General features: G+C 36.2%; 3 protein-coding genes and 6 pseudogenes across 3 annotated transcripts; 4 read left to right on the top strand and 5 right to left on the bottom strand.

Moving 5' to 3' along the window:
• The first annotated feature begins 8915 nt into the window (after positions 1-8915).
• LOC120141478 lies at positions 8916-10142 on the top strand (annotated as a pseudogene).
• Positions 10143-10317: 175 nt separating this feature from the next.
• Positions 10318-12513, bottom strand: LOC120141476 (annotated as a pseudogene).
• A 4666-nt stretch (positions 12514-17179) lies between these two features.
• Positions 17180-20885, bottom strand: LOC120141437 (annotated as a pseudogene).
• A 269-nt stretch (positions 20886-21154) lies between these two features.
• Positions 21155-31780, bottom strand: LOC120141474 (annotated as a pseudogene).
• A 1559-nt stretch (positions 31781-33339) lies between these two features.
• Positions 33340-35227, bottom strand: LOC120141462 (annotated as a pseudogene).
• A 1123-nt stretch (positions 35228-36350) lies between these two features.
• On the bottom strand, positions 36351-36750 carry LOC120141479 (probable serine/threonine-protein kinase WNK11). Its single transcript, XM_039156331.1, has 2 exons — positions 36606-36750; positions 36351-36517 (listed from the first exon to the last, which is right to left on the bottom strand). Exons 1-2 carry the CDS (start codon positions 36732-36734, stop codon positions 36374-36376), a joined length of 273 nt encoding a protein of 90 aa, XP_039012262.1. The 5' UTR covers positions 36735-36750; the 3' UTR covers positions 36351-36373.
• A 7108-nt stretch (positions 36751-43858) lies between these two features.
• On the top strand, positions 43859-45209 carry LOC120141435 (annotated as a pseudogene).
• Positions 45210-47620: 2411 nt separating this feature from the next.
• Positions 47621-50454, top strand: LOC120141468 (probable WRKY transcription factor 20). Its single transcript, XM_039156325.1, has 5 exons — positions 47621-48072; positions 48323-48863; positions 48953-49085; positions 49167-49322; positions 49676-50454. The coding sequence occupies exons 2-5, from the start codon at positions 48425-48427 to the stop codon at positions 50016-50018; spliced, it is 1071 nt and encodes a 356-aa protein (XP_039012256.1). The 5' UTR covers positions 47621-48072; positions 48323-48424; the 3' UTR covers positions 50019-50454.
• A 2561-nt stretch (positions 50455-53015) lies between these two features.
• Positions 53016-53982, top strand: LOC120141465. The gene is made up of 2 exons (XM_039156322.1): positions 53016-53256; positions 53340-53982. Exons 1-2 carry the CDS (start codon positions 53064-53066, stop codon positions 53660-53662), a joined length of 516 nt encoding a protein of 171 aa, XP_039012253.1. The 5' UTR covers positions 53016-53063; the 3' UTR covers positions 53663-53982.
• Positions 53983-58510: the final 4528 nt, after the last annotated feature.

Raw genomic sequence — 58510 nt, 5'->3', positions numbered from 1 at the left:
TTTTGCCTCAGTGGCTCAAACACTAGAAGATGTCGGGTTTGAAAGATGGTCAAGAGTACATCAACTTGGAGCAAGATATGGTTTCATGACGTCTAATAGCAGAATCAATCAACGCTCTAGTCGTCATTCCCGAAATTACCCATTACTATGTTAATGGAGTTTTTTTCGAGCCTCTATTCAACGTGTACTACAGAAAAGAAACCATGCAGGTATTATTTCTTTGAATTCGTAACTTATCATATTTATATATTTTACTAAGTATTGTTTATTTAAATTTACAGGAACATTGGAACATCGTGTTACACCATGGACTGAAAAAAAGATAACGAAACGTGTTGTGAAGTCAACGTCATGGAGAGTTGAAACCATGTTCAAACACTTTGTTTCAAGTACTGGATAATAACTTAAATGGGCTAGTCGATCTAAATGCAAAGACATGTATTGTATGAATGGCAAACATCTGGTTATCCGTGGGCCATGTTATAAAAGTTGCTCTTCATTTAAACAAGAATGATTCAAGCGCATACGCTATGGATTGCTACACTACAGAAGTTTATCGCAGACTTATGCCGAGATTGTCTACCCTATTCCACATCATTCTGATGGGACATACCAATGACTTACAACATTTTTGCCACCCGCCATGGACAGAAGGCTACCTGGCCGACCAAAAAGTCACGATCGTATACCGTCTAGGTGAAGAGAAGAAGAGATCGACATGTAGTCGTGCAAGGAAAGTGGTCATACAGGTTGACATGTGGATCACCAGTGCCATCAAAATCATCTTTTCCTCTACCAAATATGGATCCTCATCAAAATCCAAAGCTCATATGGTGTCAAGCAAAAGGCAATCATCTTTAAAAATCCCAATCACAATTGGCTTCACCTTTTGGGACTGTTAACTTAGTGATTTTTAAATGCAAACGTTGTATTATGTGGATTTTATGTGAACTTTTAACATTTTCAGTTGAATTAATGACTCAGGCCAACCATTTTGACTTAACCAACTCTTGTTATTCAGTTGTTATCACTTATTAGGCATGCATTTGACTATCGCACACGAAATTACAATCGCAACGAGAGAATTGCAATGCGAAATGAAAATCCCAACAAGAATCGCAATGCGGAAATGAAAATCGCAATGCGAAATGAAATCGCAACGAGAATGAAAATCGCAACGAGAGAATCGCAATGCGGAAATGAAATCGCAATGCGAAATGAAAATCGCAACGAGAGATCGCAATGCGAAATGAAAATCGCAATGCGAAATGAAATCGCAACGAGAGAATCGCAATGCGAAATGAAAATCGCAATGCGAAATGAAAATCGCATTGCGATTCTCTCGTTGCGATTTTCATTTCCGCATTGCTATTTTCATTTCGCATTGCGATTCTCTCGTTGCGATTCATTTCGCATTGCGATTTTCATTTCAATATATGCAGATTGAAATCAACAAATCAACCATTACATTCAATCAATTAAACAAGCACAAATAAATTATGTTCGCATCAATTACACAAATCAACTTTTACAAATCATCTTTTACAAATCAATTAAACAATCAAAAAATAAGCAATAATTCTTATTTCCAATCATCTACTATTGAATCAACTTTTACAAATCAATTAAACAATCAAAAAACTTCATTAAACTATTGAATCAACTTTTGCAGCCATACATCATTTTCACGCAGTTCACTTCTGAGATTAACCTGCAGAAACCAACATTTGCTCAAACAACACTTTCTACACATCTAAAACCTACAAACAGCAAATTATTCTATTCTAGGTACTTAACCAAACATTTCAAACCAAAAGTCTATAAACTTACCAATTGTTTATGGACATTTTTATAACGCGGATGCAGGTAGGCAGCGTCTCGTATATATCGATTTAGCCATATATGCCGAAACCACAAGCCTACTGCAGCTCTATCTCTATCGTGGAGGTAGATCTTGGTGCTTCCCGTCGTCAACGCTCCAACGCCAAGCATACTAGAGGACCACAATCTCCTCTGGCTCCTCCCGTTTGTTGTGCGCGTCTCGTCTAATACTGTAATATTGAGCTTCTTTGGCTCTTGTTTCCAGAACGAGTCCAATAATTGATCGCATCCAAGAATTTAGCCAAATGAGAGCTCCATCCCTTAATAATATCTCTTAAATCAGCCAATGATATGTAATTTATCATGCTGTCATACACTATTGTCTTAAGGGATGGGAGCTGAAGCTCGACGAGAATCCAATGTTTCGTTCCAAAACAGGGATAAACACCTGCAATCATAATAATTTCATTCATTGCGCACTTATTTCATAAAACCTTTAACTCAATCTAAAATAAATACTAACCTTATCGACCTCCCACCATGCAGGATAAAGTTTAGCTTGTCCATTGCCCAAATCAAATGATTCATCTCGTGCATTCTCAAGTGAACGGCGTAAAAGCGTCGCATAATTGTATATCGTATATTTTATTTTTCTTAAGTTTCTTATTATTAGAAGACGTGTCACCCACGCATCGATATGCTGTTTTACAAAAAAAGACATATATTAGGACTTACATAAATTTTAAAAAAAAATTAATCAAATTGAAATATAAAAAAATATAAGACTTACCCCCCCATCGAAATAGCCATTGTCTTCGACCCCTAATAATACGCCCCACCAAGACCGATCAAGCAACAAATAGATATCATCGTGAGCTTGCATATGTCAGTGAAACACCCCTGGCTCCGCTCATGTAGATAAAAATCAACTGCGGTCTTAGCCCAAAGGGTGTTATCCAGAATTGTGTCCGGTAGTTGTTTCCTCTCCTCTTCAGATACCGGTATGGTACTGGCCGTAACTCATACGAGAGCCAACTTGAATCCATCATGTCCGGCACGTCAGAGGGTTTCTCAGAAGCCTACATATGACGCCATGTGAATCGGGCTCTTGAATGGTGGGAGGGACCTCTTCAATGATGACAGTGGCCTCTTGAACGGTGGGAGGGGACTCTCGAGGAATGATAGGGGGCCTCTTCAACGAGGGAGTGGACTCTTGAGGGATGACAGGCGAGTCGGGCTTCTTCTTGCGGTGTCTTCGTACTATTGGGGTGTACGGAGACTTAATAGCACGTGCACGCTGTCTGATGCGTGAACTCCGTCGTGCAAGCATAACCCGACGTAAAGCATCCACTCTATCGGGCCGCTAAATAATTAAATACAAAAATCATAAACAACATGATATTTAAACGTGAAAACAAAGACAAATATGTTTCAAACTTGCATTGTATTCACCCAAGTCATTATTCTATCATAGTTCACAAATGCATCAGATAACAAAGAAAAATATGTTTCAAACTAATACCCTGAAGTTAGTATTTGTCTTTGTTTTGTCTATTGGTTGAAGTAATGCAATCCATTCAAGTTTCAATTTGCAGAAGAAGAAATAGTTTACTTTTGCAACACGAAACTTAAAATCGCAACGCGAAATGAGAATCGCAACGAGAAACCAAAATCGCAACGCAAACCAAAATCGCAACGCGAAATGAAAATCGCAACGACAGAATCGCAATGCGAATGAAAATCGCAACGAGAGAATCGCAACGCGAAATGAAATCGCAATGCGATTTTGGTTTCGCGTTGCGATTTGTCGTTGCGATTTTGGTTTCGCGTTGCGATTCTGTCGCGATTTCATTTTGCGTTGCGATTCTCTCGTTGCGATTTTAAGTTTCGTGTTGCGAAAGTAAACTATTTCTTCTTCTGCAAATTGAAACTTGAATGGATTGCATTACTTCAACCAATAGACAAACAAAGACAAATACTGACTTCAGGGTATTAGTTTAGCAGAATTGGCAGCAACCGAAACAAATTTACTTTCAACCAAAAGACAAAACAAAGACAATACTATTTCACAGTGTTAAAGAATACACAGTTTAGCAGAATTGGCACAACCAGACAAATTTACTTTCAACCAAAAGACAAAACAAAGACAAATACTATTTCACAGTGTTAAAGAATACACAGTTTAGCAGAATTGGCAGCAACCGAACAAATTTACTTTCAACCAAAGACAAAACAAAGACAATACTATTTCACAGTGTTAAAGAATACACAGTTTAGCAGAATTGGCAGCAACCGAATAATTTACTAAGCAATCTAAGTGAAATGGCTAATCTAAGTGAATTACGAGTAAATTTATCATTAAGTTAAATATGGAAAATCTTAAACTTACCTCGTTGCGTAGAGTATGAACCTCATTCTGCAACGATACTATCATCTCACGTAGAGCGGCAACTCACCACTTAAAGTTGACACCTCCACACGCCATGCACCATCGTTATCGCGTAGAGTACCGATCTCCTCACGCAAGGCATTGACCTCATCACGTAACTCATCCCGTGGAGGTGGAGAACAAGGAGATAAATGTCGTGGTCTCTTTACCGGTCGCCTATCATGAGGTGATGGTGGAGAAGAGCTCGATGATGTGACGGGATAGGTGATGGCTCTCGTTCTAGAGGTGTATAGTCGGGTCGATCGGGTGATGGCTCTGGGTGAGGTGATGGCTCTCGAATTGGAGGAAGTGGATGCTGCTCATCATCCGTGCCATCAAAAAAACTCTGACTAGCTTGCCACCAATCAGTGGCAAGCTCTTCCTCCGTGGGTGTCAGTCTTTGTAATGGAATGTTGGCCTCCTAACAATATAAAAACTCAAACAAAGTTAACGTCTACTATTAATAACTTGTTTATATATTATATGAAAGTATTTGTGTTAACTTACATTATTTATTGTCGCATATGGTATTAAGTCTTCCCAATCCAACAGATTTTTCCTCTTCCAGGAAATAGCCCTTGGAATATCATTTGACGTTTTTATTGCATATGTACGCATGCTGGGGAAAGCCTCGAATATCCAAATCTACAAACAATATAATAACAAAATTAGTAATTGTTAAATAATTAATTATAATTTTAGAAACATTATATAGAAATTCTTACCTTAAAGGCCCAAAAAGCCTGACAAAGTGTATTTCGACCCATCGCCACGCAAACTTTGCGGTCATCAAAGGCAGTAGACAACTTAGTCCCGGTAGCTTTCCATATATACGAACCCCACGGAAACAGATTCCATGCATTCAGGTCCTCTACCAATATTATTAGCTCCCGAGGAATAGGTTGTCTGGCCTCTCTGCCTAAAAAGCCGGCATACACAAGTAGTAGAAGGCATACTCGGACAACAACGACGTCATCCATCCGAGTGAAACCAGCTTTCTTATTAAACAATTTCTTCAGGTCGTCGATGTGTAGTTCGGCTTCTCCATTGACTCATCCGAAAAAACCCGGGATAACCATGATGGGCGGGCGATATGACGAGTGTACCGGCCTACATCATCGTGTCCGAATCGTAGACCAGTGATTAAGCAGAACTCCTTCCGCCCAAAACAAGTATACACTGGTGGAAAATGAAACCATATCTCTTCCTCACCACGTTGTATACTGTCGGGTAGATTTGATGTCATGGTCTGAAGCCACAATGGGTCAAATTAGCATCTCCACCCGGATGCTGTACTCTCAGCCATGGCCCGAAGCAGGTTTCCTCAAACAATTGTCTTTGTGCAGGTGAAAGCTTCGAAGCAATTGTAGTGGCTAGCTAAATTTATTCCTTAATGTCAATGAAGCCGAAAAAAATTTCTACAAAAACAATAAACATACCAAGTTAGATATACCAAAACTACACTGTGAAGATATACCAAAAACATAACATAAAAAGTAGTAGTTTATTCTTGAAACTAAAATTTGCAACACTGTTTTGTCTTTTGGTTGAAATGAAAATCGCAACGAGAGAATGACTGTCGCAACTAGAGAAATGAAAATCGCAACGAGAGAATCGCAACGCGAAATGAAAATCGCAACGAGAGAATCGCAACGCGAAATGAAAATCGCAATGCGATTTTGGTTTCGCGTTGCGATTCTCTCGTTTGCAATTCTCTCGTTGCGATTTTCATTTTCTCGTTGCAGATAGTCATTTTCACGTTGCGATTTTCATTTATCTCGTTGCGACTCTTCTGCAAATTGAAACTTGAATGGATTGCATTACTTCAACCAAAAGACAGAACAAAGACAAAGACAAATACTAACTTGAAAATCGCAACGAGAGAATAGCAACGCGAAATGAAAATCGCAACGAGAGAATCGTAACGCGAAATGAAATCTAAGTGAAATGGTTAATCTATTATTGAAATGACCAGTAAACTTTCATCAGTTTCAATATGAAAAACCTACAATAATGCAAAAATTTCAAAATAAAAATAATTAAAAAACTAACCCTCGAGGTTGATTTTCCATTTCTGAATATTGTGAGGATTTTCTGACCGTGAATGGTTGTGAGGTATTTCGCCGGAGATGGGGACGGAAATCTTCGGAGATGGGGACGGATTTCGCCGTAGAGAGTGAGAGATGGAGATGGGACTGAGTTGTGATTTTAGGTTTTAGGTTATGATTTGCGATTACGGGATTTTGTCTTAATATTCGTTTTTGTAATTTGAAAATAAAATACGCGTAGCGATTATATGGCGCTTTAAAAATCGCGTTGCGATTTACGGATACGCGTTGCGATTTTACGTATTGTCGTTGCGATTTACGGATACGCGTTGCGATATACGGATACGCATTGCGATTTACGGATACGCGTTGCGATTTACGGATACACGTTGCGATTTACGGATACGCGTTGCGATTTATGTGTTCGCGTTGCGATTTTCATATTTCGCGTTGCGATTCTGGAAAATCGCAATGCGAATTTGTACTATCGCATTGCGATTGTCAAGAATCGCGTTGCGATTTTGGAAACTGATTTGCGATTCTGGGGATCGCGTTGCGATTTTTATTTCGCGTTGCGATTTTGTGGTCATTTTGGCAAATCCAAAAAAAGTTGGTTAAAATCGTATATTATAAGGCATTTTTGGTCACTGAGGCGATTTTCTCTTATTATTATTATAAGAAATTATTATTATTATATTATTATTATATATATTATTATTACAAATAATACAACATGAATGCTCATTTTACAAAATCAACCCGATTCAGGCCCAGACCCGGTTCAAGCCCAAGAAGCCCAAAACCCGATTAGGGTTTTCACATCTTATATTAGCCCCAGATCCAACGGTCTAGATCCAATCTAGCAAGAATCTAGGATTCACCAACCCTAGGGACTATTCCGGCGCTGCCTCCAGGTTCCCCAATCGGTGACTGCCACAACGCCGCCGCCTCCAACAGAAGGATCTAGAAGAAGCAATGAGAACCGCACACCTCCCCCTATGGTGAGTCATCATCGTAGATCCGGTGACTCACCAAAATGAACGGTTGTCCAAGATCTTTTGAGGGCTATAAAAGCCTTGATTTCCCTACAAAAAAGGAGAACACAACAACGACAAGAACGGGAAGAAAGCAACAACACCAACGAGCAACAAACAAACCAAAAGGAGAAGAAAAGAAATGAGATTTTACCTTCGTCGAAGCCTAAACGTCGTTGGAATAGTTGTTTTACCGAAGGTAAAATCTTAGATCAAGGCCGTTTTGAAATTTTATAGGAAAAAATAAGGGTGGTTTCAGGTTTAGGGTAAGTTGATCTACGATTGAGCTATTTCAATTTTTTTCGACCGTGAATAGTGATTGGAATAGTGACCGGCGGTAACCGAATAATGATCGGTCGGTGAACGGCTGGTGTCGGAGTTCCCTCTGATGAGGGAATTTAGAGAGAAGGGAGCTTATCTCTCTAAGGAGAGAAAACCAAAATGAACAAATGAGAAGAATTAAGATTTTAGGCCTATATTGGCCTATTTAACCCAAATCGAAACTACGTCTTTTAGGGAATGAGTGTTTGTGTAATCTCCCACTTGGAATATGATGTTCGCAGTTCCTCTAAATTTGTAATAGTTTCAATTGGGTCACTAATCATGTTTTTGTGTTCTCTGCTAGTATTTATATATTTAGGATAAATATTAGATTTAATCCCTTAAATTTAATAATTTATAATTTAATTCAAATATTATTTAGGGATAAATCGCACTGTTAATACCTATATTTTATTATATTTCGAATTAGAGCTATTAATTTATATATTTTGTAAATTAATCTTATATTTTAATTTCTTTAATTTTGGTTATTGTTTAATTATAATTTTATTTTAATTTTTATTATTGTCCTTTATTTTTTAATATTGTTATTTTAGTACTTTAACTATTATTTTTTTTTTTATCTTTATTTTATTTCAGTCATATTAATATATATATATATATATATATATATGAAAGATTTGTAAATTATTTGATTAATTTCACAAATTAATAAAATAAAATATTTATTTATTTATAAATATTAAAAAAGGTTGTCTTAAAGTAACTAGATGTACTTTTATGATATTTTTAAACAAATAAATACCCTATTTATAAAACACTATATATAGTTACTTTAATTTTATAAAAATATTTTAATATAATTTTTCTTAGAATTATTCAATTGAATCTGAAATAACAAGGTCGTAATTAAATTCATATTCGAATTCTTAAACTTCCACTACTAGAGACAATTTATAATTGAAAGGTATCAATTTTGGGCGTTATGGGGGTGCTAATATTTTCCCAAACATAACCGACCACGAATCCCTTTTTATTACTAAAAAGAATGAATTTTTTGTTATACGCATACTGATTTATCTTTTAAATAATTTTATTCAAAACTCTTTTAAAATGATTTTAGGTATTCGACTTACCTAACCCAAAAGGTCGATGACGACTCTAAAATATTTTCTTAAAAACCATTTATTTCATTCATTATACTTTTCTGCCAAATAAATTCGTGTCCAGACGAAAATCGGTTACGACAATGTCAATAAGTGTATATTCCATCGAGTTTTCGATCATTTAATGTCAAAATAGTTGTCTTATATCTCTATATTTGCAGGCAGTAGAGGCTATCGAAAAGTTGCAAAAGACTGTTGATACTCTCATAGTGATTCCCAATGACCGTCTGCTTGATATTGCTGATGAGCAGACACCTCTGCAAGATGCTTTTCTTCTCGCTGATGATGTTCTGCGCCAAGGGGTTCAAGGAATTTCAGATATAATAACGGTCTCTGATTCTTTCACATGCCACACTACAGTTTCAGACATTATGACCTTTGGCATGAAAAACTATTGAAAATACACAGTGATGCATGAATCGTTGTCATCTAGGTCATAAATTATTAAATGCTCAAACCTCAAACCATTTGAACTTGGTTTTATAATTGTTTTTCCTGTTTTTAGCGTATCACTTAATGGAATTTGTTCCTTTCTTTTTGTAGATACCTGGATTGGTGAATGTGGATTTTGCAGATGTTAAGGCCGTCATGAAAGATTCTGGGACTGCAATGCTTGGGGTAGGAGTTTCCTCCAGCAAAACCGCGCAGAAGAAGAGGCAGAGCAAGCAACTTTGGCTCCGTTAATTGGATCATCAATTCAATCAGCTACTGCTGCGGTATATATTACCGGAGGAAAAGATATAACCTTGCAGGAAGTAAATAGAGTATCACAGGTACATACGGTGCTCGAAGCCATTGATTTCTTCTTTGTGATTCAATCGTACCATCTTTATGGAAAATGAAATTCATTTTAGTTGCATGCTTCAGACATTCTCTTTGTAATATGTTTTACTTTTTGTTGGTTTTCAGGTTGTGACAAGTTTGGCTGATCCTTCGGCTATCATATTTGGTGCTGTTGTCGATGACCGTTATAATGGGGATCCATGTGACTATTATTGCTACAGGCTTCTCACAATCGTTTCAGAAGACATTATTAACCGACCCCAAGGCTTCAAAACAGCCTGAAAAGCTTGGAGGGCAAAAAAGAAGGGGATATCGTTACCCAACAACCATCGTCACCTTCAACTGTTCCATCTCAAACAACTCCACGAAGGCTATTCTTCTAATTTCTTTGATCTCTTCTCTCTTTTACCTTCTTTTTGCCGTTAGTTGTGTAAAGATCTTGAAGCTTATGAGTATTATTAGATGCCATTTGTTTTATATGATTGTGTAGTCCACAATAGATGTGCTCATGCTTAAATCTCAATCTAGTACGAGGACATGCACTGATGCGCCTGAAATGCTTCTAGGTTTGATGCTGGTTACAATGCTTTAGATTCAACATCGAAAGATATATATATCATAAATAGTTGAAATGTCTACAAGACTTAAATTACTTGAAATTTACATAGTTCGAGCAGGCTCAGCATCTTCACACAAAGCACAAAAAGATAAAAGGAAAAGTGGGGGCACAATACCAAATAATAAGTTTCCAAAAGGGAGGTAATAACTGAAAACTGATTCCATTCACGATACCCACATAAACATAAATTAATGGCAAGCTTGTTGCGTTTGCAATGGTTGGTAATTACAAATACTTGATCAAAAGGTATATGACGACAACCATCACAATTCCTATAACAGCTAATAGCATGCACATACAGGAGCATCCACCTTTGGTTCGTTGTTCAAAATAGCTACGTTTTTTGCACTCTCTGTTAGCAAAGAAAACACAATTCTCAGAATCCACCATTCTGTATAGTTTCAATAACTAAAAGCCATCTAATTCTTAGTTTACTTGAGATCTTTGTCAATTCTAAACACAAATCGAATGACCATGAATTCTATCCTTCCTCCGTGGCAAGATTCATCACCAAAGATTTCCCACCACATGATGTATCATTTATGGGAATGCATATTGCTAGAAGAGGATCATGATAAATAAAGTAAACAGAAGTCATTGGTTTTCGTTCAATTCAAAAAATGAAAGGAAGATATTGTGCTATGCATTTAAAATGTTGATAAATTGCAAGTGTTTTACCCGTAGGCGAGAATCAGTAACATCCACATGTTGGTCCAGGTCATCCTGCTTTGAGGGAACACGACAAAGTTTACCGATGATGAATCAATCCTCACCAAGCATTTATTTAAAAAATATTATAAGCAAAAGATTATAAAGAAACAAAGAGAAACATACAATAAGTCTGGTATGCAGATCAAGTTCTTCATTGACCGCCAATGCAATATGCTTCGTACTTAATACGGTCTCCTCCAACTTCTCAAGACCCTCATCTTGCTCTGCTCAAAAAAGAAACCTTCGTTAGTTGGGGGCACTAAAGCCATTTTACAATCAACCAGGGATAACAATTTGATACTAAAATAACCTTTCATAATTTGTCTTTGAAGACCAACAAGGCCAGAGTTATCCAAACCAACTGTTATACTCATGGCATCAGTCTTTGTTTCTGGCCCCAACAAGCTATCTCGGTTCGCAAAATTCGACATATTGAAGGCAGAAGCCATCTGACTCGCTTTTGATCTCAAATTTGCAACCATATCCTTTCGACGGTTCATCTCCTTCTCTGTTCTGTGACCAAAATATGAAGCAATGGACAAAAGGACAGATTATTCTACATATTCTAACATATTCCAATTTGCAAAAGAACAACAGAGTGCCATATGTTATGAAAACCCCAGAAGATATACGATCAAAATTACTAAACACAACATCGATTCATTCCTATTTGCACCTCAATTAAGATAACTTACAAGGGCTTCCCAGTATGTCTTGACATAAGGGACTGCAATCCATCAAGTCTAGTCCCTAAAATTGTAATCTTCCTTCTTGTAGCCGATGCATGACGCTGAGTTTCTGGTCCGGATGCCGGTAAGGAAATCCTCTCAGATATCATTCCATTGATATCATCTGCAATTTTTACCGCTTCATTGTATTCTTTTATCCATGGGTCTGATGAAGCTGCCATTGACCTTGAATGGTAATCAAGTTAAAAGGTTATTTGAAGGACCGAAAAAACATAAGATACACACGAAGCCAGAATAAAAGAAGAACAATAGGAGCAAATGGAAGCTAAATTGAGCTTTCAAAATTAACCCAGAATGGTTCTAAGAAAACTCTTTCCTTTTTAATTTTCTCCCTTCGATGGCTTCTGTTGAAGAATCGGAGAATTACACACAAGAAAAAAGAATATTTTCTTTTAAAACTGGATGAGGAATTTCAATTCAAAGCAGGATACATATCGAGAAAATCCAAAAAAGAATCAAGCAATCAACTTATACTCAATCGTCCGCCTTGTAAAATTAACTTTATTTAGGGCAATAAACCCCCCCCCTTTCCCTTTGTATGATGCTAATTTACGCTGAATTCAAAGAAACCCTATATTAATGGGTTCTTATAGAGGGGGGAAAACCTTTTGAACAGGATTTGATCTCATTATTGGAAATTGGATGAGTATTTACAAAGAAGAGATAATTTGGACAATCAAATTAACCTTAATATAATAAATAAAGACAAAGAAGGAAATTTGATTCAAACGCAACAACAAATTCCCAAATTCTAGATAAAGTCAGCGAATACCCAAGTCAATTAATAAAAAATAAACGAAATTCATAAACAACTTACAAAGAGGAAAACTGAAATCGAATGAGCAGTTAGTCAGACCCCAATGGAAAATGGGTGAGAGAGAGATCGGATTGAATAAAAAGTATGAAAACAAGAATTGCCGATTCAAACGACGGCGTAGCGCCCAAGCAACGTTTCCGTCGTTCAGCACATTATTAGGGGCAATTTGTATTTGTGAAATAAAAAAATTCAAAATAAAAAAGGAGGAACTATTAATTGAATTGATAAAAAATAATAATATTTTAATCACAAAAAAATAATTAAATTATTAATTTAATCTTAATTCGATTTCCAGTCAAATAATTTAAGATCCCTCAAGTGAATATAAGTATAATTATAATAATAATTACCCATCCTAAAATTACAAATATAAACACAATCTGAATTAACATTAGTTGGATAAAAACTGAACTTATACGTAATAAAAAACAATTACTATATCCCAATTGAATTGAAAATCAAATCCTATCTGAATTAAAATAAAATAAGTAGGATTCGTGCATGAAAATGCATACCAAACAGGATTCAATCTTTAAACATTTTTACCGAAAAAGATCTGTATATGTAAATACAACTAAAAAGGTTTAATTTTAACAATCCACGTAAATCAAAGGACGGAATTGATATAATCAAATGAATTCAAAGATAAAATTAATAAAATTAAAAATAAATACAACAACAACAACAAACCCAATTCTCATATGCAATGGGGTAAGGGGGAGGTAAGGTAGTAGGTTGAGAGTAGCTTCCGTGGAAGACCTCCGCAGTCAGAAAATTAAAAATATAGATAAATGCAATGCATGTATAAATAAATATAAAATACATAGTTGAACAGTATTCATATGCAGTTATTAATATCATTAGTATCATATGTGCGTATGTAATGGGCAGTAATCCCTGCAAAAAAATCCCTGCGAAAAATCTCTGTATATAGACAGAAACGTAAGACCCGACTAAAATTAAAAGTGGAGAGAATGATACACAAAGTCAAACGATAGCAAGCCCAGTTCTAAGCCTTCATAAATACCATAACAAAAACGAATAAAAAGTAGAAGTCATGGAAATTACTACAAAGGCATTAAAAGAAGACAGAGATGATACAGCCTAGAGATATGACCCACACTACTCGACTATCCTAGTCTTAAGTCTCCATACTTTCCTATCAGAGGTCATGTCCTCGGTAAGGGCTAAATCCATCAAATCAGATCTCAAGCAGTCTTCCCACTTCCGCCTTGGTCGTCCTCTCCTTCTGGCACCGTCGACTGTAATCGACTCTACCCTCATGACCGCATCTGACGGTAGTCGCCTAAGGACATGCCCAAACCACCGTAGTCTTCCTTCCCTCAATTTTTCGGAAACAGGCACCACCCCCAAGGACATCCTAATAGCAGAGTTTGTTGTCATATCCCACAGAGTCCTACCGCATGTCCATCGAAGCATTCTCATTTCTGCGGCCTCTATCCTCCTAACATGATCCTTCTTGGTTGCCCAACATTCTGATCCATACAACAGCGCTGGTCTTATTGCCATTCTATAAAATTTTCCCTTAAGTTTTAGAGGCACCTTCTTGTCACACAAAACTCCAGTAGCGGCCCTCCACTTTAGCCATCCCGCCTTTATACGGTGTGTAACGTCATCATCTACACCCCCATCTTTATGTATCATAGACCCTAGGTACTTGAAACAATTCTTTGAGGGGAGAACGTGTCCTTCTATGCATACTTCTACATCTTATTCGTTTTGGTCCCTACTGAAGTTTGAACATAAATACTCTGTCTTATCAATATTGATCCTTAAACCTTTTTCTTCCAAAGCAGTCTTCCAAGTAGCCAGTCTACTATTCAACTCAGATTTTGTTTCAGCAACTAGGACAATGTCGTCAGCGAAAAGCATATACCACGGTACACCGTCTGGTGTCGCACAATAGATGTCGTCCATAATCAAGGCGAAGATGTAAGGGCTAAGAGCCGACCCCTGGTGGAGTCCGATTTCCACCGGGAATGCCTCGGTGTCGCCAATTGTAGTCCTGACGTATGTAGTAGATCTACAATACATATCACGAATCGCCCGGATATAAATAGTTGGGATCCGTCTCGTTTCCAAAGTCTTCCAGATCGCATCGCGGGGAACGCTATCATAAGCCTTCTCAAGGTCAATGAACGCCATGTGAAGATCTCTAGACTTTTCCCTATATTTCTCCATAAGTCGTCGAAGTAGATGAATCGCCTCCGTGGTAGACCTGCCTGGCATAAAGCCAAATTGGTTTTCCGAAACCCTAGTAACTTGTCTCAACCTAGCCTCTATCACCCTTTCCCATAGCTTCATGGTATGGCTGAGTAGTTTAATACCTCTGTAGTTACCATAACGTTGGGGATCTCCTTTATTCTTATAGATTGGTATCACCGTGGACTCTCTCCACTCCTCTGGCATATTGGCAGTCTCTAAAATAATATTAAAGATATTGGTCAACCACTTAACTCCCTCTTCTCCTAGGGCCACCTACATAGTGATAGGAATTTGATAAGGACCGACAGCTTTGTCCCTTCCCATCTTTCTAAGAGCTATTTTGACTTCCTCAAACCCAATCCTACTTGTAGGGCAGTCATTGGCCGAAGTATGATGGTCGGATGACCCATCAACGGTACTATCTCTACAAGGAGAGACACTGTCATTAAATAAGCCAAAGAAGTAACTACCCCAAACCCTCTTAATATCATGATCTTTCGCTATAAGAACACCATTGTTGTCCTTAATAAATATAATTCTACCTAGATCATTTTTCCTATTCTCCCTAGATTTTGCAAGCCTAAAGATGTCGTTTTGTCCTTCCTTGGTGTCTAATCTCTTGTATATTTCCTCGTATGCCTTATCCTTTGCTTTAACCACCATTTTCTTGGCTTCCCGCTTTGCCTCCTTGTATCTTTGTTTAGCTCTCGACCTTTCTTCGTCGTCATTGCATTGTAAAAACTCCTTGAAGCAAGTTTGCTTTGTCTTCACCTTAGTTTGGACTTCGTCGTTCCACCACCACGATTCTTTATGTTCATTGGCCTTCCCTGTCGACAACCCCAGGGTGTTTTTGCCCACCTCTATGATGGAATTTGTCATATTTTTCCATAACAAATCTGCATTATTTGAGTTTGTAGTTCCAAAACTTGTATTAGACAAAACCTTACTCCTAAAGTCATCAGCTGTCGCTCCATGTAACTTCTTCCAAAGGATCCTAGGTTTACCTAGTTTAGCCCTCCTATGAGTGTTTCGCCCGTACGGTACGCGGAACACCAAAACCAACAATTTGTGTTACGATGCACATGCCTCTTCAGGGGACACCTTACAGTCAATGCAAGCCCATCGATCCCGATTTTGAACCAAGATGTAGTCGATTTGGGTACAATGTCCCCAGCTATGAAACGTAATCAAGTTCGCATCTCTCTTATTAAATAAGGAGTTAGTGACCACCAAATCGTGAGCAGTAGCAAATTCAAGCAACGTACGCCCCTCATCGTTCCTACTACCATAACCGAAACCCCCATGAACACCGTCATACCCGTCGGTTGTACTACCTATATGGCCATTGAAGTCTCCCCCTATGAAAACTCTTTGGTCCTTCGGAATGCTCTTAAGTACATCATCTAACTGATCCCAGAAGCAACGTTTCTCCCCCTCCCCTAGGCCAACATGTAGGGCATACACTGAAAGGACATTCACCACTTCCTCTTCTATAATAACCTTAAGCATCATGATCCTATCCCGATATCTACAAACTTCAACTACATTTTCCTTGAGCCTAGAGGATACCAAGATACCCACCCCATTTCTAGTATTATCTACGCCTGAATACCACAACTTGTACCCATTACACTCTCTGGCGCGAGCCCCTTTCCACCTAGTCTCCTGAATACATGCAAAATCTATTTTCCTATTATTAAGTGCGTCGGTCAGCTCCAGCAGCCTAGCATTTAATGTGCCTACATTCAACGAGCAAACTCTAAGTCTAGTCTCCTTGTCACCACTCTGTCGAGCCCTCCCCCTATACGCCCCATGGGCTCTAAAAGAAGGACATGACCTCAAGAAATCATCTATAGTCGAAGCTATAAGAAACTATGAAAAATGAATCCAAAGAAGACAGAAGATGCACCAATAAAATGCTAGAGAATTGAGGGGTACTAAAAAGCCTAGTTGGTTACTAAGTATGATTTTAATTTATTGCAAGTAAGTTTATTAGCAATTATAAGATAAAATGCGTAAAACACTATAATATCCCTAAAAAGATTTTTAATGCCTTGGAAGTAACGAACGAAAGAAAGGAGCGAAATCCAACTAGATCTATGACAAACAAAGAAAATTAAAGTTACCAGAAACAGAACTGAAAGAGATCGGAGAAAAGCTTCAACAATTTGAATGGAATTTGAACTGAAGCAGTGCGAGCGTGTTTTCTCTTCTTCGTCTTTTGTCAACAGAAGAATACACCTATGTAGTTGATAATGGCATTTAAAATTTGGAAACTTAAGAAGATTATAACAATAATGATTAATAAGAAGAAACAGAAAGCAATTTAAAAGAAGATGCAGTTGAATTTTTAAAGTAAATAAAGCAATAAATCTTGAATTTTCAGATCTGGAAAATGGTGTGATGGAGATGGTTTCAAAGAATTCCTCAGCGTATGGAATTGAAGACGCAAACTAGTATCTCTCTATGTCTCGTCAAAATTCTTTAGCGCCAGATCAAAGACCGGCGGCGGCGAAGACTAACAGTTCAACGACGGCTTTAGCACCTGGATTTCGATTCCACCCAACCGATGAAGAATTGGCTAGTTATATTAAAAATAAAATAATCTATTTAAATTCACTCTGAGCAAAATTATCTTTAAGGCTTTTTAAAATTATTTTATATAATTTTAAAATATATTGTAATAGAATTTATATGACATTTTGTAATAATACGACACATTGATATTTAAAATTTTGGATCAAATCAAAAATAACTTACAACTTAAAGAAGCAATTTCATATTTATGCTACCAAAAGTTTCAAATCTCAAACAAAACTTTGACTGTAGGAGACATTCCTTTATCTGGTTTTCACCAAGGACTTACAGAATGAAGAGAATGCTACTCTCAGTTCATCTGGAAGAGGGATTGAAAGCGGTAGTGCTAAAGTCCGAGGTCCCTTGTAGCGCGCGTTCTCGTTTCTTGCAAAAAATGGATGTGTCAGTGCTGGCTGTTGCTTGTTAAGCCCTTCGATGATAAACGAGAAAGCCCCGAAGGGTGAGTGATGTGATTCCGGCTATGCGCCTTACATCATTTTCTGCAATCTCCTTAAGATCGCTTGATCGAGGCAACTTATTTGCTTTCGAGAAGCTTCTAGAAGTTTATTCGAGCTTAATATGGGAATTTCAAACCAAGTTTAGATTTTCGAAAGCCTTTTTCAATCCAAAAGAAGAACCTCCGCCATCATACTCAAGGCTGGATTGTGAAGAAGGAACAACCAAGTTTAAGGGAGGATTTTATCTTTTACTTTTTCATGAATTTCCATGAGTGTTAATAAATTTGCATGACATTAAGTTGCATAAATAAATAAGCATGCTACTTCATTTAAGCATGAGTTCATCAAAGCATGTAGGTTTTTATGAAGTTACTTCATTTAAGTATCCTCATTCATTCAATAAAGATAGTTCACTAATTAAACTAGTTCATTCATTTAAACTGGTTCATTAATTAAACTAGTTCTTTAAATGTTTTCATAATATGTTCTTATTTTATTTTATTCAAGCATAAACATTTCTTACTTTTGTGTCTAGGTGCAAGAGGGAAGTTGAACAGTCTCAACAGATCTAAGAATATCAATCAAAATGTATTCTAATTCTGGATGTGATGCAGACATTTTTGGATCCAGAAACCAATTGAAAATTATTCCTCTATCTCTTAGCTTTCCAACACCTTTTGAATCACCTCAATCTGATATCGGAAGCTTGAGATATGATTGAATTGCTAAAGAAAGTGCAGGCTGGAATTTTCATTACGGGAATTTCATGCATGGATTATTTGGATGAGTTTGAGCCAAAGAAGAGTCCTTTCATCTTCTATCAAGAGACAAGCAATTGAAGGCTATCTTAATGCTTCTATTCAAAGCAATTCAAGGATTTATTCTTTTCATCTTTTCAAGGCTATTCATATTCTTGGAGAGACAATGCATTCAATTCTTCATAATTCACCTATTCAAGTCTTACTTATCATTCTTTGAAGGCTATTCACATGCTACCAAGGAACAAACAATGAAAGCTGATTTTATTTCATTTAATCATCAAATTAAGTGATAAAATCAGCAAGGAATTTGAAAAGACAAGCTGATTTGGACATGTAGGATATCCACATTCATCCTATGACTTCATTTAACCTCTTTTCTTCCATTTGCAAGCAAAACAAGGTAGCCCAAGAGTCACCCCTCCTTCTTGGACAAAATTAAGGCCATATTCAGCTTTAAATTATCTAGATTCATCCCCTAAATGATCTAGAATATTCATCCAATTTTGAACATAAGAAGACAAAACATTCAAGTGCATTTTATTGCTAAATTGATGAGAATGTTATCATCTTTTGAGTCTTTTCATATGCTTCTTAGAAATACTATAAATAGGCACCTTTGGGATCATTTGTAGACACAATTTGATTTATGAAAATACTTTGAAAAATTGCTTTCATTTTAGTTCTTGGATTAGAACTCTATCGGTTTCTTGTCGGTCTTGAAGCCTTCATCCATTTCATCTTGTTATAACGTTGGTTCCTAGCTCTACTATAGTTAGTGGGTCACGTTCCACCCTCTATCACTTCGATTCCATCTTTATTATATTGTTGGTTCCTAACTCATTTATAGTTAGAGGGTCACAATCCATATTTTGAATTACTATCATTCTCCACGCCAACCACAAACATCCTTCACCATTTTCGTTACATCCATTCAACCACTATCACCACCACACTTCTTTCATTTACAATCCACTTCAACTTCATTATATCATTTCCATTACTTTCATATACATATTCATATATACATATTTTCCTTCTTATAACGTTGTTTATGCATTTTCAGTCTTCAATCAAAGCACTGTGAAGTTCTTACTAGAATCACGATTGGACAACATCGTATATGACTCGGAACACATAACCGGGGTCATATCAGTGAGACAGCACTGTAGAAGTGCCTGGGGTGCACCTGCATAGCCATTTCAAGAAAGAAAAAAAAATGAGGTTTGAACTGAAACTTTATGTTTTTACAACAAAAGAATCAACCTATGTGATTCTAGTACCTGGGAAACTTAGAGCAACATCCGGCTACACAGGCATTAATAACTGCAGAGCAAGATAACATTACATCGAAAACGAAGCACAAAAGCAAGAGGCAATGGTACACTGATTTTTACAAGGCATACCATCATCTTTTCCACGTAGCCTCTTCAGAAAGCAAACAACCAAACTGTGTACGCCGGACAAAACTGCGAACGTCTATAAAGAGAATCATAATATATAACTACAAAGTTTGCAATTAGTTAAGGATGATCCTTAAAGGATCATACAGATTCGCATACCTTGGCATAAGATCCTGCCACCACAAAGGATCATTTAAAGCCCTTCTTTTTAATCAATCCCGAACCTAAGATGAACACAGAGAGATAGAAATTATAGGAAGTATAAACCAGATTTCAAGAAGACTATGAACCACAAAAAATGTTAATTACAAGTTCATGATGAGATGGTCTAGTAGAACATCCCACCCAAAAGATAACTCAGTTACTATAGGTAAAGTCCTAGCCTTGAAATACAACCAAAGAAACAAAGTTTCGTGACATCGAATATGCATTTTTGAACAGCCTAGAACGTAAGGAAAAGAAAGCACACAATCCTATTTCTGACACAAAATCAAATACGTACATGCTCAATCTTTTAAAGGCCTAAAGTTCTCAAGCGGGTAACGTTCAAGCTTAAAGGTAGGACAGTTTCAAATGCCGAAAAACAGAATAATCCGTTGTTCATATATAATGACTATCTTCTCCTCTGAACCACTACCCATATTAACTTTGAATTCATAGAACCAAATCTTAAAAGCAAAAAAAAAAAAAGTATTGATCTGATTCAAAAGTGACGAAAATCCAGACTAAGCTTACCGAGAAATTCAATAAAAAATTCCAAAAAATAGTTATTTACCGAACTTTCCAACAGCGCCAAGAAAACCCAGAAAGAGAGAACAGATACTTCAATTGTTTTCAAACGATGGAGCCCATGAAGGCACCGGCGGCGGAGTCTCCCGCGAATTGGAAGAGGCATACGGCAGGAGAATTGGACGGAGTTGGGATTATAACTTTTGAAGGATAAGGATTAGGGTTTGTTTCAATATCAGATTCAGCGGGAGCGTTTGGAGAATCCGAAGTAACCATTTTTGTCCCAAAAATTATATCGGTTATTTTTCTCCCCATCTCAATGCCAGATATTTTGATTTGCTTATCTACAAACGGCGCCGTTTTATGAAGTAGTTCTCTTAAAATAATTTCTTAAATAGAAAAATCTGAAAGAGGTTGGTTTCAAGGGCAAATTTAAATAGCAAATCTGTTATTGATAAAACCCAAAGAATGTGTTGTAGAAGTAGAATACAAGAGCCATATAGGGCAATACAAAGAGCATAGAAAGACATTCGTGTAAGATACACACTCGTATCTGATACTCACAAAACATAGGTACTGCATATATCTATTTTGACCAAAGTAGGGTCTGATTTCTTTGGATGAATTAGTAGTGTTCTTGATATATTGCTCCAAATTCTGCTCTCCACGCCTGATCATCATCATAAGGAACTGCATTGCTGTTGTTCGTTGCTACATCCGAATCCTCTCGATATAATGGTTGCAGTGCAGATTCTGGCAATCTGCTCTCTGCAAGGTATTGCTTCATGGTGACCATTTCCATCTCGTGTTTTCTTTTCAGCCTCTCCACTTGCTTCTTTAACTTTTCATTTTCTTGTTGAACATCTCCAAAGTTCTCCTGTAAAAGAACAAAAACGGGTCTCAAGTTAGGATCAATTCTGCAGTTTTTTTACCAGTAAAAAAAATGTACAAGTGAAAGTCACCTCTGCAATTGAGGCAGCTTGCTCGGCTTCTCTCAGCCTAACAAGGAGTTCCCCAGCAGCATGAACAGCCTCTGCTGTGTCCCTTAGTTGGATTTTAAGGCTTTTGTTCTCTTTTTTCAGTTGTTCTTTCTCTCTTTCCCTTTCGACTCTAAGAGCGGAGAGCTCAGCATCCAGGGATTTGGCAAATCGTGCACCGTGACCTTTGCTCCCTGCCTTTGCTGCAGCCTTCTTTATCTCTGCTATGCCTTCCATTATTGCCCGGTGCTTCCCAACAAGATCATTGTATTTTTCTTGAAGGTCAGCATACTGTTCAACCATTCTAGCATGACAAAGGACAGATCTGCTAAGAGCATCATCTAATTCCTCAGTGCACTTCTTCTCAAGTTTCAGTTCCATCTCTGCTTTCTCAGCACGACAGCGAATGGATTCAAGGTCCATCCTGAGTTCATCAGTCAATGATATCCAATCACTTTCCATTTCCATCCATCTCTGTCTTTCCCTCTCAAGTTCTTCCTCACTGTTATTACGACAGTCTAAACTTTTTCGTAATTGGATGGAACGTGACAGCATAGAGGATCTCAGTTTTTTCAGTAGACATGTTTAGAGATGGTGCAGTATATGATTGCAATTTGCTTTTCAACGTTTGAATTTCCTGAAGAAGTGCTTCCTTTTCACTTATATCAAAAAATTCTTTTCCATTTCCACCATTGTTGGACTGCTCATCAAATGGTATTATTTGATTCTTCAAATGCTCAGGTGCATGTTCAATTGCAGAATTTTCTCTCTCAAGTTTGTATTGTTCTACCTGTAGAAGTATAGACCATCAAAATATAATCCAAGTTAAGGTGCATGTTCAAATGCTCAGGTGCATGCTCAGGGGAGTAAGATTATTACCATATGGTTTAACTCTTCAATTTTGGTTGCTTGCTCCTTACAAATACTTTCTAGTGTTTTCTCACTTTTGGCGGCTTCCAAATCCCTTGTAACTGCCTGAAATTGAAGCAACAAAAATAATAAGTATACAACAAGAAGCAAACCATAAAAAGAGAACATGTCTCAGCAAGTCTTGAACATACAGAATTCTCGCCATCTCTCTGTTGGTTATTAACCGCTACAATCCATGTCTTCAAGCTATCCTGAACCCCCTCTGGGTTGTTATTGTCAAACTTCTTTTGGCAAGATGAACAAAGCAAAGGAGTAGAAGAACCATCTGAAGATGGTTTGTCATTTGGTAATGTTTGAACAGAAGCATTGGCCTTGTCTGCTTCTGGCCAAGGTTTCAGCATCAAGTGTTCGAATGAGAATGCAACTGAAGATCTGTTGGAAGCTGAACCGTGCTGGTGATTATCAATAATCTTCAGGCCTCTTTGAAGGCTAGCAGCCAATGATTCTGTAGGTCCTAAAAACGTCTTGCTTGCACGTAATGAGAACTTGATGTGCTCACTGGCTTTGAGCGACTGTGGTACTTCTGAATCTGAACTCTCTGATACATTGTTCTGACTGGCCAAAAGTGCAGATGCGACAGCTATGCTTTTCCTTAGATTATTTGCAATTTTAGGAGATTCTGACAAAGTAGGCTCTTCAAGGATTGAAGACCAACTGTGTGGGCTAATGGAGATGCTATTTCTAATTGAAGGATCAACAGCCTTCAAGGTTTTTGATGTACTTGAAAGGTCATCAGCTGATTCAGGAATGGCCTCTACATCAGTTTCTTTGATCTCCATTTCTTTTGGGCAAGGAATGTCATCTTCACTCAGCAAGTCTGTCTCACAACTTTCTCTTACAGAAGAAGACTGAATGGAGGCTCTCTTGTCAGATGGATCTCTTAAGTTTGTATCAATAGAGCTATGCAAATAATTGAGGTTCTGACGTAGTTCCTCTATATCTTCCTCTCCAATATTAAGCACTTCCTCGACGTCGTTATCTATGCGTGGAAGGATTAAAGAGCGGTTAAGACTTACTCTTAATTGGTTCAAGCTTTCACGTGCATTCCACCCATTAACATATCCAGTTTTACCACCAATTGAGTTATATGTATCAGACTTTGCTCTTATAAGCTCTTCCTGTAATTGATAAGAGCAATTCAGGTTATGATTCAGTACAATAAGTTAAAAAAGGCAAGTAATGCAGAAACTTTTCGACCTTCAATTGACGAATCTGGTCACTCAAGCCATTGGCATGATCTTCAGATATTTCATTTATTAATGGCTCGTTTCTTATGAATTTAATCCTTTGCCCAAATCTGAGAGTGCTCAATATTTCACTACTATTTCTGCAGTCAGAAACAATAAGCTTCACTCAAATAATGACCTTTGAAAACAATCACAGCTAATCTTATGTATAAAAATAATGTGAAGTTAGTGTTCTTAAAGGTTCAATGTTATTGCTACTTGCATTAAATAAAGGACAAAGTCAAGAAAAATGTATTCAACTGGAATACCTGTTGTCTGCAGAAATGTTGCAAATAACTGTGAGTTTGGCATTACCACGGAGGGATTCTCTCAGTATACGTGTTAAACAGGAACCTCCATATGGAGCATCTTCAGGTTTTTCAGGTTGAGTTTCCTTTTGCAAGAGTGTTCACCAAATATCTAAACCATTGAACGAGTAAAGATTATCCACAAGCTCTAACAACGATACCCAATAATCTCATATATACTTGAAATTCTATAAACATATCGACATCTAAACACACTATATGAATGGCTTCAGATTATATAAAGGTAATGATGATATATACCCGAGCTGTGATAGGGATTTATTGACATTTTTGTCTTCCTCTACATGTCTGCTCACATCTTCAAGTTTGTTTCTATCCAGTCCTGCAAGGTCAATCAAGCTGATTCTACTTGTTTTTGAACTGCCAAAACATTTTGAAGAAGCTTCCTGTGGAATTAAACAATGATGAACAGCTCATTACATCAAGAAGAAAATCCTAGATTCTAGATATGCACAGGTATATTTAATCACACTGATCATGGAACTGAACAGTATCGACAAGAAAATGACATAAAACAGAACAGACTGGTTGACACGAAAAAGGAAAGATCAGCAGAACTTAAAACTTGACTGTGGTTGCAGAAAATCAAGATTTGGCTGTACCTTGCACCAAGATTCAATGATGAAAGTGAACACAATGTGAGACCTAGAACTCTTAGAATTTATAGTTGTTGCTCCAACCTTCCTACTTGAAAGCCCCTATAGCACACAATATTGAAGTGATCATGCACTAGTAAGAGTAAAACATGATAGATAAATAGGCTTTCAATGCTTTATTTAGGAACTTCTTCTAATAAAGGGTTGGTCGTCTACCTTAATCAAAATTTGAGTTACATCCTCATAGCTAGTAACATATTGTTCAGTTAAATTCTCAACATGCACTCCATTCTTGGGATCATCCTTTATCTGAAAAACAATGTACAGTGAACCAATTATACACGATGAAGCATAAACCCTGAGAAAGTGTTTGAAGGGGGGGAAATAAGTAATAATAAATATCGACCTCAAGGTTCCTTAGAGTTGGATCGAGTAAGTCCCCAATTTGTTCATTGTAAATCTGCAAAATAATCATGTACAAGTCAATACATCATGTGAAGCAAAAAAAAAAAAAAGAAGAAGAAGAAAAGATCCAGATATTTTTTACACAAGTCTTCAAATTTAAGGTCGCAAACTCAACCCGTTTCATGAATTCCGCACTGATCCGTATTGAAAAACTGGGGATCAGCGCAAAGCAAGAAATTTTGTCCGAACGGAGCTACTTCAAACCAGTAAGTAGCAAATTTTACCTCAAGAAAGGAGCAACGGCACTGATAATTTGTCTGTCTGCCATCAGAGTTCTCTTGTTCCTGTAAAATTCAAACCATATGAAGCAACGAACCTGTTAAAAGTTTCAAAGTTTGGCAACCAACTTTGGAAAATGTTTTTTCAAAGTTTGGTAAATGTTTCTTTGAAAAATGTTTTTCAAAGTTTGGTAAAATTTTGGTAGATGTTTGTTGAAAATAGGAATGGGTAAATTCACTTTAGTCATTGCACTTTAGGGTATTTTCAAAGATTAGTCCCTAAGTTTCTACTATAAATACCCTTACCCATTTAGCTTCAAAATCATCCCAAAACATTTCTTTCTTCCTATACTAGAGAGCTTTCTTGTGAGTAGTGAGTGTTTTGTAAACACCTGTAAATTTTCTCTCTTAGTAAAAGATCTGCAGCAGCCCGGAGACGTAAGCACAATTGGCTGAACTCCGTTATCAATTTTCGGGTATTATTTTTCCGCTTTTATTTCGCATTCTCACTAATCTGGTTAAAGGGAAATTACTTGTACTCGGTTTATTTTCCTAACAACTGGTAATCAGAGCTTTTGGTTGTGAATTTTGTCAAATTTTCTGCGAGGTTACTATTCATTACTATTCACGTGAATAGTGAATTTCGTGAATAGTGAAATTCGGTCGGCGATACGAGTTTGTCGACGGTGGTGTTCTAATACACGGTGATTCGCAAGAATTGTCAGAAACGATCCAAACGAAGCCAGATTCGAGTGGGAGCGATGGCTGCAGACGAAGGGAAGGTGAAAATTGAAAAGTTCGATGGTGCGGACTTTGGCTTTTGGAAGATGCAGATTGAAGATTTTTTGTACCAGAAAAATCTATATCAACCTCTCTCAGGAAAGCAACCAGAGGGCATGAAGGATGAAGATTGGGCTCTTCTCGACAGACAAGCCCTCGGAGTTATCCGACTGACGTTATCCCGCAATGTTGCTTTTAACATAGCAAAGGAAAAGACCACGGCGGGTCTTATGGCGGCTCTCTCCAGTATGTACGAGAAGCCATCGGCCTCAAACAAAGTTCATTTGATGAGGCGATTATTCAATTTGCGGATGGCGGAAGGGGCATCGGTGGCACAACACCTAAATGAACTCAACACAATCACAACCCAGTTGAGTTCAGTGGAAATTGAGTTCGATGATGAAGTTCGAGCTTTAATTCTCTTATCATCTCTACCAGACAGTTGGAATGCTACTGTTACAGCAGTCAGCAGTTCGTCGGGAAACAGCAAATTAAAATTCGACGATGTTCGAGATCTGGTATTGAGTGAAGAAATTCGACGAAGAGAATCGGTGAAGCATCAACCTCCTCAGCCTTACACACGGAGTCTAGAGGGAGAACTTCAGAAAGAAATTCAAATCGTGGCAGATCAAAATCTAGAAGGGGCAAATCAAGAACAGGAAATAAAGATTTTACCTGTTATAATTGCGGCAAAAAGGGTCACTTCAAAAGAGATTGCCGAGCACCGAAGAAAAATACCGGCGCACAGGAATCTGCCAACATGACGGAGGAGACAGGTGATGCCATGATTTTAAGCGTCAACAGTCCGATTGAATCATGGATCTTGGATTCAGGGGCATCTTTCCACTCCACCCCATGTCGAGAAATCATGGAGAACTATGTCAGTGGTGATTTTGGGAAGGTTCATCTTGCTGATGATGAAACCTTAAAGATCGTCGGAAAAGGAGACATCCGACTAAAGTTGCCAAACCAGACCACCTGGAAGCTGACAGGAGTGAGACATATTCCTGGCCTCAAAAGAAATCTGATTTCTGTTGGACAGCTTGATGGAGAAGGATATAGCACAACCTTTTCAGGCTGTGAATGGAAGATTACCAAAGGAGCACTCGTCATTGCTCGTGGTAAGAAGACTGGTACTCTCTATGTAACCTCAAATTTAGAGAATATCATTGCAGTAGCAGATGCTGATGGAAAATCAAACCTATGGCACCAAAGGCTTGGCCATATGAGCGAGAAAGGGATGAAGACACTTTTGTCAAAAGGGAAGCTGCCGGATCTAAAAAATGTAGATGTCGGACTATGCGAGGATTGCATCTTGGCAAACAAAAGAAAGTCAGTTTTGCAAAGATTGGCAAGACACCCAAGGCAGAAAGGTTAGAATTGGTTCATACTGATGTATGGGGACCATCCCCAGTTCCATCTCTTGCAGGCTCACTATATTATGTCACCTTCATCGATGATTCAACAAGGAAGGTGTGGGTTTATTTTCTGAAGAAGAAATCAGAAGTCTTCGATATCTTCAGAAAATGGAAGGCCATGGTGGAAAATGAGACTGGTTTGAAAGTCAAGCGGTTGAGGTCTGACAATGGAGGAGAGTACAGAGACAGTAGATTCAGAGATTTCTGCGCAAACAATGGGATCAAGATGGAGACAACAGTTCCCAAGACACCGCAACATAATGGTGTAGCAGAGCGCATGAACAGAACTCTGAATGAACGTGCCAGAAGTATGAGGATACATGCCGGCTTGCCCAAATTTCTATGGGCTGAAGCAATCAACACTGCAGCTTACTTGATCAACCGTGGGCCCTCAGTTCCTTTGGATGGCAGAATACCAGAGGAAGTTTGGAGCAAGAAAGAAATAAACCTTTCACACTTAAGAGTGTTTGGTTGTATTTCTTATGTACACATAGACTCTGTTGAAAGAAGTAAGCTTGATGCTAAGTCCAACAAATGTGCCTTTGTTGGTTATGGCGGTGATGAGTTCGGTTACCGGTTTTGGGACTATGAAAATCGGAAGATCATCAGAAGCAGAGACGTCATTTTCAATGAAAATGTGATGTACAAAGATAGATCAACCGCAGAATCAAGTAATACCGAAGCTGAAACAAAGGAATTTGCTGAGTTCGAGGAGATTTCTGGAAATGATGTTCAGATCAATCCTGAAGCAGTTCAAGAAGAACCAGGCACACCAGAACTGAGACGCTCATCCAGAATTCCTAAACCAACCCAACGGTATTCTCCTTCTTTACACTACTTGTTGCTGACTGACAATGGTGAACCAGAGTGCTATGATGAAGCAATGCAAGTGGAGGATTCAGTCAAGTGGGAGTCTTCCATGAAAGATGAGATGGACTCGCTTATGTCAAATCAGACATGGGAATTAGCTGAATTACCACCAGGCAAGAAAGCGCTCCACAACAAGTGGATTTACAGGATCAAAGAAGAGCACGATGGGAGCAAACGCTACAAAGCAAGATTGGTTGTCAAAGGCTTTCAGCAAAAAGAAGGTATTGACTACAATGAAATTTTCTCTCCAGTCGTAAAATTGTCTACAATCAGACTGGTGTTGAAAATTGTAGCTGCAGAGAATTTACATCTTGAGCAGTTAGATGTAAAGACAGCTTTCCTTCATGGTGATTTGGAGGAAGAAATCTATATGAGGCAGCCAGAAGGCTTCATAGAGGCAGACAAGAAAAACCTGGTATGCAGGTTGAAGAAGAGCTTGTATGGTTTAAAACAAGCTCCTAGACAGTGGTACAAGAAGTTCGATAGCTTCATGAGTAGCAGTGGTTTTATCAGATGCCAAGCAGATCATTGTTGCTACATCAAGAGGTTCGACAACAGCTTCATTATTTTATTATGTACGTTGATGACATGCTCGTTGCAGGCTCAGACATGCAAGAGATTATACACTTGAAGCAAAAATTGTCGAAGCAGTTTGCTATGAAGGATCTGGGCGCTGCAAAGCAGATTCTTGGGATGAGGATCAAGAGAGACACAAAGTCGGGGACTTTGATGTTATCACAGGCTGAGTACATCAACAAAGTACTCTCCAGGTTCAACATGCAAGATGCTAAACCAGTAAGTACACCTTTAGGTGTTCATTTCAGACTCTCCAAAGACCAATCACCAAAGACGGAGGAAGAACGTGCACACATGGTGAAGGTGCCGTATGCCTCAGCAATTGGAAGTCTGATGTATGCCATGGTTTGTACCAGACCAGATATTGCTCATGCAGTGGGAGCTGTTAGCAGGTACATGAATAATCCGGGCAAGGTACACTGGGAAGCAGTCAAATGGATCCTCAGATATCTTCGGGGTACCACAAACAAAGCACTTTGTTTCAAAGGTGGAGATATGATACTGACAGGCTATGTAGATGCTGACTTAGCCGGAAATGTCGACATCAGAAGGAGCACTACAGGGTATGTCTATACTCTAGGAGGAACTGCAGTGAGTTGGGTTTCTCAACTACAGAAGATAGTTGCTCTCTCCACAACTGAAGCAGATATGTCGCTGTTACGGAAGCCAGCAAGGAGATGGTTTGGCTCCAAAGTTTCTTGGAAGAGTTAGGCAAGAAACAAGAAAACAATATCTTGTATTGCGACAGTCAAAGTGCTATCCATCTAGCAAAGAATCCGTCTTTTCATTCCAGGACAAAGCACATACAATTGAGATATCATTTTATCCGGTCTCTTCTGGAAGATGGGATTTTGAAACTTGAAAAGATTAGTGGAGCTCAAAATCCGGCAGACATGTTGACAAAGACGGTGACTACGGACAAACTGAAGTTGTGTTCAGCTTCAGTTGGCATGCTAGAATAACAAGACCAGACATGCTGCTGCATTGATCGAGTGTGAAGACATATTAAAATCAGTCTTCAAGTGGGAGATTGTTAAAAGTTTCAAAGTTTGGCAACCAACTTTGGAAAATGTTTTTTCAAAGTTTGGTAAATGTTTCTTTGAAAAATGTTTTTCAAAGTTTGGTAAAATTTTGGTAGATGTTTGTTGAAAATAGGAATGGGTAAATTCACTTTAGTCATTGCACTTTAGGGTATTTTCAAAGATTAGTCCCTAAGTTTCTACTATAAATACCCTTACCCATTTAGCTTCAAAATCATCCCAAAACATTTCTTTCTTCCTATACTAGAGAGCTTTCTTGTGAGTAGTGAGTGTTTTGTAAACACCTGTAAATTTTCTCTCTTAGTAAAAGATCTGCAGCAGCCCCGGAGACGTAAGCACAATTGGCTGAACTCCGTTATCAATTTTCGGGTATTATTTTTCCGCTTTTATTTCGCATTCTCACTAATCTGGTTAAAGGGAAATTACTTGTACTCGGTTTATTTTCCTAACAGAACCACACTTCCAAACCCCTACTATTCGTTTTGTACGAATTCCGAGAAAGCAAAACAGAAGAGCATACTCTTTGAATCTCAGAGAACAGCATTTGGAAGATACGAGGGACAATCCCCTGGTGGCTTCTTGGTGATGGATCCTCAACCATGGCTCTTGGTGGACCCCACATTGTATAAGTCTTTCCACTTCCAGTCTATTCACATGTAATTTTGTATATGTCATAGGCACTTTATACACAGCTTACCATTTATGAAACAGATGGAGAGCTTAATATATATATGTATATATTCTAAAGAGTACCTGTCCGTATGACAAAATTGAAGCGTTGTAACCAGATAATACATTCTTCACCAAAGGAACACCAATATGATGAAAAACGTCCTCCTGGTAGCGACAAAAAATCATACAGTTCATGAGCCAAAACACCCATTTATAGGGGAATTATTTTTTTTGCAATATGCTTGTACTAACTAACCTGACTGGAATTTGTATCAAGAACGGAATCGAATGTGAATTTGCCGTCACCAACTGATAAAGAATCTGAAGAAACCTTCCTCACTGTTCGATTCATTTCTTTTTGCTCGACTATTTGTGGGTCTAATTCTCACTACCACCTATTTGTTAACAACAAATATGAAAATCAAGTTTCAGTAAAAACCAAGCTTCAAAGAGTCATTCAGTTTTCAACTTTAACTAAGGATTTAAAATAAACAAGAAAAAAGTTCATAATCAAGTCTAGAAACATGCTAAACCTTTGAAAATACGAGAAATGTTTTACACAAATAAAAGCTTTATTTTTCTACTCAAAAAATTTAGTAATCAGGTTTGTAAATTTACCTTGACGGATGGATCTAAATTCGTCAATTCTTCATTTTGTTCTTCGGATTCAACAATCTCTTTCTGCTTAAATTTCAAACAATTACTCAAAATATATCAAATTTCAAACAAGAGAAAAATGATCTTGTTTGATATACCTTGATCGAAGAGTCCGTCGGAGGCGGGATTCTAGTATGATTGTCAGATGGGCTGACGAAGGAGCGAGTAAGAGATTTGGAGAGTGGATATTTAAGGGAGAACTGGGCAGAGTTATTCCCTTGAATAATGTTGGGATCTGGTGGAGGAGTGTTTTCAGAGTTGGGTTTCTTGTTGCTTTTCTTAAGCTTTGATTTTGGAAGCAAATTCAGAATCGAAGACGTCGAAATCCTTCCCATGAAACGGCCATTCTCGGCAACGGCGGATTCTGTACTTGATTTCATTGTTTTGCTGTCTCGTTTTGGGAATATTCAGAAAAAGATATGGAGATGGAGAAGAAGAAGAATAAGAATTTAAGATATCTATGAGAGAGAGAGCTTCAACTTGTAGTTGAAATTTGAATTTGTAAACAAGAATAAAAGAGATGGAAGTTTTTGTGGTGATTTGAGGATGGAGATGACCGTTGGGTTTTTCGACTTCTTAAATGTTAGATCTCTGAGAGCTTTAGTTGTTCGAAATGACTATAATATCCTTCCAACACTTTTTCCCTTCCCCGAAGGTAAAATAATAGTGCCATTATTTAGTAAATTTATTTTAGTATTGTTTGACATATATTTTAACTTAGATAATATGTTATATAATTTATCATAATCATAGTTATTTAAATTTTATATTATTTATAATCACATTTACTACCTTAAAAAGTGTTGCATTTTTGTGTTGTCCTCTTGATTTCTGGATTTCGTCCTAACTACTCCAGATCGACTCGCATCGTATACCTGATTTTGATAGATGAGTCTTTCGGCAGAATTTTTCTGTAGTATACACAAAAATTCGAACTCAAAATTTTATGTAAACAATTTTAAATTGTTTACCCCTTAAACTAACATCATTAATAAAAAGTGTTGCATTTAAGACAACACAAAACATGTCAAGATTAAATAGGTTTAAGTTCATTTTCAACTCTCTTTTACTAGTAATATAATTTATTCATAAAATAAATATTTTTAAAATATATATAAACAATTACCATTTATGGACGCTGAAGAAAAGAATCACCTACATTGACATTAAATGCATATAACAATAATGATTCTTGATAAATTAATATTCCCGCAACTTATTTGTGATATATATATATATATTCGTTGATTAACCAAATAAGTGTTATTTGAATTTAAAAGTTAAAAATATTATATAGTATAAATTCTTTAATATTATCGAAAAAGAAAGTCAAGAAAAATATTATTTTTTAAAAGAAATATTTAAAAATAATAAAGGCGCTCCAAAGAATTATCATAATCCAAATTAGTAGATATGGACAATGGGGTCAATCCAGAGATTCAAACATATAGCCGTTGTGGGTGGTGCTTGGGGTCAGCAGCTGTCATGTTAGTCTAGCAACAATGGCTAATTCGGTGCTTTTATTTGTCCCTGTATGAAATTTGAAAGGCTAATTGTCCCCCAAAAAAAAGGGGGGATTTGAAAGGCTTAATGTTTCAAATTAAAGCTAATTCAAATTATCTTTGAGTTAAATCCAAAACTTCAAATTTTAAGAAATTAACCCAATAAAAGAATTACCACCATTCAATAATTGCAGATCATATTCCATATGTAAAACCATAACCAAATTATGCATGCTACCATTTCCTGTATTAATTGGTCCCACTCTCACATGGTGATTTGAGCAAATTTTAAAAACACAATACCATACGAAAAATAATTAAAATACAATACGATACGATTAAATAGCATGGACTTGTAATATATGTGATTCTAATATTATGACATAACTCAGGCTTCACTCTGCATCATTATGCGAGGTAGATAGCTTATTGAACTTAACATGGAGATTTCTTCCTGCAAAATCAACGAAGAATGCGCTAACAATTGGATACCGGAGTGTCCCAAGTTTCTGGTATGACAGTGTGAAGTATACAGCAATCAGGGTGGCCTGATTCCCAGGAAGATTTTGAAGAAACCCTCGTCGATCTTTTCCGATGCCTCTAATGCGGTTGGTCTATCCTGTGGTGAATGAGATACACACTTGAGAGCTATATTTAGCAAGGGAAATGCCCACTGCAATGCGGCTTTGGGGACCCCTTTGTCAAAGACCTCTCCGGTCCATTCTTCACTCACCATCGACTTCACCCACTTCGGGAGGTCTACTCCGGTTTTCTCCACCATCTTGCCGGTTAGTAACTCCAGTAAGATGACTCCGAAGCTGAAAACATCGCCTTTTTCTGATAAACTTTTCTCTGGTGCAGCATAACCATTGGCGAAAAGGCCATTCTTCTTGGGGTCCAAAAGCCTTGGAATTCCGTACTCACTTATCAATGGTTCCATGTTTTCACCCAACAATATGTTTGAGAGCTTTAGATTTCCATGAGGAATGCTCTCCTCGTCATCGTTCCGGTTCTGGTATATGAATGCCAAACCCTTTGCAAGACCACTTGCTATTGCCAGTCTTAGTCTCCATGGAAATTCTCTTTTGCCCTCAATGTAGCCTGCAAGTTAACAAAAACAGTTCATCAGAGAGACAGATTCAATAAAGTAACCAAATGGAAAAAATGTTCATACTCCTAAACTCCGATCATGATATAACCGGCCTCATCGTTTTTAAGGTTCTGTGTACCTTGTAGCAAGTTCAGGAGGCTTCCTTTGCTCTGATACTTGTAGAAAATAAGTTTTTCGTCATTAGTACAACTGTAGCCTACAAGGGGTAGGATATTTCGATGATTCAAGTTCCCGATCCGCCTCATTGTTCGGCTAAAATCTTCGAGAGACACCTGCAATTTCTTCAACCTTTTGACAGCATAAGTTGCATTGTTCTTAAGTATTACCATGTAAAGGCTACTGCAAATGCTCTGGCTTTGTAAATCGGCCGAGGCTTCGAGGAGATCATCTAGTTTGAAGCTTTCACGGTCTTCAACAAAGAACACAATATCTTGTTGCCTATTATCCTCTTGCATCACTTCCGGTTCTGCATCGATTGGGAGAAGTTTGGGCGGCAATTCTTTAAGCACCTTTAGTGTCTCCTTCTGTTCGGCTATTTTGTTGGCCCTCTTGCTCATATAGTATATGAACACAAAGAGGAAGCCAAAGCTAAAAAACAGAGGCAACAAAATGACCAATAGACTGGTTGAATTCTTTTCACTAGAATCTTTCGAGGCTCCTGCAGCTTGTTCAACTTTGCTTGTTGTATTTAACTGACCATCTCTTTGTAACGAAACCGGTTCCTCGAAATAATCGTATGAACTCTTCGATCCCTTTCTGATATTTGACCCGATGATCATAGAAGGATTGTTAGAGATGTCCAAACTCTCGAGATATTTCAACTTGGCCAGAGTCCGAGGAACTCTCCCACTCAGTGTGTTACTGCTCAAGTTGAGATACCTCAGCCTAGTGCAGTACGATATTGCGCTCGGTATCGTCCCGTGTATAAGATTTCTCGATAAGCTAACAACTTCGAGCTTTCTAAGTTTGCAGAGGGATTCCGCTAAGATTCATATTTTCAAGCCTTAGTTCTTCAATCAAGGTAGCCTGAGGATTGCACTTAACACCATTAAGCTTAAGCAAGCATGGATTGTGTGACAACTCATTCCACTGAATCCCCAGATTATTTTGTGGATCAATAAATCATATGAAGGTGTAAAAAGATTTGGGTTCATGTAACTCACCTCCCATGCAGGCTTTGATTAAAGCAGAAACAAGTGCAATACAGGTCAGCAACTTGATGAACAGATCAAAACCTCCCATTCTCCGCATTTTTTAGACTCGGTTTCTTCAATGGCATCATTGTTCGTCCTTGTTTTTCTTATATCAGGTAAAAGCACATTTGTCTGTCGTGGTTTCCAAAGGTTATTGTCAGCATTTTGCGGTTTAATTATATGAGAAAATGTCGAGGAACTTCACGTAATTCGTCATCTTCAATGAGATGCTAAACCCATTACGTCTAATTCATCATCTTATCCAAACCTACTGATATTCCAAAAACGTTCACCAAAGAAGATTAACAGATATTCCAAAATAACATGTAACCAATCATAAACTGGGTGTCCACATCTACAACAGCTGTTGAACTCAGACAAATTCCTCTCCCAATGAATCCGGTTTGAGATACTAAGCAAATGTCACACCGGTGGTCTGTAACGCAAAGCAACAGTCGCATCGTAATATTTTTCAAAATCATCGCGACACCGCAATCGCATCCTAAATATAAAATCATAGTTATTTGTTAAAAATAAATCACATTGTAGCATTTTAATAATTATTATCGCAACACTGCAATTACAACCACAATTTAATACTACGAGTCTACCACGATTCAAGACTCAAGTCCGTGGTGATGTATGAATTATGTAACATATATTATACTTTTAACTAAATAACATTAAAATAATAGGTATAAATCAATAAAAAAATAATATATATAATTAAAAAAATAAGTACCTAATTGTACTATTAAAAAATTAGATACCTTATTGTACTAAAAAAGTTGGGAACTACATTTTACGTAAATGGCAAAATTTTTATATTTAAAGTGATATCAATTTTATTTTCACTGTACACATAAAACTTTGATTTGATTGTATAATATTATACATGACAGATATATCTATAGTAAAGAAAAGGCTCCTTCCCCACCCAACTTATCCTATAATAAAGAAAATATGTTCCCTGCAGCTCCACTTCAAGGGCTGCTTTACAATATCTTGAGAGGTCATTTGCTTCAATCTCATACGTTCTTTGCTTGGCTCCCCCATTTATATTGTATACAAAATTAAACATAAACCAAACCCTTCCCTAAGCTGTTTCCAATTCTCCTACCTTAAAGAGAGTTTTGAAGGGCAAAAGGCAACCACTAATTTGGATTTTGCATCTAAAATTCCAAGGTCACCATCTCCAGCACGCTCAACCCGAATGAGTATATGTCGAATAGTTCGGTGTAATGCTCCTCGTATAATTCCAGTGCCATGAATTCCGGCGTCCCGAGAATCGAATGCGCCGAATGGCTCTTCCCCACAATCGCAGCCAACCCAAATCGCCGATCTTAACCTATATTACTCATCAAATCAATAAGATTACACATTAACTAAATGCAACCGCATTCATAATTTAAAAAAATGAATTTAAAGGCATATACCTGACCAGTGTTGCCATTGACAAAAACATTGCTGCAATTAAGATCTCTGTGGATGATACAAGGATCATGAGTTTGCAAATAATCCAAGCCTTTCAAAATCTGTTTGGACCATTTCTTCAATGCCTTCATTGAAACTTGCCTATGTTTCTTCACTGAACATTGCCTATGTTTCTTTGTTTATATATTTTATTTAATATTTTCTAGTAAGTGGTAACGCCTCGTTTTGCAGCAATCAATTTTTCCAACACGCTGTCTCTGTTATATGACTCAATGTCCCATTTCGGCGCATAGACACGTTTGTACTCCTCTATGGAGGGGAATTTCTAAAAGCTGGCCGACTTTGAGAGAAAGCATTCTCTGGAAGATTGGCAATGGTAACCATATTAATATTCTTGATGATGTATGGATTTCCACTTTTGGCTCATTGAGTAACTATACTACACAATTGACTGCTCATTCTGCTACGCTTAACCCCTTGGATTTGGTGAACGATAAAGGCGATTCGAATATGCAGAAACTATTAACTATCTTTACTCCGGAAGCTATTCCCCACATTTTTGGGTACTCGCTGCCCGGATGCTTTTGACAGTGATGACGGTTGTGTTTGGATGGTCTCATAATCACAGGGTTGATATTAATTCTGCTTCTTCTTAAATCTTAATTGTCTATGCAAAACTAGCAACCAATGAATGTCATTTGAAACAAGATCTGGAGTTCCGCAAAGGATATGCCTCTTCATCTGGCTTGTCTGTAAAGAGAAGCTTTGGACTAATCTCGAGCATTTTCGACGTTCAATAGTTCAGTCTTCTTCTTGTCCTCGATGCAATAGTTTGGATGAATCAGTTTTACATATCCTTAGAGACTGCCCCTCAAACCAAAACAGTCTGGAATTTCATTTCGAATACAATCAATTATTCTTCTCATGATGTCTTTTTTCCCAGTGCAATACACAGGATTGGTTGCTACAGAACCTAGCTTCTCACGGCACAGCCACAGCAAACGAATATCCCATGGAATATGATCTCTTACTGTGGCACCTTTGGAAGGACATGAACGATCACGTTTTCAATAATGCTGAGCCATCTTCTGTAGCAGTCTGTAATCGCGCCATCATAGGGGCTCGCTACTATCATTCATGTTTGTCTCATCCTACTGTTTCAATGCGTAAACCAAACTTTATTCGCTGGCAGCACCGTGATCCTGGATGGACTTGCTTAAATGTTGATGGAGCAGTTTCACCAAGCTCGGGGATTAATTCTGTGGGTGGTCTTCTGAGGGACAATATCGGTCACTGGCTTCTTGGTTTCAACAGAACTATCCGGATAAATGGACAGTTTTCATGCTGAGCTTTGGGCAATTTATCAAGGCTTCATGTTGCTTGATAGTATGGATCTGAAATCCTCCAAATCCAATCTTATAATGCTCAAGCAATCAAGATTCTTCAAGATAGTACAACAGCCACTAGTTTTATTCCTTTGGTGAGAGCTATTCACAGACTTCGACGACATGTTTGGGTGACTAGCTTTCTTTGGACACCTCGTGAAGGAAACTTTCCTGCGGGCTCTCTGGCCAAACAAGTTGATCTGCTTTCTTATTCATTGAACATCTATGATTCGCTCCCGGTTTCTTTACTGCCTCTTCTAGATAGAGATGACTATGGTCTTCCTTATTGTAAGCCTAAGTCTTAATTAGGCTCTTTCTTATGATTAAAAAATATGTTTTTACACGAATTAAACTATTTCAAAAATTAAAATGATAATTATTATTCATAAATTTTATAAATTTGAGAGTATTTAAATATTTGTTGTCATATGAATTAAAAATATTTTGAATAAGTTATAATTACATTTGGATTTTCTTTTTTGTTTTCCATAATTATGTAAGAGTATGTCCTAGAGATTTTATTTGATCTTATTTTTCTTTTAATAAAAAAGAAACTCGGCGATTTTACTAAAAATCACTCAAATATTATAATATTACTTATCGAACATTAATTTTTTAAATTTTATCGATATAACATCTTTTATAATAAGGTACATTACGTGAAATGCGCCTTTACTTATGTGAACCGAAAGTGTGTTCCCTAAAGTAAAGGCGCACTTAAGAGAACACTCCTTCAGCCCACCTAAACAAAGGCGCATTTAACGTATGCCTCACAAGTAATATTATAATATTTGGATATTTTTGGTAAAAACGCAAAGAAACTCGCCTCTGTTTAACACAATTGATCTCGTAGAAAGAATGTCGTCAGAAAACATCCAGTCGCTGAGAAGAATAGAATCGGAAATCAAACTCATTGACGTCAAAAAAGAAGAGCTCAAGAAAGCGTTCGATGATCTCAAAGCCAACTCTCAGCACCTTTATTCTTTCTCTATCTCATGGTCCGACCTCGATGCTTACTTCACCGCCATTCAAAACGAGGTGACTCAACGGTTCCGCCTCCTTGAGTCTTGCGAATTAATTCGCAACCCAATTGACGGCGTCCCCGTTTCGAAGCTCACTCGGTGCTCAACTCAATTGCCTGCATCAAAACAGGGAGATCCACCGGCTCCCAACCCGTTAACGGAACAATGCCGAGTTGACTCGGTCACTGATTTGGTGATCAACCAACCTTTAAATTATCTTGTACCGTCAAATGTTGAGAAAACATTGTCTTCAAATTTCGTAGACTTGCCGTCGTCTGATGTTTCGGTTCCCCCGTCTGGCCACATTGACTCGGTGGTGACTTTGTTGGAAACTCTTTTGATAATTTTATAACTTTAAAAGATAAATTGACCTAAATGTTGTTGATGAAAATATGAACTAATTATTTGTTTTTAAATATGCAGACGTGTATTATGTGAGTAATATGAATGTTCGAATTGATTTAGTTTTTTTGTGGGTCTGCATATATTTTAATTTAAATATGAGATATTTTTTTAAATAGAGAATATATTTTTAAAATCTATTTTTGAATTAAAAGAATAAATATTAAAATATTCCTTTAATCAAAACAATAATTTTAAAAATTGATTAATTGTTTGATTTTCATTAATGTTTTATTAGGTCAAAATTTTCTAATTAATCATAATGTGAACTCCTTATAAATACTGCGTTAACCTACTAGATTAAACACAATTAAAAAAACTCAAAAATCAATTTAAATGAATTATTTTCTCTCGTTTTTGGTGATAGGCGAAGACAGTGAATCGTTCGAGATCTCGACAGTTGTGCTACTGTGCGCTGATCATCTCGTTGATGTATCCTGGGAGACAGGCGATTAAAGATCTCGAGCACCAAAGAGTGGTCGAAAATCTGTTTCAAGGAAACTGCATAATTGCAGGCCTCAACTTATTTCTATTAATATATTTATGGTTTTCTATTCAAATTATTTAATCGAATATTTTCCATGTTATTAATTGTGTTTGTTTTATTCTTGATTCATGTAAACAAATTTTACGACAAGATATGTCGAGTAATTGAATGTTGTTTTTGCGACTTGTATGAATCACCATGGAAGCAAATTGTGGATCTATAAAATATTTGTTTTTTTTATTTTCTTTTCGTCTCGAATTGTTATACCTCTAACAATATTAAGTCAGACTTCTATCTTCTACCTTTATGGAAAAAATAAATCTGAGACGATTCGAAAATCTTGAAAAAATTGATATAAGCAAATAAATTTGTTTTCGGGATTTTTCCTGTCGTTCTTAATGGGTTTGCTTAATTTCAAAGTGGGCAAATCTATTTAATAGAAATTATTGTTAAAGTAACGTTGGTTACTAAGTTTGAAACGTTGTTTCTATTCGATAATAAAAAATTGAAAATAAGTGAGATTGATTTGAATATGCGCAATGGTACATGAGTTTTTTTTTTCAAATTGCTTTACAAACTCACGTAGGAACTAACTTACGTAAGTACACAAATGCATGGTGAGAAGCGCATGGTGATTTGCCTTTTTCACAAATAAAAGAATAAATGTGATTCTTTAGTTATGGAAAATAAAAATTCCATATGTGATTTTTGCCCATAAATGTAGAGAAATTAAATAATCAATGTGATTCTTTCATGATTCTTTCTATATTATGGTATTATTGGGGAATATCATTATGATAAGATTTTGCCCATAAAAGTGCACGTGAGCATTAATCATAATATTATTGTTATGGTATTATTACCATATAACCTTTGGCGTATTAATATGGAATATTAAATATGACATGAATAAAGAATACATTTGGTATTTATAATTATTATTAAATGATATAATAATTATTGTTTGTGTTTTTTGAAACACTATAAATTTTATTATTATACTAAAAATTTCTTTTGAGAAATGTTGTAGATACAAACATATTTAAAGTTTAATCTAAGGCTTTTGATTATTGGGTTGTCAAAAGTAAAATCAAATGATTAGTTCCTTTTGATTATTGTGTTGCAAAAAGTAAAATAAAAGGATCAGTTCCTTTCGATTATAGGAGTGTGAAAATTAAAATCAAAGGATTAATTCCTTTTGATTATTGGATTGGTAAATTAAATGATTAATTCCTTTCGATTTTCGTTTGTTAAACAGATCGAGTTGTTGTGATATATTTGTTTAAAGTTTTAGTGTTAATAATCCAGTCAATTAACATAATATAAAGGAAATAAATCATTGAATTTATTTTATTGTTAGAATCTTGTGTTGATTATAGCTTCTTAAGGAAAACAAATAGTTAGATTTTTTTTCTTAAGAATCTTTAATGATTCTAACTTTGTAAGGAAAATAGAATGTTGAATTTATTTTCTTGAGAATCTTAAATGATTATAACTTTGTAAGGAAAATAAATTATTGAATTTCTTTCCTTGGAAATCTTAAATGATTTTAATTTGGTAAGGAAAATTAATTGGTCAATACTGTGCACAACATGATATTATTCATAAAGTGACACCATCATGGGGTAGCAAAGCGGAAGAATTAATTCTTAAAAATAAAATGATGAACACAATGCTAAGAAGTTCTGGGTTATCACAGAATATGTGGGGATGTTGTTTTTCAGCTAATTACCTTTTAAATAAAGTTTCCCGAAAAATTTGACAAGTCACCATATAAGTTATGGAATTGTGGAAAATCTTTCTACAAATATTTAAAAATGTGGGGGTGTATTGTAAAGGTAATGATTTCATTATCAAAGGAAACGAAATCCCAAATCGATGGATTATATTGACTATGTAGATTATAGCAAGACATGTCGACATCTTGTGTATGAATCAAAGAGCCCCGAGATTCACAAGAAAGTAATAATGAAATCAAAGAATATCTTATTATTTGAAAATATATTCCCTTATATAACTAAGGAAGATGATTGAAGACTATCAATAAAGATAAGTCTCGATGTTCAACGAAATGTTGAAACAAAGATATTGTCATTATGACAAACCTCTGAAAAACAATTATAAGAGAATTGAGATATCTCAGATATACTCAAGAGTATGGATTGTATTATTCCCAATGTTTTCACATTGAGAAGATGAGTCAAGCTAGAAATCCTCAAGAAAATGGATATAATCAAATCCATAATAGAATCTAAGCTTGTTCTAGACAAGTCTAGAGAATAAGTTGAATGACTTTTGAATTTCTTGGAGTATATTCTTGAATGACCAAAGTTTGTGCCCATAAAATTCATATATTGGTAAAGCATAGAACTTCAATATAATAACATTAGACAACTGATCTCAAATGGAGTTATCACTGTTGACTTTGTAAGATCAAAGGATAACACCGCAGGTTCACTAACCGAAAGGTTAATATTGAAATCAAGTTGAGTAAACATCGAAAGGAATGAGACTAAATTCCCATGAAATGAAAGGCTTTATGTGAAGGGAAACTCTACCTTGTTGACAGGAGAACCTTAGATTTAGGTTCAAAGGGACAACCTAATTATATAAACTGTGTGTGGTCACTGTGGGGGTTTCTTATCTCAAGTTTGTTCCTATGATGTAAACAGTGATCAAATTGGTATAGGCTAAACAAAGCTTTTAATGATCATTGTGTTCTTCGAAGAGTCGAGCAACATAAGTCACCTATGTGAGAGTGGAGTGAGGTCGCTTTAAGGAGACTATTATGCATAGTTCTTTCAAACTCTTACAAAACCAGGCGATGTCCATGGCTTTAGGGACATACCCAAGAGAACAAAATTTCTTGTCAGAGAGGTAGTTGTGTGAAGTATATCATCGTTTACACAAATGGCAGAATAGTTCAAGTACATCACGTTTACTTGTCAACTAGTAAAGTAAATATACTATCATAAGGGAAGGTTCAAAGGAGGACACCTACCTATCCTATGCAACTATTGATCGTAGAGTCTATCACCACTTCGAGTAAAAATGATTTTGATAAAAGATCAATTTCATTCATGTAGGGGATTGTTGGAATTTTTGTTGTTAATAATTTTGGAGCTTTGAATGAGAAATCGATCCAAACGTTGTTGAGGAAAATGTGGAACCAATTGTTGGTTCCTAAATGTGCAAAGGTGCACTATGTGGGTAACATGAATGTTCGAACTGATCTAGCTCTTTGTGGGCTTGTAGATATTTTAATCCAAATGTGAGATATTTTAATCAAATAGATAATATCTTTTCAAAATCTATTTTGGAATTGAAAAGATAAATATTAAAAAGTTTCTTTAATCAAAACAGTAATTTGAGAAATTACTTTATTTTTATTAATGCTTCATTAGGTCAAAAAATTTCAATTATTCACAATTTGAACTCCCTATAAATACCGTGTTAACCTACTAGGTTAATACAATTCAAAAAACAACTCAAAAACCAATTCAAAGGAATTTTTTCTCTAGTTTTTTTGTGATATGCGAAGATAAGGAATAGTTCGTGATATCAACAATTGTACTACTGTTCGTTGATCATCCCGTTGTTGTATCTTGGGAGACAAACGCCCAAAGATCTCGAGCACTAAGGAGTGACTGAAAATCTGTCTTAAGGAAATTGCATAATTCCATGCCTTAACTTATTTCTATTAATATATTTATGGTTTTCTATTCAAATTATTTAATCAAATATTTTCCATGTTATTAATTGTGTTTGTTTTATTCTTGATTCATGTACATGAATTTTACGATTAAATCCTGCTAAGGAATTGAATGTTGTTTGACGCGACTTGTATGAATCACTATGGAAGCAAATTGTGAATCTATAAAAAAAAATTATTTTCTTTTTATCTCGGATTGTTATATCTCTAACAGGCTCGATCAGAACTAAAGGAGTTTTGAGAGAGAATGGATGGGAAAGGGTTGAGGAAGTACATATACCGATACCGTGTAGAAGAGTGGGACGCTATCCTGATGGAACTTCCCGGTGCTTTGAAAAGTGCTGCGGATCCTGGGGCAATGGTTTTGGATGCAATGGAGAGGTTTTACGCTGAGAATTCACTGTCGAAGGCTGAGATAGAACCGGTACTGCTTAAAATAAGGATGGTTTGTGTGTTTTTTTGTAACTGTTCATGGAAACTGGTATAAGCATCAATGAAGAAGTGAGGGAGAGAGCAAAGAAGTTAGCTTTAGAGTGGAATGACAAGGTCAGGTTGCTCGAAGATAACTCTTTGGAGACATTGGCGGTTTTGCATTTAGTGGCAACTTATAACTTGGGACCTATGGTTGATAAAGAGGATCTTGTTGATTACCTTTTTACCATTGTTAGATTACGGCAAGCTACTGTATTGTGTAGGTCCATTGGTTTAGGGGACAAAATCCATGGTAAGTTTATTAGTTTATTGATGGAATGCAATTCTTAGCATATGAATTTGGATTTATTTGGTTTTGGGATTGATCATGTTCCTTGATTTCCCGTGTTTTATGTAAACAAGTCCTGTTAATTGATCTGCACTTGATCTTGATTGTTTTGTGATTGCCATGAATGCTTGATTTAGATTATTAGGTGTGCGAAGGAGCTTTTAAGAAATGAAGTTTTCATGTGTATTGGTAATGTCCATATGACTAGCTGTCAAGCCCCTTCAGAAATATATTGAGCAGCTTGAGAAGCAGAAGGCAGACAGAAAAGCCCCTGCAACACCTTCTGCTTTCAAGCCTCAGCAGCAGCAGCAAGCTGTTCAGAAGGCCAATCAGTTGGTGGCTCAGCAGGCAAACAGGAAGAGGAAGAAGCAGGCTCCGGGAAGGCAGCAGCAGAGTGTCAACAAGCATCCTAAAACAACTGCATCTGTTGTTCATGCAGTACCTTCATCAAGTGCTGCTGGTACAACTTCCGTGATCCCTCCGTTCCAGCAAGCTCATCTTCAACCAGCAGGATTATTGCCAGATCATTCTGCTTCATATTTAAGGCCACCAGCCGTTCCGTTTGGCTTTCCAGACTCTACTCCTGCTGATAATCCTTATGCAAGCCCATCAGCTCCGAATTATGGTTTAGCGGGAGCCCCTATGGGTTTCCCTTTGAATCCAAACCCTGCTGCATACCATTCATATAATTACGATAGCCGACCTCCTTATGGTGCATATGGTTTATCGCCACAATACCATCCATCTTACCATCCACAGTAGCTCGTGGGATGCTTCTGGTTGCTAGGGTATTGGCCTCGCATTGACATAACCGGATTGTATTGCATAAACCTAATTTAGTGACGACTTTTCTTGACAGGCTGAGGCGGTGCATATGGTTTATCGCCACAATACCATCCATCTTACCATCCACAGTAGCTCGTGGGATGCTTCTGGTTGCTAGGGTATTGGCCTCGCATTGACATAACCAGATTGTATTGCATAAACCTAATTTAGTGACAGACTTTTCTTGACAGGCTGAGGCTACATAGAATTTCATTTATCGATAACTTTGCTAACTCTAATCAGAGTATATATGTAAATTATGGTTTAATTTTCAATCTAGCAAGCACAAATACAAGGAACATTCTATTCTATGTTCACTAACTGTTGAACTTGTTTTTAAGAATCAAACTATACAGGCAACATTGCTTGGGATTTGGAATCACTTTTTTGTTGCCTTATGCCAATATATAGCACTCTATTTCATGTGGTTAGCCATACAAGCTGTTCTAAACGATCGGGTTCGCTCATCTAACTGTTTCTTGTCGTCACCACGGACGGAGCCATGATCAAACATTGAGGGGGTTAAAACGTATTATATCAAAAGAACAATACTCTACCGAGTACTTAAATCTAAAAATTGAGAAGAGTAAATGTCCCATTTCACTAAAATTTAAATTAAAAAGAATCTAAAATGTAATTATACCAATAAAATTTGGGACTGTTATAGATTCGTCCCTGCTCGTCACCGAGTCGGCCTATCTGCGTTTTGCTTCCCATGATTCGTAGGATTCATTATTTTAGATACAAACATTTAATGATTGACCATATATTGTAATATCTGAACTGATTATTTGCCCATTCTGTAGTTCGGTTTAGTTAATGTGTCTAAATCTGAGTAATGAGAGGAAGGGTTTGTTGTTAATGATGTATTCTTTTTCTTGGTATCGTTATTTATTATTTTCTGAGCTGCAGACAGTAGTTTCAAGATTGCTCTTTTATGAAACCTTCTTTACTAACAGTTCATTCTTTTGATGTTTATATCAAACACATTTTTAATGCTCTAACATTCTTATTATTTTTAAATTCCAGTTAAAATTTTTTATTTAAATTTATATATATTTTGAATCTTTAATAGATATCAATTTCAAGGAATTTTTTAAGAAAAAATAAATTATTTAGGGTATTTAAAATAAATAGTTAAGCTATTTACTCAAATTCCTTTGTCTCATTCTACAAGATTTTCTAGCAATAATCATGAATGTTCAGAAACTTTTGCCGAGATAAAGTTTGTTTGGTACTTGCAATGATGTTAATTTTTAACTTTTTTTTGAGACAATGTCACCAAATTCTTACTTTGGGCCATGATCATAATTGCATGTCCTTTATAATGTTCAAGAAGATCAGTTAATGTTTATTTATTCAGATATTTTTAAATATGGTATTTAGTAAAATTTAAATCTTAATGTCTCTAATTTTATGTTTTTTAGGTTGGATCGATTTTGGGTTATGCTTGTTTCCTGAGAAAATATAGGAACGTCGGTATTTTCAAAAAATTCATTGGTAAAATAAATTTCTTTTCTTTTTAAAAAAAGAAAACCCAATATTCTCTTTAATTGATCGAGGAATTTAACAATGTGAGCTTCAAAGTTTTAATTTTTATTTTTTTAGGTAGCTTTTAGTGGGGATTTTTTTTTTGTTGGGGGTGGGGGGTGAATGATGTGATTGGATTTAATTTTCAGCTAAAGAGATGCTTAAGCGAAAAGAACTGATTACTAAATTTTCATTTATGTATTCTTTTAAGTGCTTGAATTTTATATTTGAAGTGGTTCATGATGTTGGGGACCTTAAAGAAAAAAAAGTAGAAGAAGAGCAATGATTCCATGCTTTGATATTTCAATTATTAGATAAATTAAGAGATATGGCACCCTAGTGTCCATTGATCTGTATACTGTGGAAGGAGGGATAAGGATTTTCTATATGCATCTCTATGTTTATTGTGTTGCAAGTATAAAATCGTGATTGAACTCTTTTATATCTATTTATAGCTTTGATCTACTTTTAAAAGGCACTGTTGTTTTTGTATCAACTTTCCTCTTTTGGTTATGGGAATTGTGGCGTTTTATATATATTTGGTGTTTTCAAATTTCAAGTGGTTTTATAGGTGGGGACATACTAGAGAATTTCCCCAGTTTCTAAGGTGAGAATATGGAATAGATGCTGGTTGCGAAGTGGAGTGGAGTGGATCAATGAATTGATGCTTGCTTAAAGCAATTGTTTGGTTTAGATCAAAGGATAGGTTTTGTTTAAAGTGTGGTGCCAGGAGGCAGTGGAATGAATGGGTGGAAAATAGAAAGTAGGTGGGTCAACATGAAGAGACATTGTTGCCTGTGACTACTTAATGGAGGATTATATTTCATTAGTTAAGCTCTAGGTTTACTTAATCTTAATGGATGATATGACATCACAGAATTGAATTTTGCAGGTTAGGGGATTGGTAGGAGGCTTAACAAAACTGTTTTCCACATCTAGTATAGGGTTAGCTGGAAGTACATGAATACTTTACATTTCCTCCTCCCCTTCCCTTCTTTAAGTTCTGTTGGGAAATAAATAATCGTATCAGAATTAGTTTGTTTAGTCTTAGATTGATAGCTGAGTTTGTACTTCATATCTTGCTCATGGGGAAGAGAATAGTAACCAGAAGTTTATCGGTGAATGGAAGTGAAGTAGTTTTGTAAAACTAGATCAAGTAATTTGTTGTTTTGCTTCTTGCTCTTCCAGGCGGAGCCTTCACCAACTACTGGTTCTCTCTTTAAGCGTCAGGCTGCACATGGCTCTGTCGCTTCTAGTGCATATTCAGCGGCTGCGGTGTGTTCCAATACTATTGACGAAAGAAATTCCAGCTGCTTTGAGCTTAGACCCATCCTAAATCAAATCTGGTAATTTCCTAACTAATTTTAATGAACACCTAGAGATTTAAATTTAAATAATATTTTCCTTGTTTCATTGCCCCCGGAATTAATGGAAAATCAATTATATTTGCCTACAGCCAGAGGTATATGGTTAGGTGTTCATATGGAATCTTGATTTAGCATCCTGTTATTCTTCTCTCTGTAGATTTTTCGTTATCGACGCTGCTTGTATGGTATATGTATTGTCCTTGTCTAAAGGTTTTTTGCTTTATTCAAGGCACCTGCAGATCTAAACCATCTTAGAAGCGAACAATCTCTGCGGATCCAAGGTCAATACCAGACTGTGTCATTTAACTTATCAGCTCCAGTTAAGAGCGAGATGGCTGGCTCTTCAAATGAGTTGAGTCTCTTGGTATCAGTTCATACAGCTACTTCTGTGGCTACTGTTCCTGCTGAAGACGATGTAGACGAATTAAACCAGATTGGGAACCCAAATAATGGGACACAGTCAGGGCAGTCTGATCATAGAGTAACTGTCTCATCCACAATATCTGATGATGGACACAACTGGAGAAAGTACGGACAGAGACATGTTAAAGGAAGTGAATTTCCTCGCAGTTATTACAAATGTACACATCCTAATTGTGAAGTGAAAAAACTATTTGAGCAATCTCATACTGGACAGATTACAGAGATAATATACAAAGGTACACATGATCATCCTAAACCTCAACCTAGTCGCCGGTGTTCTTCTGGAAATGTCATGTCTGTACAAGAAGAAAGATCCGACAAGGTGCTATCTTTTCCTGGTAGAGATGGTAAGGAGAACTCAAAACATACAGTTGTTTTGTGTTTCGTTCGACTACTTTCTTACTTACGAAATAATCTTTTATTTTCCCTGTTTTAGACAAGTCATTCAGCATATATGGCCGGATGGCTCATTGTATTGAGCCAGATAGTACAGCTGGTCTATCTCTGGTCGCAGTTAATGATGGTAATGTGGATGATGTTGATGATGATGATCGTTTCTCAAAGCGAAGGTATTGGTATCGTCACTGGAGGCTTTAGCTTTTTACTCTGGTTTTGTCTGCTGGCTAAGTGATATTACTGAATATGATCAGGAAGATGGATGGTGAGATTGATATCACTCCTGTGGTGAAGCCAATCCAGGAACCACGTGTTGTTGTACAGACTGTGAGTGAAGTTGATATTCTGGATGATGGGTATCGATGGCGCAAGTATGGGCAAAAAGTAGTGAGAGGAAATCCTAATCCTAGGTACACATCATGAAATTTTGATTAAATGATAATAGTCATGTGTTGCAACACATAGTTTTTACCACATATTGGTTGGCATGAAACTCCATTGAAAGCATGCTGGCTTTTGCATATTCAGTCTTAGATTAGAGAAGACAACGAATGTCTGTCGGATCTTCTATTCAGTTTGTGCTTAGCTCTATTTGTAGTTTTATTGTTTTGCTTATTTAGATCCAATTTTTGCAGACTTCAAGGCACTTACTTCAGGATCTTCTATTCAGTTTATGACTACTCTCGAGTCTTGGTCATATTCTTTTATTATGGTTTATTACATTATTTCATCATATTTTTTTTTCTACTTACTTTCTATGTAGGAGTTATTATAAGTGCACTGCTGCTGGTTGCCCTGTTAGAAAACACATTGAGAGGGCATCTCATGATCCGAAAGCTGTTATAACCACGTACGAGGGAAAACACAATCATGACGTACCTACTGCAAGGACCAATAATCATGATACAACCGGAGCCGTAAATACACCAGCTAGGATTACATCGGAAGAAAATGATGCCATTAGCCTTGATCTTGGTGTTGGGATTACTCCTCATGAAAATAGTTCGAACGAGAATCAGCAACTGCGTCTTGAACTCGTCCAAAGCAACCCTCAGACTGGTGGTTCTAGTTTCAAGCTGATTCAAGCATCTCCAATGACAGCATAATATAGTGTTCCAAATGGTGGCCTGAATCAGTACGGATCTAGAGAAACACCCAGCGAAGGCCGCCGTGTTGAACTTACACCCCTAGATCATTCTTATGCATATGCAGACCATGGGAAGAATACTGACAGGTCCATGAATCTGTTAAGGTACAAGAAATAAAACATGGACATTATTTCTTTTCTCCATCTTTTTGGCTGGTAAAAGAAAGGTTATTAATCTTAATTCTGAAAATATATCGCTTCTATATAAATAGTTTATTATCTGTGCTGATATTGTAATCGGCACACAAACTATCTTCTGCTGCAAAATCAGTCTTTCTATTAACTTGGGAGTTTGTACAAAAGTGGAACTGGTATATGTATTATTCTTCTTAAAGGAAAGTGTTGTAAAACATGTCCCCGAAATCGAATTTGTAAGAAACATGTTTTTCCCATCTGGTCTTGGTAATTTGTGATTTATACAGTGTATACCTGTACTCTTCTTGACCATTGCCTCTCAGATACTGTGCCTCAAAACAAAGCCTTTTGGTGGATGATTTTCATGCATTATCCACATAGAGAGAGAAAAATGATTGCTAGAGGCTTTATCTGAGACATAAAATGATGGACCAAATAGTTGAAGAATCCAAGGCTAAGAAGGTTGATCTTGGATTCAACTGCATACAACTTGTTGCGGGTACTGGGATGTAAAAGGACAAAACAGGCTATAATTTCTTTTTGTTGGGAATGTATTTAACTGCTACTTTGTTTTTGGTGCATGTGAATTCTGAACCATCTGGACATAACATTTATGACAAAGACGAAAATAACTTGCAGTATTTGTCACATATTGTTGACAAATCTTCATGAGTGTCTGCATTACTTTTCATCCCTTGACGATTGCATGGATAAATTTCTTGTTTGAGAGTGCTTTTACAGCAAACTCCATTGAGTTTACATCCTTTTAAACTCTGTATTTTCTTATCCATGTTCGACATACATGGAAAATGTATGAAGGTTTGTGAAACAAATCTTATGATGAGTCATCAGGGGCAGACAATGTCCTTGAGTCCTTAGTTAATGGGTAAATTTCACTTTTAGTCCCTCCATAATGATAAACATTTAATTTAACCCTTTAATAGAGTGAAATGATTACACTTTTGATCCTTCTAAAAATAAATTATTTAATGAAGTAATTTTATAATATCTTTTAGCTTTAACCCCTCCAAAACTTCATAGTTTTATCTCAGTTTTCACGTCATTAACATGGTCGCTATGCTCATGATGGTTATATTTTGAACTGAATAAAATTTTCTAGTTTTTACATTAGCTTGCAGTAAATACAGAAGCTAATGAACATTTAGATGTTTTGTTTAAAGTCTTAGTAGGGTAGACGTCAGAAATGCACTGTTGATAGAATCCAAAACCCTTAAATTCCCCAAATTTGTCTTTGATGAGTGCTTGATTGACACTTTTTATTTGATAATTCCCATGTTTAAAGAAATTTTCACTATTGAATTGGGTTATTTTTATTTATTTTTTGTGCATTGATTAGCTTATTGGAATTGACAGAAAAATGATGTATTTTGCATTTTTTTTTATTTTATTGATCATAGCCGGAGGCATAGGCACGACGCGGAACTGGCGTGGCAGTATCTGGAAGGCGCTGAAAGATTCTGAAAGCAAGTTCACTGAGCACAATTCTGGAGAGAGATTTTAGGATTTTTAATTTCTTTGAATTGATTTTAAAACATTTGAATTTAAATTATCAATTAGGATTATTTAGGATTTTTATTTTGAATTATCTTTGTTATTTTTAGGAAATCACAAGTCTATTTTATAAATACCCTTGCATTGCATGGGTAAGGCTGAAGTAATCTATGAATTACTTTGTTTTTGTATTTTTATTTGTCAATCGAAGTTTCTTCTTCTTTTCTTACTTTTTTATTTATTTTCAAATCATTTTTTTGCAACCTATGCTAAGTACGATTAACCATATCATGCATAGCTAATTTCTTTTAAGTCGAGAGCTAGTACAAATTAATTCCATACGTGAGAATTGAACATCGCTTAAATCCCTTTGGTATACATTTTAGTCTTTCGGGTTAAGTAGTTTGACAATCGGCCTTACTACAATTTTAAACGTTTTTCAAATAAAAAAGAGCTTGTTGGTCTGGATATCGTTTAATTATACAGTTGGGAAGAATGATCGACCTATGGCAATTCGACTTCTGTGAATACTCTTAGCGGCGGTTCGCTAAGGAAAGACGATATCGGATTCGATTCTCGACGAGATAAAATATTCGAGTCGGGCCTTCCCAGTTTAATTCTGATTGTTTTAATGACAATAGATATGGTTAATCCACTCAAGAATCGTCTTTGAAAAGATAGACTTGGGAAATTCGGTTACACGAGAGAAAGACAAATTACAATGGGTTAGACCTTGTAGATTGTAACCGACATGAATCTTGGAGCAAAATCCATTTCGATGATTGAAGGCAAGCTAGGTCGAGGCAATTTATTTACTTGTGATTTTTAAATTTTATTTTATTTCTCTTCTGCTTTACTGCTTTCCTTTTAATTAATTTCTCTTAGTTGTTTTCTTATTTTTCTTCTTCTAAATCACGCTTATCCCTTATTTTTATTTGCTTAATTGCTACTTCTCGATTTGAATTTAAATTCATTTAAGCTGAATTTCCGTATTTTTCCCCGTAGATCGATCCTCTTTCTATACTTCATTTTATTTTATTTGAAGAAGATGTTATTTTATTTTTAATGAGTAAGACGAGATTTGTCATTCTTTGTTTTTGGCAGGGATTGTTTAGAAAAACAGCCACGCTGTGAACCATATCTCCACTACAAAGTTACCATCTCAAAACCCAAAGCTATAGCTTTGTCGTTGACAATGTTAACACCACAGGACTTTTAGTCTCTTCATTACTCAATTAAAAATACACAATAAATATTCAAAACTCTCTCTCTCTCTCTCTCTCTGCCTCAGCCTTTCAAGTTAAGGAACTTGTAAAGAATACTTGTAAAGAATCCAAGTACAAGGAGAAGAGGAGAAATGCTGGCAGCTTGGGTTTCTCTGAAGGAGAATGTCAACTGTGTATGCAGGCTCACCGATGTGGTTGGAAAACCAGAGAAAGCCTGTAGGAACTCAAGAAACCAGAACTTAGAGAAACAACTTGTTCATCAACTCCGAAACCCCTTTCGAGAAGCACTCTTTAGGCCAATCTATCCCAATACACAGATTTATGGTAAGTCTTTTCTCTTCCTTTGTTCATTTTGAACCTTTTTACATGCAATCTAACCCTACTAGCTTGTTTGTTTTTTTCATTAGAGCTCCACATTGGTGATCCATCAAGGAACATAATCGAGTTGATCTTTCATAGAGCATCAATGGATCCTTCAAAGCCATCGTGGAAGGTCAAAAAGGTTCTAAAAGTGAAGAATTCCATAGAAGTTCTCAAAAGGTTCGAGGATTACAGAGAAAAAGTCATAGTAAAATCCAACCAACGACACAAGAGACATCCAAGGAGCACCACTGATGGGAACGAGCTGCTACTTTTCTACGGCACCACGACGGCCTGCTGCAGGAAGCCGAGACCGGTGTCCGAGCTTTGCAGGGAGCCGAGTTGTCGAGCGTGTCGGATTATTCATTGAAGATTCGACATGGAATTCACTAGGAAAAATGGAGTTAGACTGAGCACTTGCAGTGAAGAAGTGAGTGATAATATGGTATCTTTCAAGTTGAAGAACTTGAGAAGGGCTGTTATAGTTTGCAGGGTAATTGCAGGGAGTATTGCAAATACCACAGGTGGGGCGTATGGAGATTTTGATTCCATTGGGCGTGAAGGGCCTCGGTCTAACTTGGAGTATTTGATTGTTCAAAATCCCTCTGCTATACTACCCTGTTTTGTCATAGTTTTTAATTAATATGTTCACGTTTAGCCTAATCCACCCAATCGAACCATTTATTTTTATTTGATGGATCTGTGTTTAATAGATATTTACGTTACTTTAGTGACAAAAAAGAATATCGTGACTTGTATACAAGCATATAATTTGTCTATTTTAAACACAACATTACGAAAACGATTAAATACTAGCATATAATCTGTCTATTTTAAACACAACATTACAAAAATGATTAAATTATCAAGTAAGCATGTCAAGTAATTTTATGATCGAATAAATTTAAATATAACTATTAAAAATAAGACTAATTTATTTAAAAACGTCCCTTTCAAATGACATAAAATGTACAAACGGATGGTCACGTTCGTGATGGGATTAGCCTTGGATTGGATCCGAAACGCTGAAAGCCTCCTCCATATGATGTAGTGAAGGTTAATGTTGATGGTGCTTTTGATCCACGGACACGACTGGCAACTATTGGAGTTATTGCCTGGGACTCGAATGGTAGGGTCTTAAGCGGAATGGTCTCGACTTCTCCTGGTTGTGTGGAAGCAAGGTTCGCTGAGACGCATGCAATTATCGCAATCTTCATTTAGCCGGGGATTGCGGATGACAGCGAGTGATGATTGAGTCTAATTCTCAGCTACTGGTCAATAAACTTCATTGTGAGATTGATGACATTTCAACAACCGGGATCCATTTATCTGAGGCACGACAATTGTTGTTTAATTCTAATGGGTTTAGTGTTCAATACAATGGACTAGATTGTAATATGATTGCTTGTAATCTTGCAACATGAGCTATTAGTACTGGTAATACTAAGTATTTTGACTCTGTTAATCCTAAGATTATTTGAAACCATGTATTAACTGAGTATTCTATTTAATAACGAAGTTCTTGTCAGTAATCTTTTCTCTTTGTAAGCTTAAAAGAGATTTTTAAAGAGATTTTTTTAAAATAAAATTACAAACATATATTAAGTAATTTAAAAAAAAAATAAAAATATCACATTAAAAACAACAAAAATACAATAAACATTCGTACCATTAACTCATAATAATATGAAAATATCATAAATTTCCCAAATCAACAAACGCAAATTACTTTCCTGCGGCCATTCAGTCTCTTAATACAACATAGTAACCAACCATTAAACGGCTAAACCCAGACTAAAAAGAAACAAGAAAAATAATCAAAATAAAAATATTATGTGACAAAGGAGTTTGTCTCATGAAAGATGGACTAATATACAGTTAAGAAATTGTGTGACCGGAAATTTAATAAGATAATTAACAAATTCGGTAAAGAGTTACTAGAAATGTTGACAGACTCATAATGTTGTAGGTGAAAAACATGAAGAACTATTAAAAAAGTTGGTAACCGGTAAACTTTGGTTATCATTATGTATCAATTCATATATATAAATATTCATACTTATTTCACTGTGAAAAACATTAATTTAAGATTATCTTTTGAGTGAGTTTTAATATATTAATTTAATAATTATAAGCGTCTAATGATTTATTTTTATGTTATGATATATATTATTATTAAATTAAAAAATAAACATATATATTACATATTTATTATTATCTTTTGTTAAAATTGTTAAATTTTAATTTTAAATAATATTTTATCAAAAATCTAAATAATCAAATAATTTTTTGTGTAAATGAAATTATTAAATTAATGTTGTAGGTGGAAAACATGAAGAACTATGAAAAACTTGAAACATAAATTGCATAGCTTCTGTTGAGTTAATCGATTGACGAATATGGCCAAGAGGGGGTGAATTGGCAATTAAAATTTTAGTGAAGCTTTTGCAGAAAATTGAAAGAAATTGCACATCGATTTAGAGTGGTTCGACTTTCTCAACCAAAGTCTACGTCCACTACCTTAGCTATCCACACTAAGGATTTTCCACAAATTCACTAATTTGTCTTTCTTTTGAGGAGAAATAGTAACCTTACAATCCCTCAAGAATTATACCCCAAATTCTTGAGAACACTCTCTCCCAAAGAGAACAATACAAATTTGCAAACTTACAAGAAAATCCTCACAAGGTAGATTGTTTGTACAATTCTAGAACAAAGAAAAGAACACTCAAGAATGAATACAATTGAGCACAATAAGTGTTCTTGAAAGCAAAATGAATATTGAATGAAAAATAGGCTTGAAATGCTCAAATTTGAGGTTTGATGCTTTCTCTTTGATTCTCTCTTGATTCTAGTTGCTTGATGTTTCTTGTTTTTGATCAATGGCTTCTAAGCTTGCTTAAATACACCTTGAATCACTTCTGAACGTTGGGGATCATTAATGAAGTTTTTGGAGCCGTTTAAGTGTGAAAATAATTAATATTTCTGCTTGGAGCGTGGGGGGAATCGGTAGCCCATTAGGGGAATCGGTTCCCTAAGTGTAAAATTCAAATATTTCGACCGTTGAACAGTGGGGGGAATCGGTTCCCTCCGAGCATACTGGAATTCTCGGAGCCAAACCATTCAGGGGGAATCGGTACCCCATTGGGGGGGAATCGGTTCCCTCTGAGCAATATGAAATTTTTGGCTTTGAAACGGTTCGAAATACTTTGTAAAATTATTTTGAATATTGTTTTAAGATTAAAACTTAATTTTACACTTGAGTAAGGATTAAAAATGACTTTTGAAAGATTTAGAGTAATGTTTTGATATTCGAATAATTATATCGAATATACTTAGAAAATCTTTTTGGAAAATCTTAAAATTCATTTAACTTAATTTGTTATATCGAAATATCAAAATGTTTTCAACAATCTCCCCCTTTTTGATATAACAAAACATTTTAGTAATTTTAAGATTTTGAAATCAAGTTTTGAAATTACTCCCCCTTACTTTAACATTTCTCGCATTTAAAACATTTAACACTTCTCCCCCTTTTTGTTAAATCAAAAAGACATTTCAAATCACTTAGTCAATTTGATTATATATAGTTTAAGCTGCTAAGATCACAATCAAGTAGCCATTATGTTGAGTTAATCGATTGACGGAATTGGCCAAGAGGGGGGTGAATTGGTAATTAAAAATTTGGTGGAAGCTTTTGCAGAAAATTGAAAGTAATTGCACAGCGATTTAGAGTGGTTCGACTTTCTCAATCAAAGTCTACGTCCACTACCTTAGCTATCCACACTAAGGATTTTCCAACAAATTCACTAATTTGTTCTTTCTTTTGAGGCCAAAGAGATAACCTTACAACACCCTCAAGAATATACCCCAATTCTTGAGAACACTCTTTCCCAAAGAGAAGATTACAAATTTGCAAACTTACAAGGAAAACCTCACAAGGTAAGATGTTTGCACAATTCTAGAACAAGAAAAGAACACTCACAAATAATTACAAATGAGCACAAATGGTGTTCTTTGAAAGCAAGATGAATATTGAAAGGAAAATTGGCTTGATTTGCACAAACTTTGTGTTTAATGCTTTCTCTCTTGTTTCTCTATAATTTCTTGTTGATCAAGGGCTTCAGAACTTGTTTAAATACACCTTGAATCATTTATGAACGTTGGGGATGATTAGTGAAGATCATATAGCCGTTTTAGTGTGAAAACAATTAATAAAACAACTTAGAGCGTGGGGGGAATCGGTTCCCCCTCATAGGGAATCGGTTCCCTAAGTGTAAAATTCAAATATTTCGACCGTTGAACAGGGGGGAATCGGTACCCCCTATGAGGGAATCGGTTCCCTCCGAGCATTCTGGAAATCTCGGAGCCAAACCATTCAAGGGGAATCGGTTCCCTCTGAGCAATCTGGAATTTTTGACTTTGAAATGGTTCGAAATACTTTGAAAGATTATTTTGAAATTGTTTAAGATTAAAACTTAATTTTACACTTAAGTAAGGATTAAAAATGATTTTTGAAATATTTGGAGTAATGTTTTGATATTCGAATAATTATATCGAATATACTTAGAAAATCATTTGGAAAATCTTAAAATTCATTTAACTTAATTTGTTATATCGAAATATCAAAATGTTTTCAACAATCTCCCCCTTTTTGATATAACAAAACATTTTAGTAATTTTAAGATTTTGAAATCAAGTTTTGAAATTACTCCCCCTTACTTTAACACTTCTCCCATTTATCATTTTAAAACACACTTATTTTTAAACACACTTAAAACACTTCTCCCCCTTTTTGTTAAATCAAAAAGATTCAAAGAAACGTGAAAAACATTTAGCCAATTGATTAGGTATATGTATGCATAAGCTGCTAAGATCACAATCAAGAGAAACGTTAGCCATTAGCTTCATAATCAATATTCATATTTAATGTGATATGGCAAAATTGGTCATATTGCTAATAATGATGTAAATAATGCAATAATGAATAAATCACACCAAACATAAATCCAAACAAATTCACAATCCACAAATTCAAACATTCCAAAATATTCAAAATGTTAAAACTATAAGTTTGGAGTTCAAAGCAAAATATAGAATCAAACATCCGTAGGAGGATCGGGAGGAGGAAAACGAGCTCGCATAGCGGCCATCTCGTGTGAGAGTGCATCAATACGTTCATTCATTGAAATGTTGTTTGTGCGCATCTCTCGGAGAA

This window comes from Hibiscus syriacus, unplaced genomic scaffold (genome assembly GCF_006381635.1).
Source record: "Hibiscus syriacus cultivar Baekdansim isolate YM2019G1 unplaced genomic scaffold, ASM638163v2 tig00110809_pilon, whole genome shotgun sequence".
Classification (NCBI taxonomy): Eukaryota; Viridiplantae; Streptophyta; class Magnoliopsida; order Malvales; family Malvaceae; genus Hibiscus; species Hibiscus syriacus.
This window is presented reverse-complemented; position numbering and strand designations above follow the sequence as displayed.

Excerpts from the sequence above, each read along its gene's own strand:
- LOC120141465 (XM_039156322.1), top strand. The coding sequence starts at position 53,064 with ATGCTGGCAGCTTGGGTTTCTCTGAAGGAGAATGTCAACTGTGTATGC. Across the intron at positions 53,257-53,339 it reads TCCCAATACACAGATTTATG|AGCTCCACATTGGTGATCCA; the intron begins GTAAGTCTTTTC and ends TTTTTTCATTAG.
- LOC120141468 (XM_039156325.1), top strand. The coding sequence starts at position 48,425 with ATGGCTGGCTCTTCAAATGAGTTGAGTCTCTTGGTATCAGTTCATACA. Across the intron at positions 49,086-49,166 it reads GATCGTTTCTCAAAGCGAAG|GAAGATGGATGGTGAGATTG; the intron begins GTATTGGTATCG and ends GAATATGATCAG. Across the intron at positions 49,323-49,675 it reads AGAGGAAATCCTAATCCTAG|GAGTTATTATAAGTGCACTG; the intron begins GTACACATCATG and ends CTTTCTATGTAG.
- LOC120141479 (XM_039156331.1), bottom strand. The coding sequence starts at position 36,734 with ATGAAGGCATTGAAGAAATGGTCCAAACAGATTTTGAAAGGCTTGGAT. Across the intron at positions 36,518-36,605 it reads TCAATGGCAACACTGGTCAG|GTTAAGATCGGCGATTTGGG; the intron begins GTATATGCCTTT and ends TGAGTAATATAG.